The 60,948-nt window shown below is 46.1% G+C and overlaps 2 protein-coding genes and 1 long non-coding RNA gene across 7 annotated transcripts; 1 reads left to right on the top strand and 2 right to left on the bottom strand.

Annotated features, from left to right (window-relative positions):
* The first annotated feature begins 374 nt into the window (after nucleotides 1-374).
* rbm33a (RNA binding motif protein 33a) lies at nucleotides 375-22,765 on the top strand. Of its 5 annotated transcripts, none has more exons than XM_037455244.2 (19): nucleotides 375-580; nucleotides 2,847-2,925; nucleotides 3,368-3,416; nucleotides 3,822-3,895; nucleotides 4,042-4,357; nucleotides 6,214-6,393; nucleotides 7,281-7,446; nucleotides 7,556-7,767; nucleotides 8,950-9,268; nucleotides 11,035-11,096; nucleotides 13,539-13,668; nucleotides 14,057-14,490; nucleotides 14,953-15,219; nucleotides 15,373-15,657; nucleotides 16,042-16,797; nucleotides 18,844-19,023; nucleotides 19,876-20,061; nucleotides 20,364-20,452; nucleotides 20,637-22,765. In XM_037455244.2, exons 1-19 carry the CDS (start codon nucleotides 562-564, stop codon nucleotides 20,683-20,685), a joined length of 3,852 nt encoding a protein of 1,283 aa, XP_037311141.2. In that variant the 5' UTR covers nucleotides 375-561; the 3' UTR covers nucleotides 20,686-22,765. The 5 variants fall into 5 exon arrangements, with proteins under 5 accessions (XP_037311141.2, XP_037311144.2, XP_037311142.2 ...); XM_037455247.2 differs by having other exon boundaries at nucleotides 8,947-9,268; nucleotides 14,057-14,478; nucleotides 14,983-15,219; XM_037455245.2 differs by having other exon boundaries at nucleotides 8,947-9,268; nucleotides 14,057-14,478.
* A 4,107-nt stretch (nucleotides 22,766-26,872) lies between these two features.
* On the bottom strand, nucleotides 26,873-35,462 carry shha (sonic hedgehog signaling molecule a). Its single transcript, XM_037455248.2, has 3 exons — nucleotides 34,801-35,462; nucleotides 30,669-30,930; nucleotides 26,873-28,675 (listed from the first exon to the last, which is right to left on the bottom strand). The coding sequence occupies exons 1-3, from the start codon at nucleotides 35,098-35,100 to the stop codon at nucleotides 27,981-27,983; spliced, it is 1,257 nt and encodes a 418-aa protein (XP_037311145.2). The 5' UTR covers nucleotides 35,101-35,462; the 3' UTR covers nucleotides 26,873-27,980.
* Nucleotides 35,463-44,174: 8,712 nt separating this feature from the next.
* Nucleotides 44,175-45,530, bottom strand: LOC134107467 (uncharacterized). The gene is made up of 2 exons (XR_009942734.1): nucleotides 45,206-45,530; nucleotides 44,175-44,343 (listed from the first exon to the last, which is right to left on the bottom strand). It is a non-coding gene; the product is annotated as an uncharacterized LOC134107467 (long non-coding RNA).
* Nucleotides 45,531-60,948: the final 15,418 nt, after the last annotated feature.

The following is a 60,948-nucleotide window of genomic DNA, read 5'->3' as shown; positions in this document are numbered from 1 at the left end:
TGTGCGATAATTGAGCCTTCTCTGCACGGAGAATAAAAACTCAAAAGAAAACTTTTGCTTTTCAATATTTTTTTGTAATGGTATGTTATATCCACACAAATCTACACGAAATCTGCTAATGCAGAAATGGCATTGCAGAAACAACTTACAGTATTTCTAATCTATGAGCCCTGACCCAGTCACTCCTGCATGATGATCACCCCAATCTAATCTTTTTACCCTCCTCTATCCAGGAAACAATCAATGACCTAATTGTACACAGCACGGATTTTCACTTGTAACGGACTGCGTGCAGTGATGGAGGGGAGATCCACGAAAGTTTTGTTTACCCTGCTGCAAACCGATCGGGGGGAGCTGGAGTTTCCCACCCACAATGCATCACCGCGCCAAACACGGTGCGGCCATGTTTGTACCATTCTGATCGTCAATGGATATCTCTGCCGCATAGAACGGTTCTTTTGCTCGTCTCACGTTTTGTAACCGTCCAAACGGAGGGATAGTTCAGATTAAATGCGCTCTCGAGTTCTGTAGTCAAGCACAAAGCGGGACGCGCCTTGCACCATGTCAGCCAACGCGCAGAGTGAGTACTTGTCAACAATGCTATAATAGCAATATAGCTAGCTTAGTGATCATGGCTAACGAAAGCGAATGTCAACAGGGTTTTTAACACATACATGTGCTGGCGGTAGGGCCCATACTGTACCACCGACATGTATTATAACCATAGCGTTAGCTGAAGTAGAGTTAGTTTGAACCTTCTTTTGGCAACGTGGGATGTAAACGTGCCATACGGTAAAGCGAACGATAAGTTTGGCATAGCTCGAAGCTAACGCTAGCATCAATTTATTTTCATAGCTTAGCGTTATACTTGTCAATATCCAAGTTCGATCTACGGGTTTTTATCGAATCATATTACCCGGGAGTTAAGCAGATTGATTTAGTGCCAAGTCACAGGCTAACGTTATTTTGTGCCCGGTTTGGTAGTGAAAACAGTTGCGTTTGCTAGTTTAGCAATTTAGCTAACACCAGGCTAGCACTAAACGCGAATAGAACTTAGCTGGTAGAACACATGTTATATACTTGAATGATTGATTTGGAGTAGTTTTTGCCTTCTGTTTGTCCCAGTACAGTTACACTTGACGTGTTACATTTGATTAAAACCATCTTATCAGAGGGGACAATGTACCCACACCGTCAGACGTTTCGGGTTCCAATACAAGCTAACATTGGCCGCTGCAGCATTGTTGGGGGGGGTCCGTCTATGACGCAGTTTATCCTGCGGTTTGATTCCACATTCCATTTGGGGTTTTTGATTAGCATCTGGCCGCAGTAGCTATCAGAAGGTATATCATATGTCGGTTTGCGCTGCAACCTAACGTGAATTGGGGGACTTAGGGGGGGGGGGTTGAATACATGCACTAGGCCTCTGAAACACACCGGTTTCTCGATAGTGGCGATGCTGCAGTTTTTGTAATGGGATAGCTTCATCTGCTTGTTATGTCTGAGTGGAAGTTGCGTAACCCAAGAGCGCCTAAATACGTTTAGTTACGTTTGAATTGCTAAAGTTATTTCCCAGACTATGCTATTGTGGCCACAACATTTTGTATTGGCAAGAACGGATATGAGTACTTAAAAATACAATGCTTCTCATTTTCTGACTGTAATATGCAACACAGATGTTGCTAACATATTGACATTCAAATTATGTTTTCCTGGGACAAACCAAGTCTATTTTTGTAGCAGGGATTTTTACAATTAAATTGGTGCGTTTAACTGTGCAGATTATCTGATAAATATTAGACATTTTATACAGTCAATAGCTGATTCAACCAAAATACCTGCCTATTTTAGGTGCACATTATGCTCACTCGAGCTGCAACCTTGAGTGGTGAGGAATGAAGCCAAAACAGTGCTAAAAGCCGCAGTTCTTCAAAGGTCTCCACAAGGCTGAGGATCTGATGTTAGGATCTTCATTGCAAAAATAAACGGCCTGGAACAAAACATGTTCTGCTCCCTATCTCCAATTTTACCATCCATGACCGTTGTATTACTCATATTAACTCTAAATGTTTGGCTTGAGTGTGGTCGTTTGACAGGTGGTCTGCTCTGCTACACCTGCTGGCATGACTCCGCTTTTCCCATGATCCACCGCTTTTCCCATTTTTGGCTACACAATCACTTCCAACATGGTCACGTCTATGGGTAACGTCACAGAGAATATGTCCATATTTTAACCAGTTTCACCACAATGCCCACATTATTGTGACCACTGACTCTTGGAAACTGGGTACTGCCAGTTTCACTCGTATTCTGCGATTAAAAGAGTTATGGATTTACCCTATTTGTCTTGAGTCACCTTTGCAGCTGGGCGGCTTAAGCTCAACTGACAAGAGGTAAAGGTTGCGTAATGATGGTATTGAGTGGGGTTTTAATGTAGTAGCTTCACTAGTTGAGTAAAACTAAAAGAGCAGAGTACATTGAGTGTGTGCATCCCTAAGTGCAAATGTTATTTTTCCATTTATTCATCCAATCTTTTACATTTTAAAAATATTTAGTGGCATGATTGGCTAAGTTTATGTGACACGTGGGGGAAGATCTATTATTGTTGACCATTTATCAGCTAGTGATCAAACTGGAGTGAGGATGGTACTGTGATAGTATTATTATTAACAATTATGTTGACCTAAACGGATAAACGTCTTACTTGTTCCGCAACATTTTAAAACAATTAAACCTATACAACTAAATTGCAGCACCAGACACATTTGTTTCATGTACGTATAATACAAAAAAAAATCCCTTTCTATATGAATTTGCTCTGTAAACAAACCGCTTCTCTTTTGCAGATTTTGGCTTTGAAGAATATGACAAACCTGGTGCTGAGCGGTCACGCAGGAGGAGAGGGGAAGATGACGATCTAGAGAGGTGAATCATCTCGCGGTCGAATTTCTCTACACAACCAGTGCTGTCATGTAAATTAAGGAATGGTTGATCTTTCTGATCTTTAGCACAGAGCAGATAGTTAAGTCGTTTGCTAGCATGACGAAGAAGAGCACTTATGGGACACAGTGTCTCTCTCCGATTGCCGAGTTCTTTGCCGTCGTCTTACGTTATTCCTTCTTCAGCTTGACCCGACGTTACATTTCAATTTATGATGTTATGTGAATCCCACCGGGAGACGTACAGCCTCGTTAGTGGTTCTTTTATACATTATATATGTATACAATATACATTTTCAAATATTTTCAACTGTATTATGGCCGTTGGCAGCCCTGTTACAGAATACCATGATTTGTAAACAGATTCCACACTGCACTATTATCTAAGACGGCTAACTTGTTCTCTGATGATGTTTCTCTTTTAAAAGTGATTTGGAAGAGGATTTGTTGGAGGCGGATTGGCTTACAGTTAAAAAGGTAAGCTAATGCAAACTCACTGTTTTGTGTACTTTGATTTAATGCTGGTTGCCAATAAAACACTTGGCTTCTCGGTAGGGTTTATCTCTTACAAGCAGGAAACGGAAAAATAATATCCAAAACATTGGCTGTCAATGCTGGTAGAACATTTAGAACATGGTAGTGAACAGTTGACTTGGAGCAGGTGGCTCCTCCACAGGGGAAGGTGTTGATGTAAACCAGGAGGAAGTACAGTGGACAAAAAAGAACCGTGTTGACCTGCCCAGATTGCCATCACCACATGGGAATAGAGCATCCTTTGGGGTTGGAGGTGGTCCCCTGCCCCCATACCTCCCACATGAACACACACACACACATGACTACTGTTCTAAAGTACACCATAATGTTCCTTTGTGTTTATTTCAGAATCCTTCAGAAATGTCTGATGAGGAGCTGAATGATGACCTTCTACAAAGTGACGAGGAAGATGTAAATATGAGGTACGCTAATGACAAAAGTCTCATGTGTTGATGCTTATTTTGTTATCAGTAATAAAGTTGACAAATGGAAGAACCAAATGGTGCATATTTTACCACAATTCTTCATTACTGTTGGCTGTAAAGTACCAATATTTGTTTGTTTTCAGTGGTCAGGAAATTAGCCTCAATGCCACATACCACTTGGGCGCAGCCTTTGGCCAGCAGGACAACTTGCAGGAAGCAGAATACACAGATGACGTTGTGAACCTTGGTGCAGAGGGCTGTGAAGAGGGGGATGTAGAGGCGGAGGGGTACCAGCATGTGGGGGAAGAGGAGTACACACAAGAATACCGCCAAGACCACAACGCTGAGATGCCTGACGACCAAATGGATTACACCGGAGAGCTAGCCGAGGGGGACGAGGGCTACCAGGATGAAGTGTTAGACATCCAAATCAATGAGCCCTTGGATGGTGAATTTCAAGTGAGTTCTCACATTTGCTTACATAGGTGTAAAAGCCTGTCGATGTGCGCGTACACACAAGCACACACAAGCACATGCACATACCCTGCCCTCCCGTGTCTGTCCAACTCTATTGTTCCCAAGAGATGGTATCAGTTTTCTTGTCTCGGTAAGGGGACAGTCGGGATTGAAAATCCATTCAGGAGAAGGAGATGTTGGCTGGCGTTTTTTGGGCAGGAGAGGATTAGATTCATTATCCCTTCCTGCCAGTTAATTTCTCCATCTTGCTGACAAAGTTTGTGTTGACAGCTTGTTTGGTGTGAGGTAATGCTCTGCTGTCGCCTCCAAATCCGTGTGCCATTGTGACCTTGGGCCTGGTATCTTTGAGGGAGTAAGAAGCTGCTTTGTGTTGGGGAGATGTGCTGCCAATCGGCGGAGGTTAATGTGGAGGGCTTTTATCTCCGGCTTTAGACTGGATCTGATAAAGTCTCATGCAGGTGAAAAGATTATTGACCTTCCTGAGGACACCCCATACAGTTTTCTAATGATTGATGCGATTTTCCCTTTCATTCGTTTTCCTTCCCTCTTAGCCAGAACTAAGAGGATCAAAGATAAGACCGGATCCATGTGCAAATGTCTGTTATGGTCCATTTACCAAAGTGTGATGGTGTTTGGCACCTGACAGAGATATTTCGGCCTACCTCCTTTTTTTATAACACAGATAAGATGTTGACCTTCATTCTGACGGTGTGCGGGACAAGTGGATGCCTTTTTTGGGGGGGGGGGGATTTGGTGAAATATCTGCAGGTGTAAATTTGTGTTATGCGTGATAACTGTTTACAAGGTCACTAAACGGCCCGGCCCTGACATTTTGCTCGCCATGGTATTCAGTTAGTACTGTGTGGAACAGTTTTAAAGGATTAAGCGCTCGTGCTCCCTCGGGGCATCCTGTCCATTCGTCTGGTGTCGCTGAAGGTGTTTTTTTTTTTTTCTTCATTATTATGTGCTGCTGTTTGGCAGGTTAATGGAGCGCAACGCCAAACACCAAGTGTGACCTACAGTCTGACCTCATTTAGCTATTTGTTAAAGGCTGTTATGCAGATATCATCTTTGAATTACAAGCAACTACCATACCAGAAGCATGATGTTACTTTGCAGGAATGACAGGAATGTGTATTTGTGATTATATGAAATGATTTTAATCATAAAGTGGACTGAAATGTTGTCATGGAAGAGCAAAGAAATGATTTGTCAGAATGTTTGTCTGTTGGATGTTTTCTGCATCGATTCATGACGTTATTGTGCGGCCAATAACAGCGGTTTGCAAGGAGTCAGTCAATGATATTTTCACCATCATTGAACTGGGAAGCAGTGCTTTTATCCGTGCCTGCATTTCTGTATATCATGTCAAACATTTACATCTCATTGAATTTCAAATGCTGCCAGGAATAGTAATGAAGCCTTGCTCCCACTGTTATGGTAATTTGGGCTGGGAGGGGGTTTACGTGGTGTCTCCCCAAAAGCCTCTATATAACATTTGGTCTGCCTTGATTCTATATTAGATTTTGTTCGGTTTCTTTTGGGAAAGGTAAAATATTTATCTGCAGTCAAATGTATGTTTTAATTGAGCAGTTATTTTAGTTGTTTAGTAGAAATTAAATAAGTATAAATAAGTATTTGTCATTGTTTCATTCAAAATCTGTCAGTTGAACTACAACTCAATGAAACATGTCCATTATGCATGAATGGTCGAATATATATATATATATATATATATATATATATATATATATATACACATACATACATTACTGAGCCTTATGTAAGCATTGTTGCTACTTTACCTAATCCATACGTAATATCTTTGTCTTTTAAAGGATGATGAATATCAGACCTATGATGACAGTCTGGGTGAATGTGGAGTCCAGCGGGAGGGGATCCCAGAGGAGCGGGCGGAGGGAGGTGGAGCAGAGCAGCAGCAGCAGCAAGAGGAGGAGGAAGAGGAGGAGGAAGAGGAAGACCCAGCCGAAAGCTCTCGGGTCTTTGACACAGAGGAGGTATGCTGCCACCCTCCAGATAATCACTTCAACTTCTTATTGCTTTTAATCTTTTTATTAACTGCTGTTGAAGCCCAGCAAAATGTGGTGCAGATATTTAACTGATTAATTTGTTTTCATCAGTTTTCATCATAGCGTATGAATATAATGGTCTTTAAGGCAGTGCAGTTTTGTGCATGCAGTGAATTTAATTTAGTTCCACAGACTAATAATAATCAGTGTTGAGTGTTTACAATTATATTAATGAAATCATTTTAAAATGAATGCCAATGACTCCTGTCTCAATGTTGTCATTCACTTTGTTGATGAAATACCACAAAATCAGCCACAATTTCCTTCAAAAACGTCTCAAAACATAAGGATATTTAAATTTGATAGTAAGCAAAGAAAGACAGGACATATTAATATTTTAAGAGCTTGAACTGGATCATTTTTTGTTGAAAGTTACTGCAACTATTTTTAAATCTCAAAATTGGGGCATATTTAAATTATTTTCATCTAATTTCTGATTGGCTAATTGTTTGCCGCTTCAGAGCAGATTTTGTGATGCGCTGCAAGCCGTCATGAAGGTAAACGTGTTTAGTGCATCGCCTACCGTTATGTAGAAGGTCAGGTTTATTTCATATTCCATTTAACACCAGAACACAAGTCGTTTATGGGTAACTTTCCTCTACAGGTCTATATACCTTTTTTCTTTTATTAACAAACTAAATTACCGTACGTTTTTTTATTTTCATATCTCTGTATCGCACACAGCAGAGTCCAAAAATGTGTCTGTGTCCCTCCATCCGCCAAAATCCCTTAAAAAAGAAAAACCAGGAAAAACAGTGATATGTATTTGTTAAAAATTGTGACAATTTTTTTTAACCTCTGAAAAAAATCTCCAGGTCGAAAATGAAGCAATGCTTGAAGAAACAAAAGAGGAATCGGACGAGGAGGATGAGGAAGATGAAGGGTCCGGACGCATCCGATTTAAATCGGAGCGAAAGGATGGCGCTGTTGTGCGGTTGGCCGATGCGGGCAGCAACAGGAGGAGTATCCCTGAAACATTAGGTATCATGCATCCTCCGTTCGGTAGAAACCAGAGTGATCCTAAATCTCTGCTTCACTCAGACTTCTGTATTTATCTTTATTTTTTTATCCCTGTCCCTCCGTCCATTAGAACTGTCAGAGAAGGCGAAACAAGACCTGATGCAGTTTGAGGAACAGGAACGGCAAAAGAAACAAAGCCGGTACGGAGGCCGAGGCATGCGGGGAGGCATGCGGGGGGCCAGAGGAAGAGGAGGCTTCCCACCTTTCGGAATGGTCGACTTTAGAGGAGGAAACCGAGGAAGAATGATTGACCACAGGCTGATGGGAAACATGGGCATGCAGGTAAGTCCTTGTGCACTCACCTGCCGGAACCCTCTTAAAGGGACAGTCGTCCCAACGAAGTCCAATCGCCCTGCTCTCCGGTATCTATGTTGATGAATAGATTACAGCAAATCATTTGGCTACAGTTTGTTTACACAACATTATACAAAATGACTTTGGTTCTTGCCCAGGATTTGGTTTCTCGTGGGCTTGTTTTATTAAATGTCACTCGAGACATTTATTCCCTTGATTTACATGTTTTGTCAGTTCATATGAGACTATCGGAGGGTCCAGGGGAAAAAAAGTCATGAGGCGAACATGAAACTTAAATAAAAACAACCTCAGAAATGCAGCTGAAGGTTATCGTGATGTTTAAGATACCCCATTTCCATCTTTAATTTATTTTTGTTATATCACTGAATTAAATAATGCATTTCACCAAGGCTACATTTTACACTGCAGAAAACGTAAAACTATATTTCATAAATTATAAATTACCAATGTAATATTGTGATAAAGGGTCGGCTCTCAAGGCTGCGGTACTTCACTACAGCTCTTCGTTATTTATTTGCTTATTTTTTATTTAATGGCAATTGGTTGTAAAATTCAAAACAAAACCCTGGGAATGAAAATGTGATGACAGATGTAATAATGATGATGGACAACATGTCAACTCCATAAACGTTCTGCTAACTGCTGTTAACAAGTTGTACTTTTTACACTTGGCTAATTTGGTCCCTGACATGTTTTTTGGCATGTGCTTGTCTAGTAGCTCGACGATGGCTAATGGTCAAGCACCCTTGTGAAACTTAACTTGACAATATAGTTATTGCTCATTAATCAGTTGGTGAATCATTTGGTGATTTATATTTTATTATTATTGATATATTTTGAATCTGGAAAACCACTGACTTTTGCTTGTTCTTCTCAATGGATGTCGCTTTCCTACAGTGTTTCCACTAAGGTTACTTTCACTCGAAGAAATTCTTAAAAACACATACTTTTTCATTTGCAGAAGAGCCCAGGATTAAATCACTGCAGTATACATCTTCAATATTTCCTGTGAACTAACTTGTTGGTGTGTCATTGCATGTCTGCGAGCAGCGAGGTCGGAGTCCTCCCAGAAATGGATGTGTTTTGACAGGTTGTTTTGGGTTTTTCCCCCCCATCCTCTTCGTTTCCCCACATCTTCCCAATTAGCAGCCATCCCGGATGCCTCTTCCTCATCAGCAGCAACTGCACTCCCAGCAGCACCACCCTTCACGACCGAGAGGGCCTCCTCCCTTCCAAGACCACGGGCGCCCGCTGAGCCAGCAGCCCCTTCAGCCCCTCATCCCCCCGCACCTGGCACACCGCTCCCCTCCGCTACGGCCACAGATGGAGCCTCCGCCACGAATGATGGGCTCCCCGCCACCCAACTTCCCCCAGCACCACCACCACCACCAGCAGCAGCAGCCTCCACAGTCCAAAAATATCCACATTAACCCCCATTTCAGAGGGCCCACGTCATCCTCTGTACAAGGTAGGTTAACCCACTCGTACTTTTTACCGTTGCGTTAAAAGACTTTTGATTTCTGCAATTGCCTTCATAGATGACACTAGATCTGCCACCTTTAGCGTTGCCATGGAGATGTGTAGCATCAAGCCGAGCTTCTAATTATACACAAGTAGCCGCAGGCAACACTGAGAGAATCATTCAAAGTTGCTTTCCACATGTATTATATATAAATAGCATTTTTCTGTAGTTGGTGGTAACCAATATGTTTTTTCCTGCTCTGTAATAAAATATCGAGATGTTTTTCTTTCCATGGTCTCAGGGCTGGATGATGAGAATAATTTGAATAATTCTTCAGCCGTTTCTATTTGAACTATTGCAGGATATGGATTTATATTACAAAATACCAACAATGTCAACAACAGACCTCTGTATGAAAGGATCCGCCCCTTTGTTGTTATCTGGCACGGAGCACACACTGTCACTGACCTTACTTCCTGAGAAAGGGATCATCAGATTTTTGGGGAAACGATCCTTTTTGGAGAGAAGCAGACATTAAGGTCCACTATTCCCATTTGAAGGTTGCATCCAGGATGTCAAATTGACAGAAAAACCTGTAAAAAAAATATTGACGCGGAAAGCCCACGGATCAGAGTTTAAAAGTAAACCGCCGTATTAAATGTGCTGGTTTTTGCCACTGACAAGCTCATCATGTTGTATTTAGTGTCTGACAGCTATATGGAAATGACCCTACGTTTCTGTTAAAGATTAAAACCCTTTTTGTTTATCCCAGGTGTTTGGTGATGGTGACGGTAACATCTAAGCCATGAGAACATATAAAGACACAGTAGATATCCTAAGCATTATAATTAAATAAAAGGATTTCTTTAAGATTCATAATCCAGAATTCTGAGAGTGAAAGTCTTAATGTTTGTCTCATCCAAACGTTGGCAGCCCTGGTTCATCTGCGCTGCGTGACGCTCAGTTGAGATGCTGGCAGTTCTCCTTCCAATGTCCTGAAAGGTGTCTGGATTAGAATGTCATTTAGTTGTTTGGTTGAATGACAAGTGAATAGCTCTCTCAGCCAGTAATGGGTTTATCCTCCATTTCTCCATCACCATTTCATTCCCCGAGATGGGTTTATCTGGCCTGTCTGTCCGGGCCAAGATTGAAATTTTGTTAGTAAAGCATGTTAGTGTGTGTGTGTGTGTGTGTGTGTGTGTGTGTGTGCAAGCAAGTGAAAACGGGGTTTTGGTTTTAGCTCCTGTGAAGGGAAGACGTGTTCTGGAGTAATTGTATGTGTTTGTGTATTTGTCTGTGTTACTTTATTCATTTTCAGTTATATAAATAGTTAATAATAGTAATCTAGCAGTATCCCTGCAATAAGAAAATCCACTTAAGTGAGTTCAGTGTGCAACTGACAATTATTTGATTTATCAATTAATTAGCTAATTATGTACTTGATTAATCACGGTAGATGTACGGTCAATTGTCATTTTAACTCCGTTCTATCTTCTTGTTTGAAATTGGGCAAATGATTCTCATGTATTTGATGTTTCCTATAGCTTCCCGGTCTGTGCTTGGCTGTGTAAAGATGTGCGGATCAATTCTGATATAAATTGTAACATGTATGTCAGCGTAACCGCCTTAAGCATGAAGATGTCTCTTCTCCCATTTCTGCTACCACCTCCCTCTCTTTGCCTACTGCCCTTCATTTTTTTTTCTCCTCCCCCTCCTCCTCCACCCACCCCCTTTCTCTCTCTCTCTCTCTCTCTCTCTCTCTCTCATTGCAGTGCCCTTGATGCCTCCTGCTCAGAGCCAGCCCAGACCTGCTGTGGGTCCTCAGAGGTTCCCTGTGAGTAGCAGCTGCTCCTCTCCTCCCTCCCCCTTTGCCTCACTTTCCCTACCTCTCCACACGGCTAGCGTCCCCTTTTCTGTGGGGGCAATATCATTACGCCAATTAGACCGACTGCCCCGGCCAAATGCTGTTGAAGCGAATCTGTAAACAGCGATACGAGTCTGACTGCACAACTGGAAGTGCGTGATAGGGGCTCCAGGCGGGAGACTTTTGGAGGTCGGGGCTGCAGTGGCGGGACTTAAGTTAGCTACCCTTCGTGGACGGGCCGGGGCTCAGGCTAGCGAGCCCGGCACATAATGGAATTGTGAAACCGGGATGTGCCGCCAGTTAAAATTCACTTTCCGCAGGTTTGTGTCCCAGAGGCACGGAGACCTTTCTCGAGCGGTATTTGAGTTAATGAAACATGCTGGTGGTTTGACGGGGCTTACGTGAGCCTCTTGCCTCCCTGCAACATATATTCCGAAGGCTGAATTTCACGTCCGAGGAAAAAGGGGTTTTAAGTCAGGGATTTCCTGCAAGAAAAGGTCCTTTTTATTTCACTCGCAAAGAACCCATCCAAGGGATGACGGAAATGCCTTTAAAGTAATCACTGTATTGAGGGAAGTGGCTCGATAGCCAGTCAGCCAAAGTGCCCGAAGTTACTGCGTCCTTGGAGTTAATGATGCCCAGGCATCAGGTGGTGCTGGTACTGACTGACATCTTCACGGAAATTGCATTTTATATGGATTTATGCAAATTAGTCATTGGAAACTAGCTGCGTCCAATTGCATTCATTTTGGATTCACAACCCTGTTGCCAAAACAAAAATCCAGGCTTTCGCCCACCTTGTTCAAAACCACTGTTTTTATTTACCTTTTTTCCCTCTAACATAATTATCGGGGCGCTTCTTGTTCGCCGAGGTCTTTGATTGTCCTGAATATCGATAGCACAGTCGCGGTGGGGGGGGGGGGGGCAGTTTTTGCCTCTGATCACACCGTAGAATGTGAGGTTGGACACAACCGGGCCGACGGAAAGCATCGAGGTAGATTCCACAGCTGTCAATCCCGTTCATGGCCGCCGTTGCAAAGGACACAATTTGATATGCAGGTGACATACCAGCCGGCAACATTCCATTTACCAGTGGGCACCTGATTACTCATGATTATCATACATTATCATCCCATCAAATTTAATTGTTAAAAGACAGGGCAAACGGAGGGGTCATAGCCTCTAGTATTACTGCATTAAATTCTTGCAGGCGTAGATGAGTTTTGAAATATTAATCCCAGCGCCAATTAAAGGTATTAGAATATTTAATCTGTTTAGATAATGACATTCATCTTAACCACCAAATGAAGATGCCACCAAGCTAATTACTAGTAGTTAAAACGTATTTCCATCTATATTGAGATCCTTTGTTTCCTTTAACGCGGGTTGACAATTAAGTCTTTCTTGATGGTAAATGTTAGCAATCACAGCCACTAAAGCCTCTGAAGAATATGCTTCAATGCCTACAGTTTATAGTTGAATAAGCTCCAAGAGACAAAACATCTCCTTAAACTCGAGTGTACATTCTTCAATACATGCTTGGACCTTTGGCCCCTTCTCCATTATATATGTCCTGGTTATTCCCTCGCTGTGAGCGCTATCCCGGCATCAGTTGCGCAGCCAGCAGCCTGTTTATCCAGGATTAAAAGCGAGAGGATGAGCAGTGTTATTTGAGGGGTATTAAATGGACACCAGAGTCCTCATTGTGCAAACCTGCCTGCCTGACCTTTTCAGAACCGTATGATTGCCCCCTCATTGTGAGGCCCCTGTCTTTGTAAGCCCCTTTGATTAACTTTCTGTTAAGCAAGTTTTTTGGAACCCTGGCCTTCTAGCTTTCTTACACCTCTCCTAAATACCGCCACGCGGCAGTGGAATAAAGATGGATTAAGCCTTGATAGCATCTTAAGTAATTTACAATAGGCTTGGAGGAGTCAAGCAGCCCATTTGTGGAAGTGCCACGTGTTGAATAGCAGGTTAATTTTTCAACAGCGATGGATGTTTAAAAGAATAAAGGAGACGGTTATGAGGGGGATTAAAGGGTTGTAGTAATGCGCATGCATCGAGTAGAAAGCTGTCCAACACACAAACCGGTTGAGACAAAGGTAAAGGTACTTATCCCTTCCGGAGATGTTCGCTCCCTGTTGGTCAGGCTTTTAAAAGCTTTATGAACAAAGTCCATAGTAGCATTAACCCGGGTTTTCACTCAAATTCAGGCTGAAGGGTTTCTTTAATATTGGCATACATATTGATGTTTACAATTCAAGATCCTGCATTTTGTTAATGACCCTTTTAGTTGGAAGCGATCCTCGTTTGGTGCAATACTCCAAATTCCCAATTTTTCATTAGTTTAATTTGTTTGAGATTATTGAGTTCCCAGCCTGGCCTATAATTCATGAGTTGTTTTTTTTGCAGGGACCGGGAGACTTCCAGCAGCACATGAACGCTAATTTTGGTCAGCCCCAGCGGCCCCCTCATCACATGGAGCCATTCAGGAGCCAGCCACCTCAAGGACCCCAAGAGAGGGAGCCGCTCTTTATGGGAGGTGAGTCCCACACCCGCCTTGGACGAGGGTTACAAAGCTCTCCTGGCATATTTAATCCCATTCGACATCACCTCTGGCGGTATACCTACAGGGTGTGCTGCTTGCCTGCTGCCGCTTCCCCATGAGCAGCACTCATGTTAAATGCATGTGTGTGTATACATACATCTGAATGAGCTTTTTAAGCCGAGTTAAACACCTGTATTTCAGATTGTATTCGTTAACAGTGCAGCGTTGAAACGGCCGTTTGTTGTTCACACTTTCACCTTGATAGGGTTGTCTGTTTTTAGTTTCCCTCACAATGAGACAATGCGCCTGGACAGGGGGCTGCCGATGTATCGCGGTGCAAAACAAAACTGACGCCTCTGTTGTCTTCTTTCTGTGGGAGCAGAGCGCCCAGAGTCAACCCGGTTTCCGGGGCAGCACATGTTTGATCACCAGAGCCCCGGCCCTCTGATGAATAGCAACCACAACCTCCACCACCACCACCACCACCACCACCCCCCGCAGCAGCAGCAGCAGCCCCCACCGCAGCAACAGCCGCAGCAGCAGCAGCAGCTTCCTGGCCAGGGCCACATGGGTTTCGGCCCACCAGGACCAGGCTTCAACCAGCCGGGGCAGGGTCAGCTGGGACTCTTTTCGAGAGAACCCCCAAGACCCAACCTCCCTCCCCACCAAGGTCATCAGGGCATGGTGGGCTTGAATCAACAAGGGGGCCCCCCCAACCAGCCCAGGCCCTTCATGGGCCCTCGTCAGCCTTTTGGCCAGCAGGGGAACCTTTTCCCTCCTCCACAAGTCCAGTTTGGGATGCAGGTACGACTAAGAGTAAGTGATTTTTAAGACAATATCTGTCTGTCTGGTTGTATTGTATGCTGTTATTTATATGTTAATAATATCTGCATATCATGAGTTTCTTTTTTGTTTCATCCTCTATAGCATTCTTGTAAAAAAAGAAAAATCTTCACATGCTTTGTCTCCCACGAATGTATGAATTTTTGTCAGCTTTGCTCGAGATTATTAAAATTGATGTGGCAAGAGCAATGACTAGACAAGAGTAGTGTACACATGAATAAACTAGACTAGATATCGTATTCACTGTTACTGAAGCGTAAAGGAGAAATCGTCTGTTTGGCACTGTGGCTCTTTGTCAAGAGACATAGACAAGAGTGCCCTCTAGTGATTGAATCACTATTGTTGTACAAATGGGTAATTCTTTAAGATACCGAGTTTGAGGTTAATAACTATATAAGTAAAAGGCTTACTTTTTAAAAAATATTTATATTTCAGGGCTTAATGCACGCCCCTCCTGTCTCCCAGCTTCCGCATCACGACTCCTTGACGTCCCATCAGCCCATGCACCACCAGCAGCAGCAGCAACGTCATAGGCAGGAGTTGAACCATCATCAGCAGCAACATCTTAATGTCAATGAGTCTCGCCCCATGATGCACCATGGCCAGAACCCTTTCCATCAACAGGCACATGGTAGCCCGAGGCAGATGACTCCCCGCCCCCAGAACCCCCAGCAACGCAACATGTCCAACAGGCTGAGAATGGTGAGCAATTAACACATCAGCTATCTCATCTATCTTCTGCTCAAATAGTTTAAAGACAGGGGAATGGCTGCACAGTCCGTGCCTTTCAAAAGGGGGTCAAATTAAATGGGTTTTTAAGATTGGATTGATGCTGACATTCCCCCTTTTCTTCAGAACACGCCCATCTCCAAGCAAATGCAGCAGCGCAACAGCAACCTTCGGGAGCTCCCCATAGCACCTGGCAACACAACCATGAGCAGTGCCCGCCCTGCCGCCAACATTAGACCTGTTGCCAAGGCGACACAGGGGATGCGTCCGGGGCAGAACACTCAGCTTGTGCCTGACGGCGGAAGAGGAAGAGGCCAAGCTGCCGCAAAGATGGAAGCGCAGCCCGCGGGCGCCGGCAGGACGGTAGTCTGCAAGGAGACCCCGAGCACGCTGTCCAGCACAGCGCCACAGGTCAGCAACAACAGAGTAACAGAGCTCTGGAACCATGTGATGGTGGCCCAATGGACAAAGGATTTCAGATTGTTGTTTATTAATTAATAACCTTATAACTCTGAGAATTAGTGTCTTGCCAAAATTCCCAAAATACTAGTGTGCTGAGCAGCTCCCCCCCATTAATTATTACCTAATAATAAGGTTGTAACTGTAGCAGTCTTATTCCAGTCTAAAGACCAGATTTATACTACTTGATTTTTTTACCTTGGGTTTTTATCTTTGATTACATCCGTAGTGTCAGCCCATGTAGCATGGTTCCCAAAAGACCCACCTGCTCACGCCTTCCCTTCAAGGAAGTAGAGACCTGTTGTCCCATTTTCCGTTTGTGCTTTTGTGTCACAGGACCCTAAGGAGGACGAGGAGACGCGGCAGTACCGTCTGAAGATTGAGGAGCAGAAGCGCCTGAGAGAAGAGATCCTCAAGCGGAAGGAGATGCGACGGCAGATGCAGGCCGGCGTCAGAAAGAAGGAACTGCTGGACAGGCTTAACACTCCCAGCCAGGGCCCGTCTCCTTCACACGTTCAACCGCAACAGCAACCGCAACAGTTACAACAACAGCAGCAGCAACAGTTACAACAGCAGCAACAGCAACAACAGCAACAACAGCTACAACAACAACAACAGCAGCAGCAGCAGAGACCGTTGCCTCTGAGGACACAGCAATCATTGACTCAATCATTAAAGAATCCCAATCAAGCCACCCCCATCCCTCCCAACGGCGGCCCTCAGATCTCTGCACCACGTCCCAATGTCAAGGCCCGCCTGCAGATGGTGAAAGGCCAGCAGCAACCGCCCCCCGGGCCCGGTCCAGACCAGCAGTGGAAACCGCCTCAACAAAATCAGCAGCTGCAGCAGCAGCAGGTGCAGCAGCGAAGGAACAGTGCCGTGCAGAACGTAAACAGGCCCGCTGCTCAGATCCAGTCCAATCAGGTGCCTCAGACGATCATACCCGTGACTCCCTCCGCGGGGCCCGGCCAGGCTCCGGCTCGGGCTGCAGGGCCTAAACCCGGGGCTAAGAGAACTGTGATGCAGCGGGCCAAGAGTTTCGAGGGCCAGCAGGTGCCACAGAAAGTCAGAGTGGTCAAACTCTCAGGAGCGGTGAGCAACGCCCCGTTCCATTTTTATCCAACGCCTTCTTTCGTGGTTCGCCGCGACATTTATTCGATCCGCCCCGTGCCAATTTCAACTCACCGAGGAAACGACAGTTTCAGAATGAAATGCCACTGATTGCCCTCCCACTGTCTATGTTGTATTCTAAAAGATATCTAACCTATGGGTTTGACAGGGTGGTGTCTGCGTCATTTTGGTAAAATTGATCTGTTAAGAGTTTCCTCTTAAGCTTTGGGAACTGGTATTTAAGACGCCAACGCCTTTACGCACGTTTTTACCTTTACAACACAGAAAGGCTGACGGCATTAAAGAGAGGTGTGTGACATTTATCTGAAGAGTCGGGGACACCTCGTCGCTGCTCTTAAAGGTTAATATCCTCTTTTAAGGGCAGAAGAGTATTATTTTAAAGACGGAGCCCTTGGAGACGGTAAAACCGTCACGACAGTAACGCCAACAAGTCCACAATCACCTCTGCCGGCTTTTATGCAGCACGTTGTAAGTTACTTGCCGTGGCCTTAATTACACATTAATCTTTATTGAAAAACCACAAAGGCGCGCGTGTTAAACACTCATACTTGTCACTGATGAGACACGCTGGCGCGATGGTCTTCGAAAATAATCCGCTTTCCGACTCCATCCCCGAGGATCAAGCCGCCGAGCTAAAATCGCGCGCTGGCTGCAGATGAAGATAACTGTGTCACTGCGTTAATGGAAACCTGCGCGCAGCTATCTGATGTGCCGCATCTCGGAGGAGGGAGGGGGGGGGGGGGGGGGGGGGGAGTGGCGGAGAAGGAGAGAGGGAAGCGGCCGCAGTGAAAAGGAGATCTTGATGCTTCCTCTTCCACATTGTTCTGCTGTCATCAACGGGCCCTTGACAATGTTATCTCCTCCCTTCTGTTTTCTTTTTCTTCCGCGCGCTCGCTTCCTCTTGTCATCCCTCAGTTGCTTTCCTTTTTTTTTTTTTTTTACCATCACCCCATCTCTAAGGTGCGAGGCAACAAAAGAAAACCAATCCAAGACCCTTGTAATTAATCTCTTTTGGTTGAGCGGAGAGGCAACATAATACCTGTGTAAGAAAGTTGCCACTTTTGAGGATTTGGATTTGTATGGCTTAGGCACACAGATAAGAGGCAAATTATATTTTCATCAGGGATAATAGAACGCAGCGCGATACACAAAGGCCGGGGAGGGGAAGGGGTGCGAGTGGGATGGGCGTACGCATCGAGCTGCTGTCAGTCCAGTGTAATGCAGCTTAGCATTTGATGGGCGCAATCAGGAGCCGTGATTTCTATAGGAGGGATTAATCCATTTACTCTCGACTGGGGACAGGTCAGAGATATCGTCTCCTTTCTTCCCCCGTATTGATCTGTCACATCTCTCCGCGGAGAGTCGGCGAGGAGACGACCTTCAGTTCTCCACCCCTCCGCATGTCAACAGAGTTGAGCTGTGACTTTATTTGATAATGAGACCATCACCTCGTTGGGTTGATCTTTATTTCCCACGGCGCGCTGGCACTTTCTACCTACGCTTTATAGATATTTTCTCCCTGTTTCCCGTAAAAATTCTGCCTGAATGTGGATCAAGGAATCTACTGTTTATCTGCTACCCTGTACAGTGTTTTTAAGGTTATGTGACTAGAATAGATAAATTTAAGAAAATAAATGGCTCAGATGCTCTCTGTCTGTTGCAACCACTCAATGTCCCGCCCACTGCACATATCTGATTGATGACACGTCACCAGTGTTTGTGCCTATCAACACTGCTTGAGGACACTGTGGCTCTGACATTCAAAGCTGCGCAGCTGGGTTTCGATTGAAATGCAGCAGCTATTGCTCAAGTTACAGAGTAAACCTCACAAGCCTGCAAATATATATTGGTTGCAATAATTAGACGTCGACCCCCTTGATTACCAATAACCTGCATCGGCCCCAGATGAATTAACCTTATTGATTCATCCTTGAGGTGAATAGGATCGTGACGCTTCAGACGGAAAGAATCCTGTGTAAATCGTGTTTTCCCATCATTCCCACTCAGGGTGGAAACGGACCAGTGGCAGCCGGAGAGCCCCCGCAGCCACAAGGCTCCCGGTTGGCAAACCCGCTCGCTCAGGCCGCGCAGAGGAAGGTCACGATGGCGCCGGGGCAGCAGCCACAAGGACCAGCCGGTACCCCGCAGGCAGGCCGAGGGATCGGGGGCAACCCGCAGCAAAACAGGGTATGACACCAGCAACCATTTCCCCTAAAACATATACACGTGCACGCAGTATATTAATAGAGCAGCCTGTCGGATAATGGCAGCACTGAAATAAAAGAAGCTGAAATGTGTCGTGTGAAGTGGTCTCAGGGCGGCGTGCGATGCACCCTGGTATCCAGTCGACATGGCAATCGAGCAGTAGGGGTAATAAGACAGGACAGTGTGCCAGGTGCAGGCGTATTGACAAGCCCGAGAGCAGTGTAACGAGGGGGGGGGGGGCGCGCTACACGAGGTCCCCTGGCCTCTCTGCACGCCTGTCACCACCAGGCGGCTGTCACAGTCACCGTACACACTGTCAGGCCAAGGCAGGCACCATAACGCTGGCATGGCTCCCCTCGCTCCACGCCCCCTCCGCCTCCCCCACCACCCGCAACACACACATTTCCCCTCTACCTCCTCTTATCTCTTATATGTCTTGAAAGCCTCCTGCTCCCTCTCCCCCTCCCCCTCTTGCAGCTGAAGAAACGTACCTCTCACTCTGGAGCTCAAATGAAGACGCGCCACGCCACATGCATCACGTTCCGACGTTGATGCCCTATGTAGAAATGTGATAAGTCAATCATGTGAAAGCTCGGCGTGTCTGAGAGGCACGCGAAGGAAAAAACACTGTAAATGTGCCGTTTGTGCTGAGAGACGCAGCTCCTATTCACACGCTTCCACGTGAGATTAAAACATCAACATCGCCCGTGAAGGCACCCGCGAGGTTCATTGTGTGTTTTCCCCCCGCCCTCTTTTCTCTCTTAAACCCGTACTTGTTTCTTTTATTTTTTAAACTATACGTGGCAAATCTTATCCTCATCTGCGTGTGCGCAGGTTGTGGTGCCCGCCCGGGGCCGGGGGAGGGGGGCTGTCCCGATCGGTCGAGGCCGCCCGATGGCCACCAGGCAGAGCGAAAGAGGAGCGGCGGGCGAGCGCTGCACCGTGTCCATCGAGGGCCTCTCCTCATCCACAACTGACCTCCAACTGCAGAACCTTCTGCGGTCCATCGGCCCCATAGAGGTGGGTGCAGCCGGTTGACATTGTCGCGTGTGCACTTTCTTTCTTCTGCTTTCTATGAAGGGTAACAAAATGTTGTCGTGCCTGGTGCTGAGACTCCCGATTATTTACTAGTCGCTCCCCGAACCAGAGGGGCAGTAATGACGTTTTGCTGGCGCGATCCCACAGCGCCCTCTGGTGGACGGATTCATGTGTGTAAATCCCAATTTATGGGCTTTTGATCGTGCGCCAGCGTTATTGATCCTAGTAGAACTCGTGCCGTGCACGAGGCCCGTTTGTGACCCAACCCTCTCTGTCCATTGCAGATGTTCAAAATGATGCCACAGCAGAGGAAGGCCGTCGCCACGTTTTCCACTCCCCAGCATGCAGAAAGTTTTCAAATGAGCTTCCATAGGTAATCAATATTCTTCCTTTATTTTATATCAAGGATACAAAAAAAACAATTCAATGATCACCTTCTGTTAACGCTGAGCTTTACATGCGGCGGTGACGAAATTTAGCTGCTATGCAACTCAGGTTTTTTTGAATTTTCCCCTGAGTCAATGGCTCAAACACCTTTTATCACGATTACTACGCAGGCACATGATTGATTTGTCCCACATTGACGTGGCGCTGATTGACGGATGAGGAGCGCATTAGAGCCGGGGAGCCCCTCCGTCACAAAGGAGTTCCTTTCTCCCAACGCGGGAGCCTCGGGGGCCCGGGCGAAAGGAGCGCTCCTTCGGCCCCCTTTTTGCGGGTCCGGGGGGGGGCGGGGGGGCGGCGACGCCTCTGCTCCGAAGCGTCATTCGGCCCGAACTGGAACAGCGAACATTGGCCGCATGCCTTTGTCTGACTTTGTGTACCAACTGTCCGTTGTTGTAAAACAAACGGCACCGGAGAGAGACACTGGACAGTTAATCCTACTTTTAGGTGTGTGTGTGTGTGTGTGTGTGTTTGTGAGGAATGCTGTGTGCCTCTTCCACGGAACACCAAGTAGAAGCTAATGGGATAATGGTTGCTCCCCTCCTCGGTTGGATTCCTCATTTAAAAAAAAAAAACCCCGAAAGCAAGCGCTTGGGACTCGCTGCTCCCGATACGACCGTCATCCGAGTCGCTTTTAAAACATTCTTTGCTGGCGTCTGCGTGGAGCCGGAGCGAGGCGGCGGGGCCCTGTAGATGGCGCTGTTCCATCACTAGTGCTGCTTCCAATTTTCGGACTTTGGAGCCCCCCTGCTGTCAGGTAGAGATCGTTTGGGTGAATGGCACCATCTAGTGGAGAACATGCACGCAGGCACAGGGGTGGACGAAAGGCCATTTGTCACATAGTGGTGACGGGGCGTTAGGTGATAAATTAACGGGGTGGGGGGGGGTTTATTTTATAATGATGTTGTTTTCGGTGCTTTTCAGTTTCCGGGCTGCTTCTGGCACCAATAGTTCTTCTCATTTTGTCGGTGTTTAGATCTTTTTAACTGTTACCTGGAGCCCAACTTGGAATAAACACTTGCGCGCGTCTGATGTATATTTTAGTTCCATCGATTATGGATTAGTTCGATTTAGGATTGATATCTTCGCCGTTTGTGCTGCGAGGCGTCGCGTGCCTTTTTGTGCGATTTTTGTTTCAGATTTTTATAGAATTACAAATTAAATGTTTGTCTCTTTTTTCCGGCGTGTACGTGTCGTCAGAGAGAATTGCTGACGGTTCCCCTGAGGATACATTTCTGTAACCGCTTCCTCCGTTCCGTTCTAATTGATCCAAATCCGCGTGACTATCAGCGGTTGATCGGCGGCGTTATCGCAGAGCGTCTGAGGAGGGGCCCTTTGAGCGCTGAGCCGGTTACATTGACGTCTGTCAGTCGAGCAGAAGAGTAATGCGCCATCTTATTTAAACGGAGGCATCCTTGAATGAGGCATTTAGACACTAATTAATCACTCTCCGGCTCAAGGTTTGATTGCGTGAGACGTCTTTATTCGACTGTGAAGTAAGGCTCATTCACTTATTCCATTAACTATTTATTCTTTCTTCAAATCTTTTAATTTATTTTTTGTTGTCGTCTAAAACCGGTTAAAAGTCTGCTAAACAAACTAGTTCTTTTTTTAAATCATCAAGAAGTTGTGACCCCGCGTTTACTTGTAGTTTAAGAGCAGAGGTGCAGGAATGTGACGTTATCAAACCGGGGGGGGGCAACCATTATCTGTCCAAAGCTCGTGTACATAAGCAGGACTTTCTCTCAGCATTCATCTTGTTGGGCTTCTCTTCTTTTTTCTTTTTTTTTTTCGTTTCATTTTAAAGTTGCTCTTTACTTGCGTTGTATCACGTTAAGCATTTTTACATGTAAGGATTTACTGATGTGTCCAGACATTAATCATTTTACGAAGTGTTTTTTGTTTTTGAATTTGGATCCAAAATGAAGGATGACTGGACAACATTTCTGTTTATAAGACATTTGACAAAAAGTGTAAGGGAAAATAAAAACATGGCCAATATACCGTGAACATGCAGGTATGTGAAGCCGGTTCAACCTTAGCCCAAAGATGTGTGGTTGTGTGTGTGATGTCCATCTTTCTGGTGCCTTTTTTTACAAAGAATTATCTCTTTCTGCTGCGTTTTTATTCATTTTTACGCATAAAGTATTTTACTTGAAACATATCGCATATACTTTAAAAAAAAAAAAAAAAAAAACAACTCCTGCAAGGAGTACAACCTTTTTTTATATAGAGTTAAGGGGATGCCACTGAATTTTGGCTGTAAGGCTATTTCCTTCTTAGCCAGAAGCGTAAGACTTGTTGTGGTGTCATACGGATGTCCGGCTCCCACAGCCCCGACCCTGCGAGAGGAAAAGTGAAATGTAGCCACATTTTGCAAAGTGTTTCAACGGATTTGACCAATGCAAAGATTTTGTAACACCGAGCCATTGTTTCGTTTTAATCTCGGGTTTAGTAATTGAGCTCCCGGCTGTGCATCTGAATGACATCACAGATCAAACCGCTCTGGTTTAGGGTCTTCGGTAAGAGTTGTTCATGTTCGCCCCAAGAGGTACCCTGACAATCGACTGCATGTGTGAATCCCTTTCATACGTTTACTGGTGCTCTCCTTAAATGATCCGCCACTTGAAGGTGCTGAAGGTCTTCAAAGGAAGCAGCACGTTGGTCACCAGACGCTCCAAAAGCTTGAAGCGGCACAATTGTTGGGTCAATTGTGTCGCCTTTTTAAAAAAAGTGTCTAAACTCCTAAAATTCCTTCTTTGAGGTTTTCTTTTTTTTGTACGTTGTGAATTTGTTCTAAACTGTCTTCTTTATGTTTTTTATTCCATTTTTGTTTTGAGTTGTTCCCTAACTGTGTATCTGATGTCTTGTCGTGTTTTGGGTCACTTGCTTTTGAGTGTTGTACTGAATCCTGTGGATTTGAAAGCGTACCGGCAGTGCCGGTGTTAATTAACTTGCTACAAGACACCTGGTCCTGTAAATGACAGAGCAGATTCATATTGAATCTTTGGTACCTTTTAATTTTAAGAATTTCCGTACGTACGTGTACCTTGAATTTTTAGACGTGATCTATTTCTCATCGTAGTTTCCTGGTGGGGAAAAAATGGTGCTTTATTACGTCCTGATTTACAGCCGGCTGATTAACGGTTAATCTAATCACATCCATGAGTATTTAATGTTTGATCAAGAGAGAGAATCTATGGCTCTTTCTTATGTTTTTTTTGTATAAGCCGTTTGTTACGGCTGCCGGTATCACGATGCACTTCCTACTTTCTCCAACAGGTCCACGCGGCGATCCAGAGTTTGCGCTAAAATAACGATTGTATTTGTTTTTCTCAGATCAAATCCCAGTCAACAAAGTGGTGTCACTTCATGGGGGGGGGCTGTTGTTCAGGTTAAAGGACCATGCCGAAGGTTTAGCACGTTTTTAACTACTCTTTCCACTTCTGGTCCGGATTAATTACCGGGGGCCGTATAGAAATGTAACTACGACTCTTCCCGACTCAAATGCCGCTGTTGGTCTGGTCTGGTTTGGCAGTTATTTAATCCGCGCCAGATGACACCGCTCCGATTGCAAAGCTCAGCATACGGAAATTTGAGTTGGGGGAGTTGGCGGTTTGCTCCATGTCCAACAAGAAGATCTCCACTGATTTCAAATTTATCCTCCCAGTAACTCGGTTGCTGAGGCAAAGCGTTCCGAACCAGCGGCATGGTCCGAGCACTTGATGTGTGGCCTGTTGTTTTGTTTGTTTGTTTGTTTGTTTGTTGGTTTCAGTCTCGCAGCACGTGTCCCGCTCTCGTATTAACGCCTTGGTTGTCCCACAGCGGAGAGGCGCCGCCCATCGACGCCGCCGGAAACTCGCCCACCTAACGCTTCAGGTTCCTCCACAGCGGCGTTTCGGCTTCGGACCGGAGGCTCTTTTTGTAAAAAAAACAAAAACAAAAAAAACAAACTAATACATTTGTCCACATTTCCTTTCCATTACTGCTTTTCTCCCTCCATGTCGCTCTCCTTCCGGCCGCTCATCTTTTCCTTGATGCGGCCGCGTTGTTGAGTGAACTAGGTGGCCCTACCTGGATTACCTGAGAGTGTGTGTGCGCGTGTGTGTGTGCGTGTATGTGTGCGTGTGTGTGTTAGCCCCCCCCCCCGGTGGAGGGAGGTTTCCATCTCTGTGAGGACAGCCCGCTTTCACAGAGCACACGCGTGACTCTCTGGAGCCGCTTTACGGCTTTCACGCCACCAGAAGCTCCTCCCAGCTTCTTCACATGCCTTGTTTGGTTGGATTTTTTCTTCTTTTTTTTTATAAAAGAGAAAAAGAAAAAAAAAAAAAGACTGCAGTGGTTTCCTGATCTCAACAAATAATAATCACTGACAATCCAACATTCGCCGCCGGACTTGTTGACAATCCATCCGGTCATGTGGGTTCACAATCTGCTGTATAACATGAAGGAATGTTTTGTGTTGGAAAAACTCTTGAGTCTTCTCACTCATGTTCTGATACTGTGAAGCATGTGATGCTAAAAAAAAAAAACGTTTTTTTGCAAAAGAAAGTGATTCATTCTCTAAGTTGATACAAGAAACTGAAGAAAAATAAATATTTGGATACATGCAGCAATGGTATTGTCTTTATTGTGAGATGAAAAGCGTATTTTACATCTAAAAAAAAATCATCACAAATCATCCGGCCAAACCCTTCTTCTCTGGGTTTTTGGTTGGTTTCATGTGGAGCATTTTGATTGGGATTTTTTTTTTTTAAAACAGCTGTGTGTGTGAGCGAGATCGGTACTAATGTAACTGATTAGTTCCTCCATCTTTCCTTTGTAAATTTAGCTCAAGCTTCTTAAGTAACCTCTGTTGTGTGTTTGAGCTCATTGGCGGTCGGGGAGGAGGCCGTGGCCCCCCCCCCCTCCCCACCTCAACCTGAACCACCTACATCCCGAGGAGGGTGGATGTTGCCGGGGAAGGGACGCCTGCGCTGCCATTTGCAGAACTCTCTTAGAAACGTCCCAGTTTTGTTTTTTTGTTTTTTTTCCCAGAATGCCAGACCGCTCAATGTTTGCGAATGTCAACGTTTGTAAAAGCCGCTGTTGAGCCCCCGAGCAGACTGAGGGCCCCCAGAGGGATTAGAGGAGGCTCTGTTTACCTGCTCTGAGGAATGCTGCCCTGCGCCGGACGCTTTTGTATCTGCCGGGGACCCGAGGTCACAGCGCCGGCAGAGATGGGCCCGCTTTGTCCCTCCTCGAAGATTCCACCTCGCAGTATCAACAACGCAACACAATGTGGGAGAAGGACGTGGAATTCCTGCTCATGTTGCTGCAGTGCTCGGAAACTCTGGTTCAGGGCTCCTTCTTCACCTTGTGATGAGTCTGGGTGGAGAGGATGATCATTTTTAATCGGATAGAATCCAGTAGTTTCAAAGAAGTGATTATTTTAATATATCGGTCATTATTTTGCCACTAATATATTTAAGTTTAAATCCTAAATCCTTGAAAGCCACCTCACGCAGATCCATTCCTAGTTTATGGCTGTCTCGGCTCCTTTTTGCCTGTGATTTCGCTCGACCCCGCCTATAAAGGCCAATCGGCAGTTCTCGCGTTTCACCGCGCGGGGTCGCACTTGCTCAACCCGACACCGCCTTGCGCGGGAGAAACCGATGCCTCCGTCCCGCAGAACGCATCAAGAGGTCACCGGGGATGACCGATACCTCGCCGTTAAGCGCGTCCCTGTGAAAATACCGGAGGATTAAAGCGGTTTGTTAAAGGCCGCCGAATGTTTTACTAAGCTGTGATTTTGACCAAAGCCCCGTGCTTCTTTCCTCATGGAGGGGGTGGAGGGGGGGGCTGACTGTCAGTCTCTGATGGAGCAATCTGACCTCAGACCAGCAGACCCCCGAGCAGCACCTTTTTTCTAGGAGCCAACAAACACGCTTGTGTTTAATTTTGTCTGCAAGTTCGGAGTTATTTGCGGAGGGCAAACCTCGTTAAATTTGACACGGGCTCTCAACATTTCGCAAGCACGCAAAAAGTAGTTCAAAGCGCCACGATTTCTCCATTTTGTAAAAAAAGGGAAGAAGAAGAAGAAGAAGAAGAAAGCTTTAGCAAAGTGGGTTAAATTGTGTGTGTGTGTGTGTGTGTGTTGTCTTTTGTATTTAGGCTCATTCAATTACCGCGTGAAACGATTCCACGTTAATTATAACCGCCCAGAAATGAACAGGTGGATCAGACGTGATAATCGCAAAACAATCCGTTTATCAGTCCTCTGTGTCAACAACCAATTGAATGGCTTCATTTGTCCGGGAAATTGCCTCCCGAATGCTGGTCAAATGTAGACAAAGACATGTAACAACTGTAAGTTTGAAGATTTTCTTTATCTCATTTTGTAATAAACATATAAATAATAAACTCTAGACATTTTTTGACGCATCGCCCTGTTATGAAAGTTAACTATATGGTCTGGCTATATAGACTATCCAAACTTTGCATCTGCCGCAGGTCATTTCTATAAAACTATTTCCCTATTACAAAATATGAAAAGAAAAATACATTTTTAGTACATTTACATGAGTTACTTATTAATTTATTTAACGAAACTGTTTCAGTACTACTTTAACATTGACTGAATTGTCAGAATCTGCATTTAATATTTTTTTCTCAGAGGAAAACAGAAAAATAGAAACACAAGAGAAAAGAAAAAGCAGAGTATGCAGACATGAGGCAGAATATCTGTCCCTCTCCGACAACTTAAACGAGCATTTTCCAAAATAATAAAATTCTTAATAAACCAAGCAGTACAAGATTTTTCAATACTTTCCCAACTACTGTATTTAAATTAAAATATATTCTCATATCTTACACTATTTCAAATAACGAAATGTGATTCGGTAGCGATCTGTCAAAATCTAATTTACAATTCTGTGTATAAAAATATAATTTATGGAACCCCGCGAAGTTTGTTTCCCCCCCCCCCCCAAAATATAACAGTCAGTTGCACATATATGCACATATGAACATTGCAACCTGTCAACTTTAGCTCCTTTCTACATGATCTTCTTCTTTCTCATGGCGATATTTTTTCTTTTCCATTTTTTCTTTTTTTCTGCCTTTTTTTTTGTTTTGTTTTTTGCATTTGAGATATACAAAAATAGATTATATGCACATTTTGCTGCTCACACCGTCTCAGAATCCATTTGTGTCACAGCAGCGAGTTCACATGAGAATAAATTATTCAATGAGAAACTTTTTAAGGCTCCATTCATTCTTTGAAAGGGGACACATGGAAAAGTCACTGAAATAAATATCCCAACTCCGCCGGGGCCTTTGTCTTGTTCGTTCGTTCGTTCGTTTTTTTTTTTGTTTTTTTTTTTTGTATCATTATCATCTGATTTGATTTGATTCTACTGAATAGTTCGCGTGTCCTACGTGTGAGTCTCATTTTGCTCCCCGGAAGCAGAGGTTTTTCAACTCGAGTACACTGACATCCCAAGTGGGTGGATCGAGTGGCTGTCCAAGAGCCACGTTCCCACTCGATAGAGCACCTTGGAGTACCAGTGCACCCCGTCGCTCTGCGCGCCCGCGCGGGGCTGCGACCTGAAAAGCAACGAGGACACCCAGTGGGCGAGCCTGACGGGCGCCAGGGCCCAGTGCGCCAGGTCGTGGTCTTCGATCACCGCGTAACAGGACGCGAGGACCTGGTCCACCACCACGGTCCCCTGCACGGTCACCGGCGCGAAGGAGCCCTCGTGCTCCCGCGTGTATATCCGTTTCACGGTCACGGGCTCGAGTCGACGGCGCTCGGCGTCGTACACGAACACCTCTTGGCCGGATCGCACTTGGCTGGCGAAGATCGCCGACATCCGCCCCCCGCCGCCGCCGCCCCCCCGCGTGGCGTTGCGGCCGACGAAGAGGAGGTGCGCCGCCGTCAGCGCGATCCTCTGGCCCGAGTCGGTCTCGATGACGTGGAAGAGCCGCCTGGTCGTGGCGTCTTGGTCGATGAACATGATGAAGTCCGTGTACGTGGGGTTCCCCCCGGCGTCTCCCGCCAGCACCCTGTCGCCGGCCTGGAGGTGTTTGACCGCCTTCGTGGTGCCGTCCTGCAGGGTGACCGTGGACGAGCCCGGGAAGCAGCCGCCCGACTTCGCCGCCACGGAGTTTTCTGTTGAACAAGAGCGACAAAATCACACAGCGTCAGAAACGTGGTTATTGAGGCCATTTGGGGTCGTTTTGGAGCACTGCGAAATGATTCCCCAAAACGATTTGATAACTTAAAACAACTTTGGATAGAACGAATCGCAGGTGCCTTTCATCCCCTCAAAGCCCCCCCACTGACTAACCTTCCTCTTTTTTTTTTAAATATTTTTTTTCCTGCCTTCACACATCACGGTGGCCCATATGCATTTTGCATAATGATGTCTGTCTGCTGCCTGCCAAATGCGTATTGGCTGGGCCCGCGTGGTCTGAGACGGGGGGGGGGGGGTGCGCGAAAGCCTTGGCTCATCTATTCTTAATTAAAAAACCCAATAAAGAGCAGGCATTGTTATTCTAAATCAGCTTGTGGATCAAGCTACTCTTGGTAAAGAACACTTACGCCTTTCCCAGCTACTCGTCCCCATATTTACTCAGGTGCAGAAACCTCCATGTGACAATTCACACAAATAGGCGACTCACAACTACTATTTGCACAGTGGAGCCACTTTTCCAAGCCTCTCGAGTTGTAGATTTGAATTTAAATGAGGGCCCGGACTCTTAAATGCTTTCTGTTGGGCCACATCAATGTGCCCTCTTTCCACCACCTCTCGCTGCTTTGTTGTTCGGGCTTGATGACAATAATTTTGGCCTTGGTGGAGCTCTTCGCATACCAGTCTCTGGGATCACACTGTCCTGCACACAGGACGAAAAAGGGGGCTTTTTCCTGCTCTGAAGTTGGGGGCTTTTTAATCTTCTTTTTTTAAGATTCCCAAGCATGAAATAAGGTGACAACTGAAAACCAGATTTACCCCAACCGACTCGACATTGTTAGAGCCAAATCCTTTTGGTAAAGTCGCATGACCCCGAATGACACGTCGGCCCGGATCATACTGTGATCTCAAAACGTGTGTGTTGAATGACAAGTAAGGGATTTATCAATGAAGTCTGGGTTAAGGAAGAAAAAACACACGGTTCTTCAATCGTTTCTACGCGCCATAGGTGTCTTTTAGCTCGGCAGAGGCCTGTAAGGTTATTTTACCCCACCCCCCCCCCCCCCCCAAAAAAGGAACCAAAACGAAGGTTGTCTTTGAGATAAAGAAAAACTGGAGCTTAAACCTGAGATTTAAAAAAAATCCCACAGGAGCTCAAAATGATTTCCTTTTGGAAAAAAAACGTAACAACGTGCAGTTATTTTATAATAATACGCAAACAACCGGACAGAATGATTCCCCGTCGTGGGTCACACCGAGGAGCCTTGTTGGGTTGTGGCCGTGGTTCCCACCAGGAGACGGTGTGGGGCGATGTAAGATCGAGAAATAAGCTGCACGGGAGACGCTCATAACGCCACCACGCACCGTTCATAGCAGCGCGGCTCATAGCCCGAACGAAGGGCGCATACGTTGCACTCCGTTAGAAACACGTTGAGTGCACGTTCTCGTCATTAACCATTAACTGAATGATCAGTGGGTGTTTTTTTTCTTCTTCTTCTTCTTCTTCTTTTTGGGTGATCGTGGAATTTATGTTTTTTGGCAAACGAATCAACGACAAAACAAAACAACAAACAACCGCGGTGTCACGTGCGCTCTCCCCTCGCGGCGTTTCGTCGCGTGCACGCCTGCAGCCGATCGAGGCACCTGAAAGGCGCCACTTCGTTTTCGACACCTTCATCGCGTCTAATCTGCGTTTCTCCCCCCCCCCCCCCCTCCCCTCGCCAAACAGCTGAAGGAACTCTGGTGTTGCGCGCGAGCTTTTTCTAAAAAGATAAAGCACGACTGCAGCTCGGCTTCGGAGCTCCGCACCTGCTCTCCCAGATTACAATCGCACCTGACGGGAAACGTGCCCCGGTGATACGTCTGGTTGTTTTCTCCCACATCCAGCGGTGCGCACAGACCTTTCTTTTTTTACTCGACAAGGAGAGGAGAGGGAGATGGGGGGAAGGTGGGGGGGGGGGGCAGCCTTACCTGCTTTCACAGAGCAGTGGATGTGGGCTTTGGATTCGTAGTAGACCCAGTCGAACCCGGCCTCCACCGCCAGCCGGGACAGGGTGCCGTACTTGCTCTTGTCCCGGTCCGAGGTGGTGATGTCCACGGCGCGGCCCTCGTAGTGGAGCGACTCCTCGAAGTGGTGTCCGTCTTCGTCCCATCCCTCGGTGACCCGCAGCTTCACCCCGGGCCACTGGTTCATCACCGAGATGGCCAGAGAGTTTAACTTGTCTTTACATCTCTGCAGGGGGGAGACATGGACTTTAGTTAGTCACCTGTTGGGTCCAAGCCTTGCGCAGAATGGTCCAGATGCGCAGACTGTAGAAACGTCTCAATCAAGAGCGGCATTTAGTGGCTGAGACTAGCAGGGGCTCGTAATTTGACTAGAATACTTCATCTTATGCGTAGAGAAATCAAATAGTACACCCCCACCCCCTCCCCCAGAAATTGCGCATTGCACATCTGGCTCGTTTGCTTTACCTCTGATGCCCATTATGGTGTAAACGATTAAAAAAAAATAACCCCACAGAGGCCTCGATAACACCTGATTCCTCCCAGCTGAGGTGAAACGACGTGAACTGCATCCCCGGGCTTACAGAGGGCACATCCCGGATAAGGAAGCAGCCGGTGAAATATTAATAAGGCACCGCATTCGCTTCACTGGCCTATAACACGCGGGCCTTTGGTGTTGGGGAAAAAAGAATTGCGCCTTTCCTTCCAAAAGTGTGGCATCGAACACAACAGGCATACATTAGGAATTCATGTCAGTAGGGCCGAGAAATGAGAGAGAGAGTCCTTTGTTGGTTGCAAACTTGTCTGTTTTCTTTAACTCAATAATTGATATGACGCGATGATGATCGTCAGGAGCAGCCGGCTGCCTCAAAATATCTGCAGTTGGTCTTATAAACAAACCGTGGCGGCCCAACCTCTGCGTCGCTCTCAATGAAGATGCTTGGCCTTCTCCAAGACAACTATTCTCGACGCTCAACCAATATGTCAAATAAAACATCACAAAGAGTCCTTTCAGCCCCACCGCGGAGGGAACCTTTCAGGATCCCTCTCCTGCAAAGTCTGAGAGGAACGTGACATGCCTTCTTAAGTCGGGCTGTTTGGGCTGCTGCTGACTGACAGACCCGTGAAATATCCACGGATGGAAAAAGGGCGCGCGGAGAAGAAGCGGCACTGCTTGTGACTCGCTGTCTCCCTCTTCTTCGTGGACAGAGTGATGGTTCGGAGAGTGGGAACGTTCTCACGGACCCCCCCCCCCCCCCAAAAAAAAAACGTGCGTAACAAAAACACCAATTAAGGCATATGACAATATCAGTGTTTTATCACACTTGTAGAATGTGATGAATTAAAAAAATAATAATGAAAGAATCCCCCCCCCTCCAACCCTCCACCTCCCCCCCTTACAACACAAAATTGCCTCCCACCATTCTGAGTGGGATGGTCGGAGTCAAGAGCCGTAAAGCTTAACGTATTTATTAATTCATTAGGTCGTGTGCCGCGAATCAAACCACATTCTGCTCAGCCACCGTGAAGCCCAGCAGGGCGCCACAGACCGGCGGAAAAAGTTGTTCAACAGCCTCCCTCTTAATCTTTTCACAAATGATTTGGTCAGAGGAAACACTTATCAGCTACCTGTCAGCGCAAACACGCCGCCAGCTCATCTCTTTTCCGACCCGTTTGCACTGAGTGCATGAGACTGCGGAGTCATAACAGCCAGTGGAGCTTCTCTTCAGCGTGGAAAGGGACATTTGCAGGTGTGTGGGTGACCGTAACGGGGCGAATGCTCTTGCTTGCTTTACACGTGGTCTCAGGTGTGATGAATAAAACAAAAAAAAATGCACCGAAAAAGCACAACATGTGAAGGACAATCTCCCCTCTTCACAAGGGAAACTCTTATCTGGGGACCATAGCATTTGACGTTTCAACAGTTGTAGGTGGGGGTCATGCTCCTCTTCATCTTGGGCTCCGTCACTCACTTTCTAAAAGCGTGTTAAACGCCACTGTTGGTGAATTTCCTGAATGTCTGAATTCGTCTTGGCTGACCGAAGTAATTGCATTAATTCGTTGGTTTATTGCATACACCTAAATCAGCCACTGCATGCACGTGCCGTGCCGCAAGTACGGGTACATTTATTCTCTAACACGCAAGTTAACGACTGTGGTGAAAGTCCACTACACGCGTAAAACTCCGTGCGTAATAGCACCGTGACTCATGCGTAAAGCCGTGGAGCTACGTAAATGGCACGGCGTACATTTGTGATAACACTTAACAGGACACTTGGCAGAGTAGCCTTTTAAAACTGCTCAGCTTCTCTCGTTTGGATGTGCATCACCAGATGTGATCACCTCATGTCTTGTACGATAAGAACAACGTCACCTGTTTTAACTTATATGGCCTCCCGCTGAACGAAGGTCACAAGTTCAAACTCCGTTTTAAGGCCCAGCGAGGGGTGCCTAAAAAGCCCTTTTATGTACATGTCACACTTCGAGCATGTTGTGGAGTTTTTTTTCTGTAAAAGACCAGAAACAACTAACTACTAAGCTTTTTTTCAAATCTGTACAACAGTAGCTCCCACACGTGTGATTTTGAGGCCCCTTATTAGACAAACTCCAGCCATATAATCAAATCGTATCTGAGGGACCCCCCCCCCCCTCCTCCTGCTTTCATACAGACCTGTACACACAGCTGTCTTTCCAGCAGGTGGACTGTTTAAGATGACCAAATGGCAGATGTGACTCAATATTCTGACAAATGTATGAACCACCAGTGAAATCAGACAATTCTTTTCCTTCTTCCTCTGGAGCCCCAGGAACCTCCTCGAGGATCCAAAGCAGGGCTTCCTGAACACCCCCCCAGTTGGGAAATGACATCCTCACGCGCCCATCCTTGAAGCGCTCTCTCTGTGTGGATGGGAACCTATAGGTGTATCACAGAAGAGATGTGGGGAGGGCCGAGAGGGAAGCCGAGACCGCACGCACAGTGAATATTTCATCGGAGCTCGTGATCATGCATGGCGCGAGGCACAGGTTCAGGGACTCCGGCGCGCGCTCGCATGGCTTCATAACCATCATCACCACCGGCATTTTATTATTACTGAGCCAATATCACCCAAGCGCTTTTAATAATTCACCAGCATCTGAGTGCTAAAAGTCATGCTGAAGACGACATCCTTGCCGCCGGGAGAGAAATCCCCCCCCCCCGACGTGTTGTCAGGCTCACCTTATCTGCACGGAACGAGCTGTGAGCTTTAATAACCATTAGGATGGAGCATTGTACAAAAAATGCCATCATCAATGCCAGCGAGGCACCATCACCCCATGCGCGCCTTGCTCCCAGACACGACCGACCGACTCTCCCCCCCCCACCTCCCCACCCCCCGCATATGAAGTCCTAACGGTGTTCAGAACACTCTCAAAGCCACGCCGCTGTTTCATGCACTGATGCACATCATGCGAAACGCTGAATGAGCCGCGCCATGCCCGAATGAGCCCGGCGGCTTTAAAGCGGCGCGGATCCCCGGCTCTGCGCGTTCGGGGTCGGAACAAAAAAGAAAGGGAGGGGGGGGGGGGGGGGGGGGGAAAGGGCGCTTTAAAGCAAGCTGCGATGACAAGCGTGAAATGTCCCCCCCCCCCCCCCCCCCCCCGGAACGTAATGTTACATCAACGGGGCCTCCGTCCAAAAAAACGAACAGAGCCGCACAAAATATACAAATATAGATACGAGGAGAGGGCCACATTAATATTTCAACTACACTGTCACAATCATGAAGGCCGAGTGTCCTGACTGTCCGCCTGCACATCACTTCTCCATCCGGATCTCTGCATTCGCTTCCAGCTCTGCAGCCTTTTGGGTGCTGGTGCATAAAGAGCATCCGCTTTTACGGTGAAGTTGGGAGGAAAAAAATCAAGGGGGCTCAGTGTGAAGAGTTCAGCGGCGGGTACAGCAGACTTCCCTTTAAGGTGCGCAATCTGTCTGACAAGGAGGTTGTTGCAGTGCGCAGCACAGTGATGGTGCGTTAGGAGACGGGGCAGTGAGAGGAGGCAGGGAGGTGTGTGTGGATGGGGGGGGGAGGCGAGAAAAGAAGGGTTTCTGTCTCCTTACCTGAGTCATTAGCCTGTCGGCACCGGTGTTCTCCTCATCCTTGAATATGATGTCTGTGTTATAATTGGGAGTCAGCTCTTTAAATCGCTCGGAGGTTCTCGTGATCTTGCCTTCGTATCTGCCGCTTGCCCCGAGCGTCTTCTCCGCCACGTTGGGGATGAACTGCTTGTACGCGAGAGGTGTCAGCTTCTTCGGGTGTCTTCTCCTGCCGTAGCCCCTGCCCGGTCCGCATCCCATCCCAGAGGACACCAAGGACAAGCAGACGAGACCGACCAAAACGATTCTGGTCCAGAGCAGCATTTTCTTCTCTTTTTGTTGTTGTTGTTGTTTTTTTTTGTTTGTTGTTGTGGTCCTTTGATAAGATCTCAAACGAGTAGCCGCTGCTGTCTCTCCGCCGTCTGCCTCTTCCCGGCTCTCGCAATGCCCTTGTCTCCTCCTCTACTTCGCCGTTCGCCCGGTCTCTGCTGTGGCAGGTGCGGAAATGAGGTAATAACGAACGGGGCACATCGAAAGAGGGTTTGAAAAAAAAAAAAAGTGGTGAAGGAATTAAAAGCCACGGGATCTCTGGTCGAGCTGCAGCCGCTTGTGTGAGGCGACCGCTTTTACTGCTTTGTATTATAGCACCGATCTATTGCAGAGGAGGGATTTGATTGGCTCGCCTAGACAAACCCTCCTGATGTTATCCCACAAAAAAAAAAAAAAAGATTTCTTCCACCTGAGGGCTAGCCTGTGTTGCGGAGGAGGAGGAGGAGGAGGAGGGGTCGTTCCATGGGAAAACATCAATTAAACCTTTTTTTTTGTTTCACCCTCCCATTTTCCCGGATTTTGCAGAGCGCGTGCTCGGCGCTCCAATCAGAGCGGTGTAGTTAGGTGAAGTTGGTGTGGGGTAATTGAACTGCGTTTGGGGTAACTTTGCGCACACAATACATTTCCCAGGAGGAGTAAAAACTGCCGTTGGACGTGCACGGCTGCACGAGCCTGCGCTAGCTGGATTTCACTGTGACCATTTATCCTCCGAATAAATGAATAATGGAGAGTTTACTTACCGGACAAATCGTTTGATTGGTGGAACCGTTTTGAAAGCACTACACCATATACGCACGGACTTGTCTTTGGAGAGGTTTCATACCATTTAGGCGACTCGAAGTCCAAATGAACCAAGTCAAACTCAAAAAATAGACCTGCACAGCCTTTTGCGTGCCCTTGTTGCCCCCACTTACATTTTTATTTTTGTTGATTTTTTTCACAGTGCCTGAACTGATGTAATGACACATCTCTAACTCACGGCGCACAGTGCAGACACCGCAACGAGGAACCTGTCAGACTTCAGTAATTGAGGCTTTAGAGAATCTTTTTTTCCCCGATTGGAACCAATGCATTTAAGTGCCTCAAATATTCTGCAAGCACCACCCCCATAGATTATCCCATACAACGTCTTCCTTCCAGACTCCACTTTATTGACAGCTTAAGCATGGGCTCCCTCTGCATTTACTGGCAGACATTTCTGTTTGCACCCAGCTACCCTCCCCTTGACTCCTTTAAAGGAGAAGGGGAGGAGAGGGGGGGGGGGGTTCTTATGCTAAGCAGTAACACCAAGCACCTCTTCAGTGAATTCTCCACCCCTAACACATCTCATTTCAATCAGCAAGCATCCTGAGTTGTTCTCAGCCCAAAACACACACGTAATTATAGAATTCCTTTTAGAAAATCGTTACGTGCTGTTGATTCGAAACCGCGAGGTACGTCACACGTTCAACACTGACCGGCATCCGAGAAACAAACTAAACCTCGGGCATCTCAAATGTTTCAGGACGGGGCATTTCTTGTGTGACAACAAAACGATCGTTGGAGGAATTACAGGAGGAGGGGCTGTTTGTGGGGGGGGGGGGGCAACGTCCGCTCTCGCCGCGCGGGCCAAGTGCGGCTCAGGTGCTCCGAGGAGAGGACGGAAGCCTTCGGGGGTTGTGGCTTCAGTCTCATTAAACCTCGCTCTGGCCAGGCCTCCAGTGTGGAAGAGCTGCCCACTCGGTGCCAGGCTCGCGGCGGCCTGCAAAACCGGAGGCAGGTGAGACCGTAAGGCCGCTCGCCGAGATCACCGACATCCACGACATCCACCCTGGGCCAAAAGATGGCTGCCGCGTAACCGCCCGAAACGAGATAACCCACTACCAATTGATGGCTCCCAGTGCACACATCGCTGAATTGACACGTGGATGTCCTCTCTGAACATATTTCAGCAGTTGTTTCTGCAGAGTTACTGTTCAGACACAGAGCTGACGGCAGTTGCGGTGCCCCCGAGGGAAGCCGCGGGCTCTGTTTGCCCCCCCCCCCCACCCCCCCGGGTCGGATGCCTTGGTTCAGGTGGTTCACCCTCGACGCATCCAAACCAGAGACGGGACGGGGGGCGAGGCCACGAGATTCCAAACAGGCCTCAGTCCTCACCTCACAGCAAAAATGAAGACGATGTGATGATCATTATTGTTGTCATGGTCGTAGAGACTTAAAGGGGTTTCTCTACGGACGAACCCTGTGACCAAAATGTGATGCTAAGTGAAATGAATAATGCAGAGATTGCGATGAATAATGCAGCCCAGAGAGCAAGGTGTGCTGATGTGACAGAGTAGATTTGAACTTGAGGTTCTCCCACAGAGGAAAACCAAGCATCTATCCACCGTGACCCGGGGCAAATAGTATTTGCAAACATTAGACTCCATTGTTTGGTTTTGATCTCTTCCACTGCCAGATGGGTGGAGTCTGCAACCATAAGCTGTAGAAATCTCGGCAGACAGCTTAGACAATTAATCAATTTAGTATTTGAGCTTTTGACTGAGAAGTTATCTCGACACAAGTCTCAAACATCCTAAAAATAAAACAGTAAACATACTTTCTTGCCTTCCTATTCCCATGCTGGACTGCGACTGGTTCTGTGGGGCTAATGCATGCTGGGATGTACACCTTGGACCATGAAATCGTTCAAACACAAGCAACAACAATGTGGACAATTTTGGGTTTGCACGTCAACCTCAAAATAGAAATTGGCCAAATGGGGTTTGAAAGGATTTTAAAAAGCCCAACAGCTAAACCACAAAGGAGAACCTAATCCCCGAAATTAGAGTTAGAACAAGCAAAGAATAAATGTTCACCTCACAACATAATCACTATTTTGGTAAACTTCCACGTCGTAAAAGTTGAACATCATAAATATAATCAAAATAAACAAAACATGAAAAGTTGTGTCACTCCTTCACTTACATGTATTTGTTTGTGCGTACGAAGGTGACTCAGCAAAACCGGGGCTGATTTTATAAAAAGATTCTGCGGGGATTGAGGGCATTACACAATTCATATTAAGCTCGCATGTGATGGCTAATCCAGCGTGAGGCGTGAAAGCGGCCCATGAGTCATCAGTTTTCCCCGTGTTTGATTTCTTCTGTGTCACATCCAAAAACCTGTGCCCCCCACCCATTACACACAGACCTCACCCCCCCCCCCCCCCTCCCCACGCTCTCCATCCAGTCTGAGGCATCCACATCCGCTCCCGTCGCACTCGCTCTCCCGAAAGCGCCCTCAGCCCCCAACATTCAGGGGAATTAAAAGATATGCTTCGAACGAGACTAAATCCACACCCATGTTTGATTTCTTGTTTTCCACAGTCTGAATCAAGCACCGCCAGCGAGATGCAACTAGAAGTTGTTGAGCCGCGTTTCACCTCGCCGTAAGTCCCCCCCAATTACTGCCTGAAAGCCTCCTCCTGTCTGAATGTTTTGTAACATTGTTACACGGATTAGAACCAGAGTAATCACGCACAAACATATAAGCAGTGTGAGGCTCCCTGTGTTGTGTTCCCCCCGGCTGCAACCACAGTTCCCTTTTCCCTCGTTTCCGGCCTTTTTCTCTCGCAGGTGGGATCCGCATTCAGACCAGTACTTTTGACAAACATCTTACAAGCACGGGGGGGCGGGGCGGGGGGGGGGGGGGGGGGGGGGGTGGGGGGGCTCGCCTCGCCTCCTGTACCTCGCACGCGTGTGTTCTCTTTTGTCCTCGTCATAAAGTTTCAATAATCTTCCTCTAAAGCCCCGCACGCCTCCGAGTATTGTGACGAAGTGAAGAGGCAGAATTCAGCTGCTGAGAATCAGGTACACACCCCCCTACCCCCCTCCCCCTCCCTAGAGGCTACTCCGTCGGGCACAATGGAAATTTCACAATACAGCATCTTGAATCACAGCCCTGAGCGTGCCCCGGAGTCTGTAAAGGCATTTTATTTGCACTCTCCAGCCGCTCCCAATACTTAAACATTAAACGCCAAGGCTAGACAGGCAAAAACACTTTGAAGCCGAGTGCAGGTTGAACCCAGTGGGAGGGGAAGGAGGTGAGTGAGTGGTGAGCAGAGGCCTGATCTGTGTGTGTGTGTGTGTGCACAATACTCAACCAGGTGAGTCAGTGCTCGCCACCATCGCATTCTTAAGCAACGGCGAAGGAGAAGGAGAAGGGGCGGGGCCAACCGGCTCGAAGGTTTTTTCCCGGGACGCATCGAAAGTTGCGAGTTAACGGGTCGCTTTGTCGTCGAGGAGCCTAACCGCTGTTAGCTTAGGTTAGCATTCAACACTTGAAACAGGGTGACACGGCTGGTCTGGCTCTGGTCTTGTCATCAGTGATGGTTGCCAGGCAACCAGAGGAGACTCCCGGGATGTGGTGGCTTCCTGTTGTGCTGGATGCTGTTAACTTAACGGAGACGTGCTAGCTGTTTTCCAGTGTTCACCAGTTTTGCTGGTTATAGTTTTGTGGTGTCCATCTTAACTCTTGGTAAGATGAGGACTTAAGCATTGACATTCTTCTGTATTATTTGATGATGAATTGCTGATTGATAGAATGCTATTTTATTGAAGGTGTATTATTATGATGAAAGATCGAAAATAAAGCCTACAGCGAGAGATTCTTTCATTACACTTGTTTTTTGGTGGTATTAGCACCACCGATCCTCACTTAGCTGGAGATGCTGCTACTCATTTCCAGTAAATCGGTAACAGGAACTATATTATCTCACCCCCGGTGGCGGGATTAAAGTGCCTCCGGAAAAACGTGTTGATCAGCAAAGGTTACAGGAAACAGTTCCAATCATAATACCAGTTACTCAAAGACATACAGTTGTGAAACAGCACATAAGATATGCCAACTGTACCAGTATCGGCTATGCAAATACGCTCCTGATTGACGAGCAATCTGCTTCAACGTGATCCCTCCGCCATTTGCTTTCATTAAAGTAAGGGCACTCACTGTGTCTCACTAATGGGGGCTGAGTGACTTTGAGTTTGGGCCCATTTCAAACCCTCGGCTACGAAAATGGAAAGTTATAATTCCCTCTGTGACTGAAGTGGTGTTGGAGCTGTAGGCAAGACAACAAACAGCAGGAAAGCTTAATATTAATATTAATATAGCTTAATATTTGCTGGGTTGGCTTGTTAGATACAGACTTCTTGTAAATGTATCACACCTCCCCGGTAAGGAAAGCACTATTTTGCCTCAGTGAACGTTTTTTACTGGGCTGTGTAGTTACATTGTTCCCTTTGATTTAAACCAATTGCAAAATGATTTGCTGCGAGATATCACCATTTATCAAAGAAAGGTAAGCGCCGGCATGCTCGGTGATGTCACAGTTTGTGCTAAATCAAACTGATGGCTTTTTATTGCAACTTTATAAATCCAGGAAATTGGCGCCACTGATCAAAGTAATTGCCTTGAAGGAACAACGAAGCTCAAAAAAAGTGACAGTGTCCCATATCTGGTTATGACTTGTGGCTTTGGATGGACACAGATCTTTTTCGGCTGGATGATTGATTGGGTATCAAAGTGAAAGCGGCTATTCATTTCGTGTCGGATACGCTCCGCGTGATGATCGGCGCTTTTTGTCGGTAGTAAAGATGCTCGGCGCCGTGTGATTTGTAGCCGTCTGCAATGCGCCGATTATTCTGACACGGCTACTAAAATCAAATGGTTTTGAATGGTTATCAATTAATATCAACCACAAAGAACAATTTACCCAGAGGAAAATACTTGTGTGTGTATAGTGTGTGATGGTGATGTATCTACTGACCCCAAATCAAGTCACCTGACCACAGGGTAACAGACAGAAAGATGCAGTAACACACACACAAGCAGAAAAACACATGTCAAAATGTGAAAACTGACAAACACTCATCGCCCCCCCCCCCCCCCCCCCCCCTCGAGGGACGATGGCGAGTGTGCACGTTGGGCTACGGCAGTGGGGATAACAGCCCAACGGGAGTTAATGAGGCGAGCGACTGGCGGGGCGGCCTGTGCCTGTGTCAACAGGGTGGGGAGGACAGTCTGGTTTGGGGCGGGGGGGACTGAGCGTCTGAGGGAGCCCAGGTGAGGAGAGAGAGCGAGCCCGGAGCCGGTGTTGATGGGAAATGTCAAAAGCTTTCGGGGGAGGGGGGCACAACACTGCGCCGTATCTCTGGCCTGCACCGTGGCAACGACCGCCCCCCCCCTCCCACCCCGGTTCTCCCACGCCCCTTATTCCACAGACACCCCCGAATAACAAAATCCACCTTTGAGACATCTTCATTCTTTTTTTTCTTTTCTCCTTCTTTTTAACGAGCAGAAACTCCCCGAGAAACTTCAAATACTTCAAATCCCTTCATGGCGAGCTTCAGAAAAAAAGCTGCCCAACAATCAGCAGCTGGGCTCTCATACCTATTTTTTTTTTATGATTTGTTTAGCCAGGGTGATTGTGTGGGTTAATTGTTCACCGCGGCAGATGCTTCTGTTTGATTGTGTCTCCTATTGACCTGCATTTAAAAGCTTTGATGTCCCATCGGGAACAGACAGCGGGACAGTCACAGTCCAACAGATGGACGCGTTGACATCACTGCCCGCCATTTGGAATTGACGTTCTGGCCTCTTAATGAATGAGTTTTTTGGGCCTGTAGTGATTGGCAGGTAACCGAGCTGTTTACCCGATCAGTAAATTTGCTGAAATGACGCTGAAAGATGCCCAAAAAGCTTCAAAAGTGTAATCACACGTTCCATTGTCTATAGACGACAACAGATATTGATCACTGCAGCTTCGCGTTGCAGGAAGTAATATCACGATCCCATTTGGTATTACATCATTGTGGTCTCGTTCCACCGGGGGGTTCACGTGGTCCAACGAGCCCACCGCTTCTCTTTCTCGATGTGTCTGTGCTCAGCTCGGTAAGCCGTGGGGGGGGGGGGGGGCGTGGGGGGGGGGTTGGGGGTAATCCCGTCCTGCCACTGCAAATAAAACCCTCAGAACTAAGTACATTTACAACACCACTAACAAGTAAACTGGAGGATGAAAACGGAGGAGAAGGGGCTGCGTGGGCATGTCAGGACGAGTCCAAACATCTCGCCGCTTTGGGTTATCAGAGAAGGTCAGACTTGTTTCGGCCCGACAGCCGTCCTGGTTGTTGAATCATATTCAGAACGGGGATAAAGTCAAAGGGGTGAAAGTACGATCGAGGCCTGTGTCTGTGTGTGTGTGTGTGTGTGTCTGTGTGTGTGTGTGCGCGCGCCTTGATACTCGGTGAACTTCTCCCCACTTCCCGTCCGCAGGTGGGAAACTCCTCATCCTTTATCTTTACTGCCTCGGCTGCCCTGTCACCAGCAGGTGGGAGGAGCTTACGGGTTGGAAGTTTCTTTTGGGTGTGCTACTGCAGGGTGGAGAGGTTTATAAAAGGCTTAGATCACAGGTGAGGGGATCACAGAGGAGACCGTGCAGGTGTTTGAGGAGCCGTGTTTTAGTACCGTGTGCACATGAACCCAGTATCATTTCGTGCAATATTTTTGGGAAGACGTGTGCCCCTCCGCAGATCAAAAGCACAGGTTACACCTTGCAGTGCAGCCAATCTCACAGAGATTATCTCGCTCAAGGATCCTATTATTTAATAGTAGCATAGATTGATTATTGTTTAGTGCTGCTCAAATTGACGTTTATGCTTTGTTCTTGCGGAAAGGGTGTTTTCCCAGCTTGGATCCTCCGTTGTTTTCTCGAGTAACCACACCTTCCGTTTCTCATAATCCTACATTGTGGTCAGATTAGGAATATTTTCCATTATATGCGTGGATTTGTTTTTTGGGTTATAATGCAATGTAAGGGGCTTTGGATAAAAGCGTCAGCTAAGTGTCATGTAATGTCATGTTTGACTTTAATCAAGTGTTTTTTGCTCATTTTAGAAACCCTTCGCTTCCTCTAATAATCTCACCAAACTCTCAGAGGTCGTTTTTTTTGGTAAAAGGTCGGAGCCTCTGCTTGCGTAGCTCCCCGAAAACTGACAGGGCAGTGTTTAAAAACTCACCCACCCGCCACATTGTTGAGTAAACTACCAAAAAGACTGGCGCTTGGCGCTCCAAAATGTGTTGAATTTGCTGCCTTTTCTTTTTCTTCAAATCCAGGAAGTCATGGACCCAGAGGAAAGGTTCAATGTCCAAACAAGGCAATTTGACTCGAGAGGGAATTTTTTTTTTTTTATTAGGTTTAATTTCATTTATTCATTTTTGTATTGTTTTGATAACAATGTAGTGTGTGTTACTCTGCAGAAGGCGCAGAATTGCAGAAATCCTGATAAAAAAACGAGGAGGCCGCCGGTCTCGTCCCCTGTCGGTGTGTTTGTCTGGATGTCGGGGTCAGCGTTGACTCAACGTGCGCATGCAGGCCGATAGGCGGATCCGAGTGTGGCCTCACGGCATTGGTCATGGCTCGTTGGGCGGGGGGGGGGGGGGGTCTAATAGTTTGATGTGCTGTGATGTGGATCAAGAAGCACCGACATCCTCCGGAAATCCTGTTTCAGTAGAAACAGTTTCTTATCTGGGTGCACTTTGTACCTTAGGCTGCGACTTACAAAAAGAATCAGGAATAATCAGGCAAACCACAAATGGACACGCTTTGCAGATAAAACCAACTGGATGGCATTACATTGAAGAAAAAGTACCTTTTATTATTATTTTTTTATTAAAAAGCTGGAAACACTGCGTCGTTAAATAAATGAATGTCAAAAAGCAGCAATAAATACTTGAAAATCCCCAAACCAGCAGTTGTAGGCCTTTCATTTGTTACAGTGAATAAAAATAATGGCAAATCCAATGCTTTTCTGATCCCTAAGCTATGTTTAGAGCCTTATTTAGCATTGAACATGCATTTAAGGCCCTAATAACAACGTAGCAAGTGAATAGTGGAGGTGGATCGATCTCCAGAAGAAGTTTGCATAAAATCCTCCTCTGACAGTCCCGTCATTGTTGAAAAGGTGGTTGTTAACAGCTCAGAGGCAGACTTGTAGTGAGCCGACTGCCGCAGTGCTTAAAGAGCACTTAAAGAGCAGCGAGCGCATCAGAGGAAAAAAAAAAATAGGAATGAAAAAGGAGGAAGAGAAACAACTTCAATGAGGGTCAATGATCATCGTGCAGCCGTGGTTCTTGTCGTATGGCGAGCGTGGAGTCGGGGGTTGGAACGCTCGCCATCCTTTCCTCACGTCACTTCGGCACCTGAGTGGCAGTGGAAGCAATCTGGAAAAGAAGGTGGAACAAAAGGAGAAGGTGGAATAGGATGAAGGATACACGGAGGCATCGTGTTTTCTTAGTGATGTCTTGTGGGTGAGAGGTTCAACAGGTGGTTTGGGGGCCAATAGGGGGCACTGGGGGCCTAATCCACAAGTTTGGGAGCAAGCCGTAGATCAAGCGTCACCAAACAGGCTTCCCTTCTGAACGCCGCACTACTGAAACTGAACCTGCTTTTCCTTGAACTCTTGGAAAGGAAAATGAACGCCGCCGCCGCCTGAACCGTCATCAGCGAGTCAGCGACGTCTAATCAGGGCTTGATTGGCACCCTGGGAAGAAACGGCCCGTAAATCAGCCTGATGTGAAGAGCTGTTTTCGAGGGCGCAGCCGGCTCTATACAGATAAATACAGGCGCCGCTGTTTTTTTTCCCCTTAGGAATCACAAGCATTCAATGCCGTTCGTTTGTCCACTTATGCAATTTTAACATTTGAAGGAAGAGCTGCTCGTTATCTGCATTCACTCACTTTAAGGAGCCTTCCCACTAATTACGACCCCGCTCTCCTGCTGCGATGCATTAGCTGCACTGAGCTATGATAAAGCGCATTGTTGTCACCAACTGCCGTGCAGAGAGAGAGAGAGAGAGACTGACCTGCTCCTGTCCTCTACACCTCATGGGCTGTGGTTACCAATGGAAACAGCGCAAGGCTAACATTTACCCGCACTTCTTTGTGTGATGTATTGCAGAAAAGAAAAAAAGATGAACAAAGCACAGTAGCATACTGTGTGTGTGTGTGTGTGTGTGTGTGTGTGTGAGAGAGAGAGAGACGGAGGGGAGGCTGTGCAGAGACTGAACTTTCCCAACTAATGTACCTTGTGATTCTGGCGGTGACAAAGATAAATTAGCCAAAGAAAGAGCGGGGGACGCTTCAACAGCAACCGACCCTCCGACACCAATTAGCAGATTGATTACGCGCCTGAGAGAAGCGGACGCTTGTCAATCAGCGCCACACAAGGAGAGCGACAGGAAGGAGCTGGCGTGGATGTACCTGGAATGTTAAAGGAACAAGAGGCTGCTCCAGGGGATCCATACAGAGGCACTGATCCATAGGACTCAACGACGACACACTGAAACAGCAAAGGTGCAAATACCACTATGCCACTGGGGAAGCCTGAAAACCTTCACAGGCTGCAAACTCAAATACCTGTATAACTGGAGGCCCACGGGGCCCGTTGTGATGGCTGGCCATGCACCCAGCTTCCTGTACCATCTGAGTGGCTTACCTGCAAACAGTCATTCTGCAAAGAGGGGTATTTTTGGTGTGTGTGTGTGTGTGTGCATGCATAGATTATTTGCACACATGTTTATTCTTGTTCTGCTCATGCACACACACACACACACACACACACATGTGCAGAGGCGTATACATCCCCACGTTATCCATCAACTCCCGAGGGGCTTGGTAGTGCTGTCCTCTGGATGGTGACAGTCTTGTTCGCCTTCATTTAGCAAGGACACACCGGCAAGGACACAAAGTAAATAAACGCCAACCGCACAATTTAGTGCGGCCTGACACGTGCAAACAGCAAGAGAAGATGGGAAAGAGAGAGTTGGGAGCTTTACTCAAGATACGAGAAGACTTGAAAACTGCTGCTGCTGCGCGAGGAGGTTCGAACCCGACGGCGTTCCGTCCTCAGAGACATTGAGGGGTGCCGCAGCTCAATTTAATGTGCAGAGGCTCAATCCTCTTCAACGGGGCAGTGAAACTCGGAGAAGAAAAGGGCACGATTTCGATTTGCCCCCCCCCCCCCCCCCCCCCAGGTCCTGATTCTTTGAATGAAAAGAAGGAGAGGAAACAGAAACCAATTTGTTAGATTAAACATTTCTCATGCAGCCGCATGATTTAGAAGGTCTGCTGACCGCAGTCGCCCAAGGTTTTACCTCCTCTAAGACACAGGATTCTGTCAATCTGGCCCAGCCAGAATGTCTAATTATAGTCTGCAGACGCAAGAAGGTCAAAAGCTTATTAAAAGTCAAGATTAAAATTCCCAATGCATATTATGAGCCACCTTCTCCCCTGACTAGCAATTATTTGCTAACTCATGCCAGTGCGGAGAGCAATATTTCTCTGGAGGAACACGTTATGTGTGAGGTGGTTGTGTGTGTTATTGTGAGGGGATTAAGGCGCATTAAATGTTCTAGTGATTTGACTTTGCAGCTGACATTTGGTTTCGCTCTAGCATTCCCTGATCTCCCCTGGTCTTAATAATGGCAGGGGGGAGGTGAAGGAAGTGATTTGACCGTTTCCTTGTTGTTGTTTTTTTGTTGTTGTTTTTTGTGCCGTCATAGTAAGAAAATGATCTTAAGATGATGAACGTGTTTGATTAGTGGTTATTATAACTGACAAATGGTGACGACTGAAAGATCCGTAAGTCCTATGGGGGAAAGTAGTCGCCCTTGCTTAGGGAAATAAAGGGTGACGGTAACAGAACAAAACTCAAAGCGAGAAGCAGTCGGAGTTTCAGCAGTTGCAGATGGTCTGAAAGTCTAGACCCGGTGTAGCATGTTTTTGCACCGAGGAAGCAGCCTCACGGTGTCAAGCGGGGTCATCACAATAAACATCTTTTTCTCCATCATTCTCAGAGACTTCTTTACTCACCGTCTTTAAAGAACATCACCCCCCCCCCCCACCCCTAAATATGTGCGGACGGACGCCTCAGTGGACCAGCTAAGCTGTTGCTAGCAGACATGTTCTGTTATGAACCAAGGAGCATTTCAGTCAACAGCATCGATCCAACTCTGAAAAAAAAAAAAAAGTCTCTCTCCCTCTTTTCTTTTCTTTTTTTCTTCTTCTCTCCTCTGGAAAGCTTCCAGCCGCGTCTAATCACCCTGCTGCTCCCGTATAGATCAGAGTTCACCTTCCATTACGGCATTACAGGGCCGGAATCTTAATTGAAAAATTGATTACAGAATAATGACATGACACTTGTTTAATCAACTCACTCCAGAGCCGGTCGAAATGGGGGGGTGACACGTGGGCGCGCCCGCAATCCCCGTGGCGTGTGTGGGTAATGAAAGCTGCGAGGTGAAAGGCACTTTATCAAATGAATGGCTGAAACACTGCAGACCGTAGTTATTATCAGTCCAGGCTGGAGGCTGAGACTCCTGTGAAGACCGGGACGCAGCTGAGGGTAATCTCTACCTGGATTTAATTGCTAGGTGGAGAACAGGGGGGGGGGGGGATTGCCATTTTTATGAAAGTGAACCTGATAGCTCTCTTCCACGCTGCCTCCTCACATGTGGTTTCAGCGATCCCAGGTCATCTTCCCTGCATCTGCTCCTTCGTGGAGGCAACTGCTGAGGAATAAGCGTATTCATTATGGCTGGTGTGGTTGAATGGTATCTGAGGGCATCACAGCGGTGGCAGCACAATCTGAGCATTCCCCTCAATAACCCCCCCCCCCCCCCCCCGTGTGTGTGTGTTTTTGGTGCTCAGACGCAGGACCGGGCACGTCTGCCGCCTGCATTGATGCGTTTCGGGGGTCTCGAGCAAAACCGTGATGCATCCATCTGTATTCATGTATTCGCAGGGCAACAATGACCCGCTCTGTGGCTCCAGGAGTGGGATAACGAAAGCTTTGTGACATCCACACGGTCATCAATTTACAGACAGACAGACATCATCTCTGTGGTCTTCGCTGCATCCTCCGAATCCACATTGTCACGAAGAGGTGGGGGGGGGGGGGGGGAGGGGGTGTGGGGGGGAGGTCACCCGATATTTCGTGGTTGTCCACGTTGCGTCGTTCACGGGCACCTGCTGGAGGTAAACCACACTTTTTGTACGTTTCCATTATGATAATTCCACGTTTGTGTGTCGAGTATCCGGGGCCGGAGCTTATCATCTGCAGACTTAACCGTGCATCGGATCGCCTTGTTTTTAACTTTTCATTTTAATCTCCTTTTGATGTGTTGTTCCACTCGCGAGAGGTAGCTTAATGCACAGGTATCAGTAGGAATTACAGGAGGGCTCCTGCTCACCGTCAGCCACACTTTCTTGTGGCTTACTAAGTAGAGCTGGCTGCTGTCGGAGATGAAGGGGCCACTCTGAAGTTTTTTCATAGATGATCATGCCGGATTTTTTTTTTTTTTATGTTCTCCAACCTTTGAACACAGGATGTGTTTCCAAGTTGAGTAATTAACTCGGGGCTCAGCCATTTTCATCCAGCGACGGAAAGTTACCAAATGATGAAAATGAAAGATCAATACTTTGCAAAAGTACATTCCCAGTTGCATTATTTTAAATGTGTGTGACTCAGTTGCAGTGATTACTTAGATTTTGTAATGAAGTCATCGAAGCAAATTTAATTTGAGCCAAGTTCTGAAACCAGTTTTTTTGTCTGGCTCATAATTCAGTAACGCCCCGGTTGAACCCATTGCTCTGCCTTGGCCAAGGAGGAAAGTATATTAAGGATTATAAATTGCAGGGGGAATAAATGACAGAGCACTTTTTGCAATGGATTAAGTCTGAGTGTGCGACTGCTTGTGTGTTTTGTTGATGTGATTTTGTCTTGGGAAGCCACTTATTGTGGTCATGTTTAATTCCTTTTGCAGCATTTGGGGCTTTAAAAGGAGATCTCTGCTCCTCTGTCGAAGCAGGTGAAGAAGGGCGGGAAGTAGAGTCGGGGCAACTTTTCTCTTTCTTAACATTCAATGAGACTAAAGAGAACCACATTAATGTTTCACTCCGTAGTTTAGCATCAAGTGTAGGGTCATTTCAAATGCATTTTGAATACGAGAGACATGTGACTGTAGTGTGTACTGGAAAAAAAAACAACACTAAACTCTCAGTGTTTTATCAAACACAACTTTTTTGTGCACAGATTTGACTTTACTGTTGATTCTTTTATATTTCTCCAGAAATGCTAATAATGCAGAATAGAATTCATCACTCTGAATGAACAGCGTTACGATGCAGGCAGGTTAATCCATCCGGATCCTCAGTATCATAAGAAATGACAGTATATCACTATTGATGAACACTGAAAACGATGCAGTGCTCCCAACACAATTAACCAATTGAGCTGATCGGGAGGAATTAAACCACAGATGTGATTCAGTGTTTCCTATCTGCCTTTACTCAGAAAAATTAAACTATATATTGAGCGATGTGACATCCTCGCGTTTTCAAACTCGGTTCGTCAACCAGCCTGGACCGAAGCCTGCGCCCAACTCCGAGCACTTCACTTAGAAGTAATACATTTGAGAGGAGGCCAAGCAGACATTTGCTAGCTGGCTAGTCTGAGCCGCCGGATGCAGACCGACATTCTCCTACCCGTCTATTTGACTTGATTGGATCAAAGAAATACAAACGAATCAGAGCCTTTTTTCACCGATAACCAAAATGGTTACATTACGTATATCGTCTTTAGCTTGTAGGCAGCATTAGCTTGCAAACAGGTCCTTTTTCAAATGATATTGTAATGAGAAATGTAATTGCTTCCAGGGTTACGTTTTGTTGAGTAAACATGAGCTGTTGACCATTTACTATGAGTGCCTAAACACGTCAGAGCAATAAGAACAAGCATGTGTTCTACGGAACATAGGAATATGTTGTGAGTAAACCTTTCACAGATGCACGCATTTGCATCATTTTTGCCACCTGGCGAATTCCTGATGTTTTATAGGAGCAAAGGTTTCTGGGTAATTTGCACACTTGCAGGCTGAGCAGATTGCATGGTTAGCGAGCATCTCCGCCCTCGCAGGCAGCCGGGGGTATCGATGATGTAATCCTCATCCAGAGACAAACACAGATATACGGTATTACATCATCAGTGCTGAACCTGGGTAGACAGCGGGCACACACACACACACACACACACACACTTAGGATAATTAAGCTTTTGCTGCTCAGCGTCCATTGTTGACATTCAGCAGCCTTTCAGAACTTTTGAATGTGGTGCTAATTTGGCAACGGCGGTGCCTTTTTATCATTTGGCAGATGCTTTTCAATCACGTGTAATGCTGTGAGGGGAAAATGAGTATCTCGGGATGGTCTGGCGGAGTGTGTTAAGTTGGTGGATTTTGGGGGGAAATGAGGAAGCTTTCAATGTGTCTACACTCAGGGTGGGAATGACAAGACCAGGGTGCAGGAAGAAGAAATTATATCCCCCGAAGACTTGTTTGACAGTTTTATAGTGCAACATCTATTTTCTCTATCCTCCATATCGACATCCGTCTGGGGAAAAGAGCGCCATTAGTTCCCCCCAAAACACATTTCAATAATTAATATTATGCTTGGGAAAATCTCTGAATATGGTGGATAGAAATGTAGGTAGGCATTGTTTTCACAATGGTCAAAACGAAAGTATACAGTCTCTATTTTTCTCTATTTTCATATATATATATATATATATATAGTTTTCTTCACGCTTATCTGTTATTGTGCAGAGCTGGAGAAGGCAAAACACCTCCGAGTGTCATTATATTTAAATATGCTCCCAAGAAATAGGGGTTAAAATCAATACCTTTTTATTACTTCATTTTTAAAAATGCTAATTGCCTGCATCCAAAATATATCTGCATGTAACTTTAGTTTTTATTGTGTCATTATTTCTCTAACTGAGTCAGAAACTAATCTGTGCTGATGTAGTATTTTTATTAGCATTTTACTTAAAAATAAAAAAATTGTATCAAAGGTCATTGAAATGATCTCAAACCCATTTAAACATGTTTAAACAGCTCAACTAGTTTCATACAGTATGTAAAGCGTGATGCCATTAATTAGCTCATCCTGATTTGGGATCAATATTATATTCCTGTGAGGTTTGCACATTCATCCTAGAAAAGAGGGACACTGTTACACCTTCAATGCAAACATGAATTGGATGTTAGCACGAATTTACAAGTCTAGTTAATTCCAGGCCATAACAGAAATTTCTCATAAAAGATCCCACCTGACACACAAAACCGTCAATTGAAAAGTAACATACTAAAAATGGCCGCATGCTGTTAACAATTCAAACCCCCCATCATTTCATTTTAAACTCCAGCGGAGATGCCACAGTCAGTCGGAACTTTGTAAAGTGAGTGTGACATGGCGATATTTTCCTGTTTGCCGTAAAAAAAACAAAAACAATCTCACTCATCAATGGGTTGCATCCAAATCAACGGCCTTGCATGTCAATTGAACCAAGTCCCGTGCTTTAAAATCGTCCACGGCTGCTGGAGCTGACGCGAGCACGTCGTGTTCAAAGTTGCCTAAAAATCACACGTCTGGCCCGCTGTCACATTTAGTGAAATAGAAAGTAGCTGCTGACTCACTGTCTGCGGGATCAAGCCGTGTGCATAAACAGGAAGGTGCGGCTAATGAAGTGACCACGGTGTGTGCAATTAAACCCCCGCCCCCCCCCCCCCCCCCCCTCCCTTGTGACCCGCCTGGTATTTTTCACACAGAACGACCGTGTTGCTTTTTGACACGTGAACTTCCTGGTGGAGCACAGGCGTCGATGCGCTGCAGCTTCTGTAACCAGAGTTATTGTAGCCTCTCACAATTACGCGTGAGCGTCATCACTATTTAGCAGAATACCCTGTAATATTTTTTTCCTTCTCACCGTGAATTAGGGCCTACGGAAATTACAGGCTGGAGGTCTGCCTCGCCGTTTTATGAACTTTAAGTGCTGATATTGATGGAAGGGTAATGGTAGTCCTCGGCCCCGAGTGTAAATAGTATCTAAAGTGATTACTCTCTTATCCCGTGGGGTAAAAAGGTGGAGAAGCACTTAAAAGATGAAATATGACGGATGGGCGCGGACCCGAGAACGCTGCATTGGTTTCATTTTGATGGTTTATTGGCTTAAATTTCAGGTCTATGATGGATATGAAAATAAACAAAGTGGACTATAAAACAGAGTAAAGGTTTTTCTACTTCGTTATACATTTACTCCACTGCATTGGAGAAGTGAAGATTGTCCTTTTCAACCCACTACGTTGATCTAACAGCAATTTTTTTTTCGTTAAATAAGATTGTAAACTGCACTGAGGAATCCAGCAGAACAACAGTTATATTCTGCGTACACAATGATGCATTGGTAATAATCAACGGCTTGATGTACTACTACCTCGTCGCTTTTATTCACTTGAACGGTTTGAAAACATCTTTCTCTACTGTTCATGTCGTAAAGCGAATTCATGGGTTGTCATCATCTAACACTGCTTTTTTTTAATGTGTTATTACACACGTCTATGTTTTTTATAGTGAATATGTTTTTGTTTTAAAAAGTGAATTACAAAGAAAAAAAAAACATTTATGTCACATGACTCAACCTGCACGGATAAATACACACCAGATTGCACGATCTTTATCATTGAAAAAAATCATATTTTGAGATGTGACTATGATAGTGAAAGTGTCAAACTACAAGTTGTCATTTTTGACTCCTCTAACAGTTTTCTGAATGTATAAAAATAAACAACTTGTGGCCTTTTAAATGATTGAAATAATCACTGTTTTTTTTACTGTCCTACAGAAGTTCCTGAGCCGCTCTCCTCCTCCGAACGCCGTTGTGATGTGATCCTGAGACCTGGCGGGCGGTCCACGCTCGGTTCAGCATCGCTCCGCGGGGCTGAACAGGGAGGCAGAACGCCGCCTGAGAGCGCCTCTCCTCCGCTGCGCCTCCCGATCAATCCGCCCTGGCAGTTCCCTCTGTTCGCGCTTAAGTAGCTGTAAAATTATTTCGGTTCAATTTATATCCTCAAAGCCCTCGTTACAGGGGACTCCCCTCTCTTGACACCCCGTGTCGAAGGGTTAAGATTCTGATTTTCATCAGTGAGTGGTGCGCCCCCCCCCCTCCCTTCCTCCCCTTGCCTCCACTGGCGTCCGGCCTCCTAAAGGAGGGAAGCTGAACATGTAGCTGATATCTTTCAATCGAGAGCTCTCTCTCCGTCCCTGCAATCACAGTGTCATTGTTCGTCTCATGTTGTGGAAAGCTCTTTTGACAGAGCGCTGCCATGAATCACCTGGCTCAGGCCTTTGGAAGAGAAGCCTTCAGATCCCATCGTCCTCTTTTTCATAGTTGGGGGGGGGGGGGGGAGAAAAAACAACAACATTCAATTCATTTCTCCTTTTCTTTCATGTCTTGTGCCTCTCTTTTTCTTTTTTTTTGTACACACTGTTTTTAAAAAAAAAAAAAGAAAAGAAAAAGTTATTCACTGCAGACTGTCCTCTTTTCTTCTCGCTGGGATTCGCAAAGCAAATATCTGGCGGGTTTGGTGCATAAAGGAAGCGCTTTTACTTGCTTCAGGTGCTGACGGCAAGACGCACTCTGTTATGTTGGAGGCTTAGAAAAACAAAAAACTTTTCAGGGAAACGCTCAGCGGCCCCGTTAAGTGTTTGGAGGCTTCCAACTCTTCCTCCTCTCACTCTGTGCAAAACACTCTTTTGTACAAACAATCTGTAGCAATGTGGAGAAACTTGTGCTCTTTCTAAGTTTGATCATGAAGTCCCTCAGTTTTTTGGGGGGGGTTTACCCCCCACCCCCCACCCTCCCCTTCTTGTATCAACTCCAAAAAAAAGTGAAAAGAGGGACAAATATAAACTTGCAGCAGCAGCGTGTGAGCACATGATCAGGTCCAGGGGTGAGTGTTTTTCAAAAGGCTGAACACATCACAGAAAAAAAAAAAAACGACTGTGGGGAGAAGAACAAACGACACGCCCTCCAACCGGGCAAAGAGAAGTGATTCAGAGCACCTGTGATTCCACTCCACGAAAGCACAATGCGCTTTCACAGCCTGTCAATGATCACTCAATCGCTGCAATAGGCCGATTTTTATTTTTTTTTAAAAAGAGAAAAGAAAATGCTCTCGCACATCTGCGCCCTGTGTCGGTATCAAAGTCACGACGAGCGATGGAACCAGCGGGAGCCTCTTCCCCCCCCCCCACCCCCTGGGGTTGGAAAGCATCTCGTAAGGTTTTTCCATGGAGCTCTACCTCATGGTTGGTTTTAAAGGTGAGGGATGTCATGCGTGGCAGCCCCGAAAGGGAATTTATAGATCCAGACGCATTGTATCCGCCAGCTGTGCAGCAATCACTCCGCCCGATCCTTCAGATGCAGACATAACAAGCCTTCCTGAGTGATGGGATACGTTTTTTGGACCCGACTCCAAAAAAAAGCTTAACCTTAACCAAACATTGCAGACTTCAATGACACGCCGATGCTGATGTGTTCATACATCACAAAGTTCCTGAACACACCAACCAGCAAAAAAAGACGATCTGCCAGACACCCCCAGGACGGATCTTTTAATATTCACGCCAGGGCGGTTAAAAACGCCTTTTATTGCAGTTGTATGCGACGCAGGGAAATTCTTATTGTTGTTTGTAAAGAGTGTATCGCTCACACGATACACAAGTGTCTATCGGAGAGTGTCGGCGCGTGAGAGTTTAAAGGCTGGATGTTTTTCTTAAGGCCGCGTTTGAACACACTTCCTGTGTCTTGCATCCTGAAATGTCTGGAACACGGGGCATGTTTGGACATTTCGACAAAAGGGCAGCGCTATTTTGTCACGAGAAATGTTTTTCCTAGCTAGTTCTTTCATGGAAATATTGAATGATGCGATCAGTACAATTAAGGCACAAGATTCTTCAGCAATGTGAAGTTCGGAGACCTGGACAAACCCTTTGCTGTCTCCAGCGGGAGGGCTGACACCTGGGCAAACACTGCAGCCCAATGATCTGTCATCAGCTATGGAAACCGGCACCAACCCGGTCGCTTTTGTCAGCGCACAAAAGAAAATGCCTCAAATTAATTTAGCACTCGGCATTCATCTTCTGTTGAGGCTTAAGACCTCATCTAAGCTTGCGAAACAGCAAGGGGCTCACGGGGCTTCATGTAAGAATTTTGGCTCATGGGTGAAGCCAAACACTGCTAAGACGTGACATGTTGACTGTTTAGTGAAGTATGTGTATCCTGTTAATTCAGACAGTCGGTAATACCTGGGATCTACCGAGCCCTCAGATGTACTTCTGTGCGTACCCTTCCGTCTCTTGATCCCTTGTTGCCGAGCCCTCCCTCCACAACGCCAGACCTCTCGAGGACGTACGAGATAATTGTCCCTCGGGCCGTCTCGAACCTCGCAGACGCCTTCAAGCGGCGCTCTGCCAGGTCTCGATTACGTCGAGCGCCGCGGCGATGACGCCGTCGGGGTCGGCGGGGCGTCCGTCCCGGTGACGCGCTGCTCGGGCCCGAAGCGAATATTCACACCGTCTGGAATGCAAATGCTTAACATGGCATCTGGCTTTAGGACCTGGTCATGTGTCGCAGCTAATCATTTTCTCTACGTCACAGCTACTGGATTAATTCCCAAACATACAGCCACTGAAGGTTTTTGGATGTATTAGGATGTAAATGCGTACATACTTTGTTTTGTAGTTTATTTTTCAAGATGCAAAAGATATAGACGATATCCAAACAATGGGGTGAAATGAAGGGATAAGTTAAATAGAGCAAGATTCCAATAAAAAGAAAAGCTTACAGACTAAATAGCTACGAAAGTACCTTAAGTGGCAACATTTACAAATGCCAATCAAGTCTGTCACTTCAGTATTTTTCTATTCAAAAGGAGCAAAGCAAATTATCTTTTTACTTCTGTTCAATCCAATCCTGTTTATGTATATTATTCATTTCCAATAGCAGCTAGAAGTAGAAATGTAATGCTAAAACGTTTGTCTCCTAAAGCTTAGAATGTAAATCCTGGATATGTTGTTTAAGAGTCTCACACTTTGTCTGCATCTGTGTACGACTTGTGTTGGGAAGAAAAAAGGTTGCTTGAATTACATGAAGAAAGTGACCGTTTCTAGGGTACATCGCTGGAATCGTTTTTATCCTATATGGTATCGCCCCAAAAGTATTATTAGATAAGGTCATAACATTAAAACAAATAATGATAATAATAGAAGTGCCTTTGGTAAATCATTAAAGCAAATATATTTATGTATTAAAAAGCATTTTGCGAGATAAAATTCCGTTTAATACATTCTGTGGGGAGGAACTTTAATTTCTTTAAATCCTAGGCGTGAATTTCTGAAAATAAAGATAAAACTACCTTTATAGCTTGATGCTGCCGATTGATTCTTAATTTAGGAGAAGTGACTCTTTAAATGTTCAAACAATATCTGTTTCTCTCATTCACTGTTTTCACGCCTTAAGTATTTTCCCTGCAAATCAACCGCAGCCACGAATACATTTATTGCAGGTAAGCCTGCCATAGATTGCCACAAAGCATAGCACAAAAGGAAATAACCTGAGTGCCATTTCCATGGTAACGCCATGTGGCTTGGCTGCAATCACCGCGGCGGCGTAGCGACGGTTGTCACACAAAGCCATTCAGACAGTCAAATGACGAGAGACCTTGAGAGCAGGGCGGGAGTGTGAGAGGGCCTTTTCTTCTCGGCGCTGCATTATAAGGCACACTGCTCAGACTTGATCACACACACCAGAGGAACTCATCTTAAGCCCTTTAAACTAGCCAGTAATCCACCAATATGTGCAATGTGACATGAATCGTTTGGCTGGAAAGGAGGGCGTGCTACTGCATCACATTCAGGTCACCTAATTCCATGTCAGTGTTATCCGTCCCACATCCATGTTATTATTCTTAACAATACTTGCTTTCAGATCAAGCACTTAAAAGGGAGTTAGTGCATCATCTGGATTTGACTTGAATGGCAGGGGGAATTTGGCGAACACATCAACATGCAATGCCAGATACGGCTGAGAAAATATTTCTTTTTCATTTCGCCGTCCGTTGCATCACATGCACGCTGCTGCTGCTGCCGCTTTTGGAGATTGAATCTTGAGTCGTGAACGTCAGAGAGTGATGTATGGCCACTCAATCTACCCAGAACAATAGAACAATGTCTGATCCTAAGCATGGGGGCTGAAGTGTGGACTGTGTTTCTCCGTCAGGACATATCTGAACACCCGAGACTCCTCAACCGGCATATTCATTAAGAAGAGCTCTAACCAGAGAGCTGTATATCATTCAAAGGGTTTCATTCCTGCAGCATTCGCAGTCATCAACTGACAAGAGTCATTAACGTAACATTTGTACGCATTTACAGATAAATCAATAAACACATGTTTTCCAGCATGTTTTATCACACAAACAGCAATGTATTGCTTTTAGAAACATGTGGACGGAGATCTGTAAAAAGCACACGCTGCGCATGAATTAATGAAGGTACTGGATGCACGCAATGATGTAATGGTTTTTGCTTCGAGGCTGCACAGTTTGGTTTCAGTGTGAAAGAATTTGAAGCCTTTTTACATTTGTAAGACACTTTGAAGAAAAGCTGGATTCATAAGAAACAAATTGACTGAATGTATTTTATAATTCATTCCCCCGGTTAGAAAACGCGCCCTGGGTCTCCTCCAGTGAAGCCAGAGGATGAACCGTGCACTTTGTCAGCCCACCAGTCTCATGGCCGGCTTCCCCGCAGGTTTCTTTTCAGCGACAGGTTAGCCACCAGGGCAGATTAAGCCCGCTCCCCTCCCCAATCACCCGGTAATACCAGCAGGCTGCATAAAGCCCATGTTGGGTTTTGCCTGTTGAATGGTGGCTTATGGCAGCTAAAGACCTCTAGAGGGGGAATCCTGAGGGGATTACTCTCACGTTCTCCATGAAGTGGGAAATCAAAACAGTCTCGAGCGTCTGGGGATGATCTCCAACATCCAGCATTCCCCCACATGCACGCGCTCGCACACACACACACACACACGCGCGCTTGCACACACACACACATATCTACGCTCATGTGCAAACATGCACAATCACACAGTCGCACAGACACACACATCAACTTTAAGGATATTGGACACTCCCATCCCTCTTACCCATTGACACCCAGTTTAAAAAAAAAAAAATGTTATACCCAAGTATAGACGTCTAACAAGGGCCAACTCCACTCTGAGAGGATTAGTGTAAGTCGCACTGATAATGAAATCATGGGCTGAGTAGCTGTTGGGAGGATTTTTATACAAAAGAGGCCCGAATTACTTTGTCTTTTCTGTTTTTTGAAAACCTTTATTCTCTACGGTGAGAACATTAAGAACAGTATGAATTCTGCAACGCATGTCACCCTGTGCCCCCCCCCCCTCCCCCCCCACCCCTCTGTGCAGGGAGCCCAAACATTTCCACCGTCCATAAAGAAACTGCTTAGGCCGCTCTCATCAGCAGCGGAACACATCGTCATGGCATTAATCTGCTGCAAGGCCTGCGTCCTCTTTTCACTGCAGGAATTTCGCCTGGGATTACGCAGGCGATCAGCATTCTCTCACATAAATAGATTATTGCACAAAGTAGCAATAAAGAGTCTGTTGAGCTGTGGTGAATAGTCAAATGTGTCATTGTGAATTTGTTAATTATCACAGAAACGCTATGGCCAAATTCAACATTTCCTGCTCACTTCTGCAGTGGAGCAGCTGCCGGTGTCTCGAGGGAGGGGCTGACGTCTCGTAAAAAGAGAAAACATTTTTATCCAAACCAAGCGTCTTTCTCGTCATCATTTGCCCTACAAAATAAATAATCCAAAAGTATTTTCTGATACAAAAAGAAATACTTAGTCACGAAAGCCATGAAGCAGATGAAAGATTCTTCTAGCATTGGAGAACCTAATCTATCTTTGCCTGCTTTAATGTTGTGTTGCCGGTCGAACACTTGCTTCTCGTGGCCATTACCTTTTTTATGCAGTGATGTGAGCAACAAGGAGCGTGCACTTTAAGAACTGAAATTCTACCATAAAGTTGTGAAATTTATGTCATTTTATTTTGTTTCAGGACACATTTTTCATATTTTGTCAAGGTGAGCCATGAAATGTTATGTGATTTTATGGAGTGTCACACCGTTAACTGTTATTTCCCACAACGTAATGCGTTTGAGTGTCAGATGGGATTGAATGTCCCATTGTGTCGTGTCATGTCATGTCGAATCACATCAGGTCACTGTCATGTTATAGAAAGTCATGCCATCAAAGTGGTTGCATCTGAAATTCCGTACTTACATACTTAGTACCCATAAAAGGAGGATGTTGCATGTCTCTGTTTGTCAGAAAGATGTCATCCAGCATAAAAAAGGTGGACGTCTCTGAAGCTGAAAATACACGCTTCTCTGTGAGGTTAAATGTAAAATTCCACTCACGACAGGCATAATTTCTTTTTTTTAAATAAGATCACAAATCCTAATTTGTTCACAAGAGATTGTCAAGGGTTACCATGGTTACGTGTCTCAAACCAAGAAGGAACTGACTTTGTAATTGCGGTACATTATGTCCGAAAACTTAATTACTGCTGCTTGTTATCAAAAGTATGCTGAAAGAGAATAAAAATATTTAGTGTGTAAGGCATTGTAGGCCATGTAAGGTCACTTTGTTTCCTACCATCATATTATATCTATTTAGGATGATTTTTATGTTGTGTTATTTTCCACTTTTCATTTTTTCACAATTTGTGAGACACAGTTTTAGAGGGAACACATTTATTCCAACAAACCAACCAAACTTCACACAGTCGAACTCCATTCACCGACCTGTCCGCCCACATCATCACATCATCAAAGGAGGATTTTCAATGCTACGAATTCTTCTTTTTAGCTTTTACAATCGGAGTGAGTCATGCACAAACGCCCTGTCCATTCGCTCTGAGGCAACACAACCATAAACAGCTGTTACATGTGAAAAGGTTACGTTTTTTTGTTTGGCAAACACCGTGAGACATTTCTCAGTGACTTGGGCTTCTCTAGAATAAAGATTTCCCTCAAAGTGTCGATTCCCAATCGCAGAGAAGCTGACCCGTGGCTTAGGCACAAAAAAAGCTCGGTGAGAAATGTAGGTCAAAAGCTAATTACGTGGTCTGGCGAGTGGGGCTTACATCGAGACGTTTCACAAGGACTACCGCGGCTCTGCCTGCACACGCTTACCAAAGGCCCCCCGTAACATGTGATCGCTCGGTGCTGGTATTTGTTTGGGTACGGGGGGTGGGAAGGGGGGGGTGGGGGGGGTACAGTCGCGCCTTCCCCCTCGCGAACTCCGTGGTCTTCAGGAGCCCAAAGTCCAAACGTCAACGCGAGCTGCCACGATGGCCCTTTGTTGACTTTAAATCAAAGAGGAGAGAGAACGGAGAGCGACGGCAATCTTATTTGTGGAAGCCAACCCCTCACGGAGGGTCTCTCGCAGAAGAGCAGTCATTTAGGGATCAGGGCGGTAAGAGCCACCTGTTGAGAGACAGAAGTTAAAAAGCTATCTGTTGGCCTTCCCAGCATGCCTCTCTGCTCCCAGCCGGCAAGTACAGTTCCAGGACTTAACGTTGCGTTCCGTGTGTAGCGTCGACTGTGATCTCGCAGGAATGCTGCTTTCAAAGTGTTCGGGATTAATATTTAACGCAACGTTGTTTGAAATGCTGAACAGAGTCTGTGGTTTTGTGTGGCTGTGTTTTCTTAAGAGCTGCGCTGCCACCGTTATCAGGTTCTTGTCCGTAACAAAGTATTTATGAGTTGTCTCGAGTGATTGATGCACAGGTGGGCGTGTTGTTGTTTTCCACCAATCCGGGCTGACTTATAAGAGCAC

The sequence above is a fragment of the Pungitius pungitius genome, chromosome 19, assembly GCF_949316345.1.
Source record: "Pungitius pungitius chromosome 19, fPunPun2.1, whole genome shotgun sequence".
NCBI lineage: Eukaryota > Metazoa > Chordata > Actinopteri > Perciformes > Gasterosteidae > Pungitius > Pungitius pungitius.
The sequence above is the reverse complement of the archived record's forward strand: the minus strand, read 5'-3'. Positions and strand labels throughout refer to the sequence as shown.

What these genes read in the sequence shown, in the direction of transcription:
- rbm33a (XM_037455243.2), top strand. An exon ending in GAGGAAGATGTAAATATGAG is followed by an intron (nt 3,896 to 4,041) that starts GTACGCTAATGA and finishes GTTTGTTTTCAG; the next exon opens with TGGTCAGGAAATTAGCCTCA. An exon ending in TTTCAAATGAGCTTCCATAG is followed by an intron (nt 20,453 to 20,636) that starts GTAATCAATATT and finishes ATTACTACGCAG; the next exon opens with GCACATGATTGATTTGTCCC.
- shha (XM_037455248.2), bottom strand. Translation starts at nt 35,100, where the DNA reads ATGCTGCTCTGGACCAGAATCGTTTTGGTCGGTCTCGTCTGCTTGTCC. An exon ending in CCGACAGGCTAATGACTCAG is followed by an intron (nt 30,931 to 34,800) that starts GTAAGGAGACAG and finishes TCCCCCCTGCAG; the next exon opens with AGATGTAAAGACAAGTTAAA. An exon ending in CCACTGCTCTGTGAAAGCAG is followed by an intron (nt 28,676 to 30,668) that starts GTAAGGCTGCCC and finishes CTTGTTCAACAG; the next exon opens with AAAACTCCGTGGCGGCGAAG.